At 46.9% G+C, this 71,432-nt stretch overlaps 1 protein-coding gene across 3 annotated transcripts; it reads left to right on the plus strand.

Moving 5' to 3' along the window:
- Nucleotides 1-23,760: 23,760 nt before the first annotated feature.
- TMEM229B (transmembrane protein 229B) lies at nucleotides 23,761-51,467 on the plus strand. Of its 3 annotated transcripts, XM_077767132.1 has the most exons (3): nucleotides 23,761-23,797; nucleotides 33,017-33,198; nucleotides 45,497-51,467. In XM_077767132.1, exons 2-3 carry the CDS (start codon nucleotides 33,072-33,074, stop codon nucleotides 46,012-46,014), a joined length of 645 nt encoding a protein of 214 aa, XP_077623258.1. In that variant the 5' UTR covers nucleotides 23,761-23,797; nucleotides 33,017-33,071; the 3' UTR covers nucleotides 46,015-51,467. The 3 variants fall into 3 exon arrangements, with proteins under 3 accessions (XP_077623258.1, XP_077623256.1, XP_077623257.1); XM_077767130.1 differs by lacking the exon at nucleotides 23,761-23,797 and having other exon boundaries at nucleotides 33,129-33,198; nucleotides 45,493-51,467; XM_077767131.1 differs by lacking the exons at nucleotides 23,761-23,797; nucleotides 33,017-33,198 and adding an exon at nucleotides 39,067-39,185 and having other exon boundaries at nucleotides 45,493-51,467.
- Nucleotides 51,468-71,432: the final 19,965 nt, after the last annotated feature.

Consider the following 71,432-nt stretch of genomic DNA (forward strand, 5'->3'; position numbering starts at 1 on the left):
CGGTGGTTAAAGGGGCTTTAACTACTCTTTTAAAAAATGTTTTTATTTATTTCTGAGAGAGCGCAGCAGGGTTGAGGCAGAGAGAGAGATAGGGACAAGGGATCTGAAGCAAGCTCTGCACCAACAGCAGCAAACCAGTCATGGGGCTTGAACTCACCAAACATGAGATCATGGCCTAAGTCGAACACTCAACTCAGGTGCCCCATAATGGGGATACTTTAAACCTTAAACTCTGCATACTTTGTTCCTGTTCAATTTTGCATAGTTTCAGGGAAGGGGATTAGAAAACAGTGGTACCAAAAGATGAAGATAAAGGAGAGAAAGATGAAAAAAACATTGTCCCCTTCCCAGCTCTGAACACTTGGCTTCAGTAATGCATAGACCATCAGCTTGGCACTCGTTCAGGTATCTCTCACCTAACCATGTCACAAGAGCAGGGAACAAGCGCAGGAAGAGTCTCTTCTGCAAAGGTCCAAGCTGCAGGTCAAGGATCATCTTTGCTCCACCACAGATGAAGTGATAAGACATGGAGCTGCAACCAGACTGCTCAACTCAGAGTACCAAGGGAATGCACATACCGGGAGATTTGCTCATGGAAAAGTGAGTTTTGGAGACTCCATAGAAGTGGCAGGACAGTGCCCCTTTCCAAAAAAGCAGTTCCCACATTTCCAGATTCTGAATTTCCTGGCTCAGGTCTAGAAAAGGGAATGTTGGTCCTTTCCCTATTACACTGTGGGACCCACCCAAAGGAATTATGTAGAGCTGACAGGTCTCAGACAAAAGAAGGGAGGTTAGTGATGGAGCAGAACATAACAGATTCCTAGGATCAGAAGCAACAGGCATTGCTCTAGGGGTAACACATGACTGTCGCTCCTTCCAAATACTACATGTTGCTCCATTGGCCATTGGGGAAACTCTCAGATGGCTTTGGAATGGTCTGATCCTGACAGCAGGAATTTCCCTACAGGGCATAGGGGATTGTTCTTATGTGGACTCAGGATCTCTTGGGGGTAGGGGAGTGGGGTGGCAAATACTCTTGGGAATAGCATGGTTCTTTGGGAAGCAAAGTTTTAGTGTTGAAATAAATCCATTGGAATATTCAGAATAAGAAATTTTCCTAAATATCCTTCTCATTCAAGCCAGTGGAAGTTAATATACATATATAGTAATGTACATAAGATTAGAAGCTATTTATAGCGGTAAGGATCACTAAAATGTTTCTAGAACTGTTTCCTCAACTCCAAATCTCTGCTTTCCCTGACGTAGTTTTATGATTCTTGTGTCCTTTTGAGCTACACCACTCAAAATTTCTCACAATTTGTGTTAGAAGGATGCTTAGAAGGGCTGTATTGTTCCTTATATTTATAGCAACAATAATAACAGAATAAAAAAAAGATACAACCTAAATATCTACCAATTCTGACCTACTAAATTATTATTATGATTTATCTATAAAATCAAATATTATGCAGCCATTAAAGTTTGTTGGAGGATTATGTTTCCTGACATAGAAAGATATTCATTTTTTAATGTCAAGAGAAATAATTTCTAGAAAAGTGAATATAATATAAATGATTTTATGTAAAACTGTATGCATACATAACTACATATATATCTATGCATATAAACATAACTACATATATATCTATGCATATAAACGTGAGTGGAAGATTTTTTTCCCCAAACATTAACAGTGATTTTCTTTGAGGCATAGAAATTTGGTGTCATGGTTTTAGATTCTGCTTTGTTCTTTTCCATATTATGTGAATGTTTTACAAGGAGTATGAATCATTTTTCTAACAAAGCTTTTAAAATGTTTTTTAAAGTATTGATCTCGTCAGTAATGTAGAAAGCTGAGATTCAGGGAAGTTGACAACTAACTCAATAAAGCCACAGTCTGCCAGTCAAAGAGCCAGAATGTGTCCTCATAACTTCCCATCCCTCGGGTTTAATGCCAACCCCTTTGAGTCGCTGCCTTAAACTGGTGAAGGTCCTGGGTGGGTATATAGCAAGTGGACACGTGGAGAGTTGGGGATCAATGTTCAGATCAGAGGGGACTCACATGCGTTTGATGTTGCCTGGATCCCTGTTACCTCTTCAGAGCAATTACACTATGACCACAATAGCATTACTGGATTCCTAGTATACACTATGTTCTTGTGGTCTGGCAGTCATCCAGGTCTTCAAGGAGCAGACACAAGTCTGGGGACAGAGTTAACTTGGGCCTAGTTCTAATCCAAGCCCATTTACATCCTGCAAGGGAAATGATATATTTCAGCCATGTTCTCCACTTTAGGAAAGAAGGGACATGTGGCTAGTTGGAAGTCATCCAGAGGACTGACTTCATGAGGTTCTGAGCGGGAGCAACATGGTGAATGATTTCAAGGAGAAAGCTCCCCTTCCTTCTCTCCACCACTTCTTACTCTTCCACACTCACCCATGTTCATGTCCACACTCCTTAACTGCAGTACCAAAAACCCTCAGACCCTTCCTCTGACATTCTTTGATTTCTGGGACATCATCCAACTCCATTCAGCTTGGTGGTCAAGTAGCAGTTAGGCCAGGGAGTGGGACCCACTGGGCACAGTGTCTTCCTAGAACAAGAATTTGTATTCAAATAGTAAAATCTCAGAGATAGGCTACAGTATTAATTTCCCATTACACAAGCACCCATAAAGGCATGTACTGGGTTAAGCTGAGGCCCCTGAGCAACTAGTCCCCTTCTCAGCCTAGGCGTTCTGAACACGGACATTCAGTTCCAGACAAAGCACTCAGGAGTTCCATATTCTTCCTTTGTTTCATTGGAAACCCCACTCTTCTTCCCTCCCTGTCCCCAGACCCTACTATTGTATTCCCTGGGGGCAGGTCACAGCCCTGTTATACCTGACATAACTACCCACAGATATGGAAAAAAAAATCTACCAAAGATGGCATTGCTTCCTTCCCAAATATGTATTTTGCTGAAGGCCATAAAAGCAAGCAAACCTTGACCTAAGCTGTGGGCAAGAAAGAGGGGCCAAGAGTCTTTTGAAAGAAAGAAGTGTGTAAATTTGCAAATTCCAGGCAATTTTGAGCCAAAGTCTGAGAGTTTTCTTTACAGAGGGTGGTGGAGATAAAGGCAGGTCATGGAAACAGCTCCATCATAGAACACAAATATGCACAGAGCCTTCACAGCACCCGAGGTACAGAATTTACAGCTAGGAACATGGGATAATGCTGTGTTATAGACCATTGTATATTGTTCTCATACCCATATGCATAGGTATCAGTCTTTTTAGCTGTATGACCTGAATCCTTAGCACAGTGCATGGTACATTAATGGTTGTTGATTGAATAACAGGTTCCTTGAAGGCAGGTTCAGTCCTCACAACAGCACAGTGCTTGGGAAGAGAAAACACTAAATACATACTTATTAATTAATTAGCATCTGAGACGAACAGGATGCCTAATTGAACTAATTCCCCAGACAACTTCGAGTCCCTGGGATCATCAGCCTCTCAGACTCATTCAGCCTTTCCTGAGGATGGCAGAATTCTCCTAGAAGGACCGACACAAGGAGGGTAAAAAGAATTGAAACAGATTTTATCCTACCCCGTGCAGTCTGCACACCCCACCCCCACCTTCACCCCACCTCCAAGCTGGGCTGCCTCATAGCCAGCTCCGAAGGTAGAACCTTTTGCCTCAGACCTACAAAAGGAAAATCTCCCCCACTCTAACCCATCCCAGGACCTGGTGGGGCCCAGAATTGGGACTTGGATGACATGTTGTGATAGAAATTCTTAGCCTGTTAGTGTTGCCAAGTCCCAAGATATCCTTCTGCAACCACTGTGTCTGGCTGAAGTTTCTCTTTGAACTGATACGGTGATGTCGGGACAGGCACACAGTGTCCCCCCAGGCAGAATGGCTTAGATAGCAGCATAAAAGCTTTTAGTTGCAAAGCCTTCTCATAAGCAGGCTCCCCTTAACAATATCCCTTTGTCCCTCCTCAGACGACTAAGCTCCTTGTATCCTGGCAAAGGGAGGCACGAGGGGAGGTGACCAGCTTGGCGTTTGGTTTCTAATCTCCAGGCAGAAATTCTTTCCAATTTGCCCAGCACCTGGGCTGACTGCTGAGTCGGAAATGAGAGCAGCTGGGGAGTGGGGGTGGCTCTCTCCATGATTCCAAAGTTTCATAATGAACTCTATCTCATCTCTCCCCCCGCCGCCCCACTGCCCCCACCACAAAATTCACAACCTTCACAGTTAAACTCACCACTTAGAAGTATGAAGTAGTATAGTTTCAATGTACGTTCATATTTTCACTTTGATTTCTTTTAGCATTGGCCTTTCCCCCCTTAATTTACTGCTGATCCCATGAAACTGTACTAATTTTCAGAGCTGTCTTAGTGCACACACATTAATGTCTTAATCCTTTATGGATGAATTCACATTATCATAGAATGGTGAGTTCTTCATTTTCAGGCTCAAGGTGTTCATGAATACTGCATAGTCCTTATCTATTGCGTTTTCCTTTTGATAAGTAAAAAAAGAGAGAGGACACGACTTTTAAATATCCTCAAAGTAGGAATATGGCCACTATTTTGAGAGCTCTGTGAAAGTTCATACCCCTTTCCCACATAGACATATGGATAGCAAAACTTCTGATAAGCCTGCAGTCAATTTGACCATTTCCCTGGGGTTTAATGTCTCTTCCTCCTCTACTGGTTCCCCTTTCCACCCTTCAAAGGCATTTTGCAAACATTCAAGGGCACCCATAACAACCTTTTGCACTTGCTTCCCTTATCACAGAGCTCAGAGTTGGGAAAATCCATAAAACACCTGTCTGTTTCCAGCTCTGTACCAACCCCAGGCAAATTGGAAAGAATTTCTGCCTGGAGATTAGAAACCAACAGGCACTGATTTTATTCGGCAACCTATGCGTTCCTGTCCTGATACTTTTCAGAGCTTCCTCCTACTTTCTTGAGACTGATGTGTTTCTCCCTTCACCTTCTTTCACAGCCAAGGAGCTTACAGGGGCACTGAGTCAGGTGTAAATTCCCTGGGCTGCCTGCTTCCCCCATGGTATAGACATTTACTGTATGGGGCAGCATAGCAGCCTTTCTCCTCCTTTGGGGAACAGAACTGTGATTTCTCTCTCACTGATTACCTCTCAACCATGATGTGGGGTACTGGTAGAGCAATGTCAGAGTATCCTGCTGACCCACCCCTGGCCAAGAGGCGGATGCATGACTCAACTTAAGTAAATGTGACTCTAACACTTGAGCAGAAGTGAGAAAAAAGAGTGAAGTCCAGTGTTTGGCAGCAGAGCCCTGAGAAGACTCTCAATTACTTTCTATTACGTGGGCTCCCAAAGCCATTATGATTCGAGCCTTTTTTGAGTCTCTTTTGCCAGCATTCCCTTCAGATCTGTGAATCACCTGATCATATCCTTCCAAGAAATTCCTTTTAGTCTTAAGGTAGCTAAAGTCGATTTCTGTTGCTTGCAGCCAAAGAATCCTAAATGATGCAGGTTCACTCTCTTTAGTCTCTTTATGACTCTGCCCTTCCTATTTCTAGAAGGGACTGTTACAAAGAGACTCCCCCATTTACAATGCCCAGATGATTGTCTTGATCTCCTCTCTTACTGCCAAGACCATGCCCATATTCTCTGAGACAAGAACTTTTCTGCCCTTCTGCTAAGCAAATCATCCATAAAGGAAGGGGTCATTCTTGTCCACCACAAGCAATTTTCTTGGTGACTTTCAAGAAAAACCGAAAGACTTCTGTATTCCTGTTAGAGAGGATTGGCCTCAGCTTCCTCCAATTGCCTCTCACTCAGCTTGTTTTCCTGTAAAGTTGGTCCAAATAATTCCAAACTTGAGATTGCCTTTGACTTCAATACTTCCTCTGCTCCTACTTCACTTATCTTTTTCTTATCCCAGCTTCTGGCATGGACTATACAAATAAGTGTACTACACAAGAGACAGTTCTCTCTTGGCTTCCAATTTCTACACTCACGCTCCCTCCCAGGTCCTTCCTGTTCTGGCTGTGGGCCCAGTGCCCCCACTGAAATCACCCTTCTTGAGCCATATCTCTCCTGTCTTGTGGTCAGAGGGCAACCCCCAGGGAACCAAGTCTCTCTAACAAGTATGCAGAAGTCTTTCTGGTTCCCCTTGAAAGTCATCAAGAAAATTACTTATAGTGGACAAGAGCAACCCCTTTATGGATGGTTTGCTTAGTAGAAGGACAGAGCAGTTCTTGTCTTTCAGAAAATATGGCTGAGAACCTAACATTACCAAGGCACTTTAGAGACTACAAAGACACTTGAAAGACTCTCTTTTTCCCTACCTGATGGTAGGAGAGAGATGTGGAGAGAATTAGCATTAACTGCTTACTGTGTCAGAGACTTTTAACTATGTACATGTGCCTGTCAATATGCTAAATACCTAAATTATCTTGCTTATGCTTACGTTGCTTGCATTGCTTAATGGCAATGGGTATTATTGCCATTTCTATTTTGTAAATGAGGATATGTACCTGTATGTACCTAATTTTATTTGACATTTTCTAGGTGCAGACATACAGAACCTTGGAAGGAGTGTCAGAACACCGGAGTTTGACCTGCATTCTGCCTTTACACACAATATAGCCTTGACCAAACCATACAGTCTCTTTGAGCTTTGGTTTCCTTATTTGTAAAATGGGGGTTAGAATAGCCGCTTAACCCAAAGAAAAAGATATGTTAATTGTAAGGTATTATATGAATTTTTGTTAGGAAGCAATGCTTCCTAATTTAGGAATGAGGAAATCTCAGACCACTCAGTTAAATCCTTGTGAGAGCTGGATAGAGACTGGCTAATGCCAAGGTCTTCTGCCTTAGTTCCTTTTCTTTCTTTCTTTTTGCTTCTGTAACTGACACTTTGGCTTCTGTATACTATGGCTTCCACTCTAAGGATGAAAATATTGATATTATATATGAAAGCATTTTCTTTGATCTCAAAGTTTATTTTTTGTCTCTGATTTTAAAAGAAATTTAAACATTTTTGTGAGCCCTAAGATATTATGAGCACAAGGCACTGCACATATTGTGCTAAATGGGTAAGTCACCCGGAATTCAGATCTGCCTTAACAACCCATCATGCTTTCTTCTGTGCAATGCTGCCTCCCAGAGCCAGGGAGGGAGCCAAGTCAGCTACCAGCCACAGACTGAGAAGTAGAGCAGAACTGGGCTTGGGACACAAGAAGGCACAGGGGAGGTCCCTCTTCAGTAGGTGGGCTTTGCTGCCAGACTAACTGAAGCCACTTCTTGCCAAGGTGTTCCTGAGAGGGGGCTGTCTCTTGCCTCTCTGATAGTGTTCCAGGGACAACCTACATGCCTTGCTGATCCCTTCTCCCCACTCCCTGCCTTACCCCCAGCAGAAAACACTTTCTTGTTATCAAAGGTCCACTGCATACTGAGGACAGTACATGCACTATGTCATTGGGTCATCACAACATACTTATTAAGGAGGAAACTAACTCAGGGAAGCCAAAAGTTCTTGCTACTGGCAACACATGGCTGCGTACATCCTACACTGGCTTGAGAAGTCCAATATAACTCTTTCTACCCTCATCGGACCCCAGTGCTTTCCTTCTGCAAAGAATGACTCAACCAGCCCAAGAACTAGGTGTGTATGGGATGGCCTTAGAATTCCTTGTCTACATTGCCCATCCCTAGTTGGATGCACCTTTGTTGATCTTTGAATATCCTGGCCAGAGGCAGGAGATTGATGGAACAATGGCCTCACTAAGCAATTAGGAGGTATAAGATCAGATTAGGTTCAGGTAGTAGGAAAGCAGCAAAACTTCTCACCCAGGATGGGCCAAGCCCAGCTGGATGAATCTCAGTTGCCTTTTTTTTTTGAAGACTCACTGCTGCCCTGGGCCTGTGAGAACTCTTAGTCACGGTGGCAGGTGGGAAAAACAGGCTTAGAGGGCTAGTAGAGATCAGGCCTAGGCACACCTAAGGTCTGTGTGAGTATGAGAAAAGGACTTTGGCCCCCTTAGGATGGACTGTAGCTCCAGGAGGCATTACCTATAAATTTTTTAAAAACGTCCTATCCTCTTGGCTGTCAGAACTGAGGCTTGGAGTGGGGATAGGGGTTCAATTACATTCCCACTCCTGCTCAGTCTTTCTGCAGGACCTAGGACCTGTCTGAAGGGTCTGAGGGCCCATCTCACATCAGGGTCCTCTCACCTACTTCCCAAGATCCATATTCCAGAATCTCCAGGCTTTCCAGATGACACCCATTATTTTCCACTGTCCAAGAGAAGAATCTAGATGGACCTCAGAAATAACATCCTGTGTTCAATCTTTTCAGGACAGACCAAATTGTGGGTCTTGGAGCTTCAGGTCCTGCCTTAGGCAAATTCCTTAATTTCCACAGGCCTCAGTTTCTTCATCTTGAAAATGGGGCTGATAAAAATGACCTTGCAGGACTGATTCAATGAACGGATAGAGCGGAGCACAATGCCGACACAGAGTGGGTCTGCAGTACCACGTGGTCCGTGGCGCTCCGGTGGTGAAGACCTGCAGGATCGCCACAGGGGATGTCGCAAGCGCTGTCCCCACAACTCCTACAGGCTGGGAAGTGAGGGGCCCTGGTTAGTCCTCTCCGCCGGGCTCCAGTGGACACCTCGGAGCCATGCGGGGTGGCAGGGGCCGGGAGGGCCGAGCAGCTGTGCACTGCAGCCACCTGCGCCACTGCCTCGGCCGAGGGCTTGCCTCGAGGCGCCCGGGGTGCCGCCGACTCCCGGCTGCCGGAGGCGGCGGGGTCGGCGGGGTCGGCGGGGCAGGGGCCGCNGCTGGAGGAGGAGCGAGAGCGAGCCGGGGAGACGGCGCTCCTGGCCGCACCTGCACCCGGCGGGCGGCCGGCCCTGCCCTGCCCTTGCCCGCAGATTCGGCCCCGCACCGGTAGGTGCCCCGGAAGCCCGCAGAGAGGCCTTTCTGCCGCCGGTAGAGGTAGCCGCGCGGGGTCTCCAGCGACGAGTGCGGGGGGCCCAGGGATGATGCGGTGACTGGAAGACCGGGCGACCGGGCAACCGGGCTGAGGGTGCTGCCGGATCCTGCTTCCTCTTTGCTTTCGGTTTCGAAGCGGCTGCCCCGGCTCGAGAGCGAGCCGCCGATCGGAAGGTGCTCCCAGGCTTGGATTCCCTGCGGGGGATGGGCGCACAAGGGGGCGTGTTGGGGAAGGGGTGCACGTTGGCAACTTTCCCCGCCTGAGACAAAGGGGTACCGCGGAGGTGCGAGGAGAAGGGGCCAGCCCGGGATGTCCGGCCCCGGAAGGTTGACATCCCCCTTCCTCTGGGTGGAGAGCACCTCCGAGGCCGCCTCGGGAGTGCGGAGGGGGGCGCCTGTTTGAGTGGAAGCTAGGGAGCCAGGGCATGGGAGTGGGAAACACCGACCGTCCTGAATTTGAGGGCTGAGGACTTTGCTGAAAGGGATGGAACCGTGCCTAGATGACCCTGCCGCCTTCTCCCGAGGGTGCATGGAAAAACTGGGTGATGGTGGACTGCACACCTAGGTGTCTGTCCTCCCTTCTCCGAGTCAGTGCCCTGGGGTCCCCAGCCCAGCCTCCTGGCCCCCAGCTCTCTGTTTGCCCTCTCCGATTTCCGGTCCTTGGTGGGAAATGCAGGATTGAGATGGGGACCATTACATGCCTGCTCATGGCAAGGGCAGGGAGACATTGGCCTCTTTCCCAGGTGTCTTCTTTTCCCTCTTTCTGTGCCCAGTCAGAAGCTGACCCCCTTTCCTTCCTTCCTGGGACTTTCTCTGAGGTTTCCTCTGGGATATGGTTGGTTGCTCAAGTACAGAGTTTAGGGCGGCAGGTTGTTCTGATAAGGCTTCAAACCCCCTGGAGAAAGAGAGCAGGGTACCAGGGAGCCGTGCCAGTGTAACCTTGGGGGCTCTGCTCGCCAATTCAAAAGTGTTTTCAGCACCTACTAACACATGAGCTGTTACCATGGTCTTCAGACTTTGGTCATCAGGAGGCCTGGGTTTCCCTTTTTTGCTATAATCAGGAAGAATGGTGGAGGTGAGGGCTGAATGGCTTCCCCTGGGTTTCCCTTTTTTGCTATAATCAGGAAGAAGGGTGGAGGTGAGGGCTGAATGGCTTCCCCTGAGGGTCGTATACCGTGTTTCTCTCTCTAGAACAAATGGACCAGGATCAAGATCCCTGGTCCCCGACCTTGTGTCTCAAGGAATGAGGTGTCTCCAGCCGCATGCAGGCTTGCATGTGACCGCTGGCTTCCGTTCGGTGACAGGTCTGCCCCTCGCCTTTCTTCCTCTCAGAAAGGACAGACCTTTGAGAGTTGAGTTTCCCCCCTGGTTGCAAGGCAGAACTACATCTGCTTGCCTGTGGAGACAGAAAGCACTGGGGTTGGGGGTGGGGGGTTGGACTGTTGGGTGACTCTTGCTTGCTCCTGTGACTGGGCTAATGATACAAGTGGTTGGGTCAGGGGCGGGCCATGTTATTCTAGAGACATTGGAGGGGTGGGCTGGGATGAAGTTTGGTCTTTCACCCCAAGGCTTGGTATTTGGGGAGAGAGACGGATAACTGGGAGGCAACAGGTCCTTGGAGGCCAGATGACAAGCTGATTTAGTGTTGACTTTGACCCCTCAAAGGCACTGGAGTAAGGGAGGTTCCAGCACCAATAAGGGGTAGCGGGAGAAAATGAAGTCCCCTGAGCCATAGATCTGTGGCCCTAGAAGTTGTGGCTGAAGTCAGATACAGGTGCTAGACCACAGAGCACCACCAGCCCACTTGTAGGGACCTTTGTCCTCTAAATGGGCAGGGTTGATTATTGCTTAGCACCCCGTTGGGTTTATCCCAAGCTACTTATTCAAAGCTGATAGTAATATGGAGGCCTGACCTCCCCAACCCCAATGGTGAAAGAAGGGCTTTTCCATGGACTGTTCCTCAGATGTACTGACAGTAAGATGGGAAAATGATACTCCCTGACTCTTTCTCTTAAGGTGATGAGGCATGAAGTTTTACAATTTGTAAAGTGATTTAAGAGCCTTGGGTCCTTGAAGACGTTAAATGACTTAGGGAAACGTATACTGGGTTTATTTCATTTGTATCAGATTTATATATTGTTTCTAAAGGGAAAGGTGTCATGTTGCAGGAAAGGGCTAAATTACAGCTTTTGTAATAGAGAAAACTCAGTGTTGGCTTAAAAGCGTAGTTTTTAATCAGAAGCACACAGGGCGCAAGTGTTTTTCTGTCTGTCTCTGCTCTCCAGGTATCTTTGAGTTCCTTCCTAGTAGGAATTTTCCTGGCTAGACGGTGTCCAGCCTGGACATCAGTGAAAGTCCCCTTCCAAGCTCTGAGAAGGGTCTCCAATGATGTTGGGGACTCTGTTGTTAAAAGTTGAGACCTGGGTACGGGAGGTAAAGTGAAGCCGTTTGGTCTTATCAGAGACCGTATCAGATCTGGCTGTCCTTGAGGGAAGGGAAATCTAACACTTGCACAGCCTGGCAGTTTTCAAATTTATATCCCTTTACTTTCCTCCTAGCTCCTCCCCTCAGTCCCAATTTCTAGACAAGGGGGGTTTGGGTTTTCTTTTTCTTTTTCTTTCCTTTTTCCCCTTTTATTGCAGGCACATTCCTTTTAAGGTGTGGTAATTTCTGACTTGGCAAACTCTCAGCTCCCTTTGTGGTAACACCTGGCTAAGGAGGGAATATCAGAAGGGATTCTGATGTTCCAAACAGGAAGAAATATAGCCTTTCTGGCCAGGTCTTCTGCTTTCTCCACCACCACCTCTCAGAAATCAGAGGCATTGTATTTGAAAGTAAAATGTGAGCGGATTTCTGGGAAAGAGCTAAGAGGCAATACTTTTGGTTATGGTTTCCCTTGAGAAAAACGGAGTCACACAGAGTTTGCACAGTGGCTGTGATGTGTGTGAATGTCTGTGTTGGGCAAGTTTTCCTTTCCTGGGATCTAGTGGTGTTTTAGGCTCAAGTACTAGAGGAGACCCTAATAAGTTTACATGTTTTCATTATAAGATGAAGATGCACTGATGAAGTTCAGGTACCCATGTGTTTGGTTTCCAGTGTACATGTGGCTCACTCAGACTTTGCACTGTGGGATGTTCCATGCTGCTGTGATTTAAGGAAAAGGAAGTGGCTTTTATCCCTGCAACTCACATCCATAGATAGAGCCGAAGCTGAATAAGTAGTGTCTCATTCCCAGATAAACGGAAGGCCTGCTCCCTTCCCTGTGCTCACACCCATCCTGCAGCTGTGGGCTCCCACTCTCTTCCACCCTAAGGCTGTCCTCAATGTTCATTTTAACATCAATCCTCCTATTTATAAATTTCGTGGAGGTTGAGGTCACAGAGTGGTATTGGTCCCCTGCTCCTTCAAAAGATGGCTCTGAAAGGTAACTTTCTAACCTCCTCTGATGTTGGTGCTTCTATCTTTGGGGTTGATCACAGTCCTGTCTGGAGATTTGAGGAGGAACCAAAGTTATTGCCAATTTCTGAACATCCAGCTCCCCATTATCCTTTACCCTGCTGGCTCCCCAAGAGAGGGTTTGATATCCTTTCAGGGCTCTTGGCTCCAGTGTGACTCATATTGTAGAAGGGACAGCATCCTTGAAATTAGGGCCAACAGTCTACATGGGCAAGACTTGGGTCTCAGAGTGCTCCTTCCTGCTGCTCCATCCCCTAGAAGCACAACAGTTTAAAAAAAAAATAAGACTTGCATTGTCAAATCCCAGCCTAATGTAGGGAGATCTAATAGATCAGGAGGCATAATCTGAGAGCACTTGCTGCCATTCCTTACTTTGGAAGCCCCACATTCGGAACACAGTGGATTAGCCATTCCTGACTGCTTCCACCGTTGGACTTGAATGACGAATGCTTTCTAGCTGGTTTGTTCATTCATTGTTTCTTTTCAGTTTTTAAGAGGCAACCCGTCACGTGAGTTTCTGGAATAGTCTGTTTCCATCAGAAAGGTCACTCACCCTGATTTCATAAGGCCTTGACACCAGCCCTGAGCATCTAGGGATGCCAGCCAAGAAGGAGATTGAAGAGCCACAAAGAGAGGATTCTTTTCTGGACTTCTGAAGGGTGATTCATGCTTCGAGATAAAATGTGCTTCCCAGGCTCCACGGTTTCAGTGCTTGCACGGTCACTGGAGGGACAGGTCCTGGTTCAGAAAGAAGCCCACCTTAGAGACAATAATTGCTGCTCTTTGGAACAATGGCAGGGACCTATTTTTAGCCTACTGCCAACCCCTATCTTCTTTCTTATATCTAGCCTTGGCCAGACCCCATTCTAGACTGTAGGTTCCCCCTCCCTCTCATTCCCAATCAAGGAGGCCTTTCCAAAGCCAGAGATAAGGCAGCCGGGGCACTGGTCTTACTTTCAACTACCCTCTTAAACATGGATGAGAAAAATTGTCAGCACTGGATAACACAAGGAGCAGCTGCAGGTTTTTGTTTTGTAATTGCATTTTTACCTGTTAAACAAAGAGATGACTTTCCTACACTGATCTATAGATGCCTTAAGGCTTTCATAGAGCCTGCACCGTTTTCTAGCACATGGTGAGTGCTTGTTAAATCATCAGCCGTGGTACTTGGATGTGATCAGATACTCAGATTTCTAGGTCATTGGACAATGATGTCGTTTGTGCAGGAGTCAATGATTGGCAAAGGCTTCCAGAATCAGGAAGCTTTGGATCCCTCCCTGACCTTGGACAGTGGATTACAGCCCCCTGAGCCTTAATTCCACAAATGGAGCTTCAGCTGTCTTCAGTGATCACAACAATGATAACAGTGTCAGCCACCATGTATCAGAGACTTACTGTATACCAGGCATTGGGCTAAGCACTTGACATATGTTCTCTTTTTCTCACAACATTGAGATAGCTACTATTAATTACCCCATTTTACAGCTGGAAAAACTGAGGCTCTGAAAGATAAAGTGGTTGCACATGTCACACAGCTAGCAAGTGTCCAAGCTGGGATTTGAATTGAGATCAGTCTGATCCTATTGCATTCTATAACCTTGGATCAAAGGATGGAACAAACGTTGAGGAGAAGGTAAATGTGGAGATAGTGTTGGCAAGATATAGGGAGAGCTGATGTGGAGTAAACACAGCTAGTTAAAAGGAGATGGAAGTACAGATTCTTATTTGAAAAACAACATCCCAATGAACGTTCAGGAAGGAGAGAGATGTTGGTACCCTGCACTGAGGAAGTAGACCAGATGGCCTGGGAGTTACTATAAGGGGAACAGACTTTCTAGTTGGCATAAGAATATATCTCATAAACCCCATTTGGTTTCGATGCCAAAATTGTTCTCTCTCTTAACAGACTCTCTGGTGGGCAGCATTTTCTGTCACCCCAGTGCCACTCGTCATAATAGCTTATCTTTGCAGATGCTCGACTCCAGACCATACCCTCCAACCTAGTTTCTGGACCTTCCCCTGCTCATCATTATAGTCCAGACCTGATTATGACTCTGGGGTCCCAGGTATACTTTGCAAAGTGTACCAAGCATTGGACTGTCCTGTTCTTCTGAGAAAGTGTTTGTGGCCACAGATTATTCCCTTCAAAGTGACCAGGTTCTCGTCACTTTCATCCTTGTTTGTTCTAGGCAAGTTAATTTTTTTAAGTTTATTTATTTTTGAGAAAGAGAGAGAGAGAGTTGGGGAGGGTGGAGAGAGAGAGGGAAAGAGAATTCCAAACATGCTCTGCACTGTCAGCATGGAGCCCAATGCGGGGCTTGATATCTCACAAACCATGAGATCATGACCTGAGCCAAAATCAAGAGTGGAACGCTTAACTGATTGAGCCACCTGGGTGCTCCCCATGCAAATTAATTTGAACGCTTCTACCATTTTGAGGTGTTTGTGGAAGATGAATGAAGGTTGAGGTGATGGCCTGTGGAGGTAAGCTTACCCCTCTTTGAGAGTTAGCATGATGGCATATAATGGATCATGCTATGGGTCCGGGCATTTGGGTTCTCTCAGCTCAGTGACTCTGGGCACATGGCATGAGTGCTTTGGCCTCCAGTTTCCTTATACATAAAATGAGAATGTTGGAAGAGAGATTCTGTAATATATCCTCCAGCAATAATGCTGGCTGATCCAGTAGAGTCTGGAGAATTTGGCCCTTTCTCAGGAAATAACTCAGCTGGTCTGGAATTGTAGGAAGTCAGAGCTGGGAGAACGTGGGGTTGAAGGAGAAAGAAGCCAAATTGGAAATGAAGGGACAAAGTCAGAGCTGGAGCAAGTCCCTTCTTGTGAAAGGGGACTGGGTCAGGTCATTCCTCCTTTGACTGTTTAAGTCGGGCAGCTGAGAGGTGGCATCGCTTTACCCTGTATGCACCATCCCCTAAGCTGAGGAGAGCATCCCTTGTATTTGGTCTTAAACTTCACATTCCTCTCATCCTCCAGTTTTCCCCAAGTGAAGGCAGCAGGGAAGTTGTGTACTGGTGTATGTTTCCCATCCTGCACTTGGATTTGGCAGACTCCAGGGCCTGGTTCAGCCCAGGATTCCCCCTTGAGGCTCCAGGACCTGCGGACTTTGGCTGATGCTTTCCAGGTGACTCCGTGTTAGTGAGAACATGCCTCCTCTCGCTGCCCTCACTCTGCCTGGAAGCCCAGCATAGGAACTCGGGGAGTCACAGCTTCTCTCTTCATGGAATTGAGCCATCTCGATTTCCCATTGAACAAAGCCATTTGTCCGAGGACCCTTGGATTCTGCTATCCATTGGTACATCATCTATTTTTATTTAATCATATTCAAGGTTGAGGAGCAAATGAGTTCCCAAACCAGTGAACCCACCAAACCAATCTTTTCTTTCCCTGCCTGCCTTGCTTTCCCCCCTTAACTCCTTACTGCCCTTATACCAGTTATTTCCAGTGGTCACTGGGAATGTGAGAGATGATTTTAGTTGGTACAGGGACAAAACATTTCATTTTAATAGCTATGTTTCTAATGCGTGTAAAGAAACAAGACTTATCGAGGGTGTACTTACAGAGTGACTTTATTTTGTCCTCCACTGTCCTTTTATGCTTATTCAGGGGGATTCATTCTTTCCCAGCCCTGGGATGAAAACTCAGTCAGACCCCATAACTTTTTGGTGTCATTCTTGGGCAGTAGAAGGTCCTATGCTCACTTTAAGTCACAAAACATAGTCTCAAATCAGTACTTAATATGTTCAGTCCTTTGCCACTGGTCTGGGAGGGACAGGAAAGGGTTCACTTGGCCAGGACTGCTGTCTGCTGGCTTCCAGCTTCCTGAGCAGAGCAGGTATTTACCGCTGATTCTCTATTATGGCCATGTTCATGGGTTTCTCAGAGACTCCTCCCACACCAATTGCTAGGATCAGTCACTGCCAGTTGTCTTGAAAAGAGTGCTTTATCCTCTCTATTCTAGATCATTGTTCCTTCCTTAGCTCCAAAAACCTGGTAATTTACCTCTAGCCTCATCCAGCTAAGGTCCTGCAGTCTGTCCAACTGGCCCTCTTGGACAAGACTTGCTCTGGTCTCATACCAGCCTCCTCTTGCATGCGGCCCCATTAGGCAGAAGACACAATCGAGCGTCCTTTGGTGCAGTGAAGCCGGGAATGCAGGCTGAACCCCCAGCTCAGCCGTCTGCCTTGGCTCTTCTGATAGCAAATGGCCAGCCTATGTCTTGGGTGCCTCAGGTGGTGATCAGATGCTGGTCCTGTGCCGGGCAGATACCCTCCCAGTTTCGGGGTCAGACATCAAGCTTCCTGAGCCATCATGTTGAAGCCCCTCTCACGGGCTTGGAAGTGTCAGACCTGTTATCCTCAGTGCTTTAGTTAGGACTTTAGATTCAACCTCCTGATAGATGTGTATCGTCCAAACCATAACTGTCACAAGAAGCCCGTGACTTCATGGATAGTATTGTTTAAGGTAAGGCTGCAGTGCATATTAAACAAAAATTTTATATGAATAAAAATGGCTAACAACAGCTAACACTTACTGACTACTCCTAACACAGGGTACTGTTTTCGGTACCGTAAACATGCTCTTTCACTTAACCCTCATGGGAGAGACACTTATATTATTTCTATCCTACAAATGAGTAAACTGAACAAAAGAGAGGTCAAGCATCTTGACCAAGGTCACACACTTGGCATCAGAGCCCGGATTCAGATGGAAAGTATCTGAGCCTAGAGCATGCTCTTTTAAACCACTCCACTCTGACTGCCCACAAGAGCAGTGGGCAGTCATGGCAAGTCATGAGGTGGAAAGCAAATGGTTGGCAAATGCTGCCTTAGGGACCTAAGTGTAAGTTCTTCATTCTGGCATTCAAGGTCTCCATGCATTGCCTTTCCCTTTCCCAATAGCTCCTTCTATGCCCTTTACAGGAGGTTCATACCCTTGCATGGCTACCCTGCCCATATATTGTTTCCCTGCCCAGAGGGCCCTTTGCTTTTCTGCCTCCCCAAATCAAAGCCCTTTTTCAAAGTCAGACCTCATCTTTGCTGCAAAGGTATATTTGACCCAAACCACTTCAGCTGGGATCTTTTACTTCTCTTGGAATTTCATCACTAAATTGGCAGTTTATTATGTGCCTTTGTGCAAAGACCAGTGGAGGGAAGTTAGCAAACCCAGATCCTGATCTGTGCTGTTAAATGCCTGTTGCTAACTTTGCTAACTTATGCAAGACCTGAGACCTCTCTGAACTTTGGTTTCAACATTTTTTTCCTCCAAATTTTAATTTAAATTCCACTTAGTTAACATATTGTGCAATATTGGTTTTAGGTGTAGAATTTAGTGACTCACCACTTAATACAACACCCAGTGCTCATCACAACAAGTGCTCTCCTTAATACTCATCACCCACTTAACCCATCCCCCTTCCCACCCACTAATGGTTTCGACATTTTTAAAACTGTGGGTGTGGATTAGCTCCCTTCAGTTTTCGATATACCATAATTTATGTTTGCCTTCTTGTCCCCACCAACCTTGCAAGCTTTTGAGGGCTGGACCTGTGTCTTGCATGTCTGTTTACCTCCTAGGACCTTGCCCAGGTTATTACACACAGAATGGACTTACTATTAGTTGGTTGACTGATGGGAAATGCTGCTGTAAGTCTGTTCTGTGAGCTTGACTGACTTTTAGAAATCACCTTCTTCTGGGTGATCACCAGAGAGGACTTTGCAGTGTTCTATGCTGTAAAAGTTTTAACAAAAGCCTGGGTCCAATCTGCTGCATTTTATCTTTGAGAGACGTAATGTAATGCCATTCAGGCCCCCACTCCTTTATCTGCACTTTGAAAATCAGAAGCATTTTAAAACCGAAAACTTTAACTCCTGTAATGGCGAAACTTGGTCTGACTTATCTGCTGTTCAGAGTGTGACTATGACTATTCATAGATCTGGCCACAAAAATGTTAATGTGTTTACTTGAGGGTGCTGCCCCAGACCCTGCTGTGGGGATTACATAATGCATGTTGTGTTCTACGCTACTTCTTAGAAAATCTAAAAGATTCTGAACTCTGAATTTGGAAAATGGTTTGTGGTGTTGTTTGGTGTTTGTCCATAGAGGTGCTCTTGGCATTCTGGGTGGGACTGGCCTTTGTTATGCAAGACTCAGTCTAATATCAGAGAACTTCATATTGCCTTTGCCTCTGGCCTGGCCCTAATCCTAACCCTGATTCCAACATGACAGCCCATACTTTTCAACAATTTGACCTTTTAAAAATATTGCAGTACAAGATCATTGCATCTTGATTTGTGAGTGTTTTGGGCACCACCTTGAAGTTTGTGTCTGAGGCAAGGGCCTTTCTTGCCTCACTTGCCTCGCTTAGACCCCCTGCATAACTCCTGAACCAAGAATGCTTTCCTCTTCCCACTTCCCTGTCTCTGGCATGAACTGGTGTGTCCTCAAAATGGGAGCTACCTATGGGGTGTTGCAGCTCTTTTCAACATCTGAGGCTCTGTTGGCTGAATCAGCTGTGTGGAGAACCCTTGTAAACTGGTTCCTGGATGCGCTTACTACATCTGGATGTTTCTTTGGAGTCCAGTTGAGCCCCTACTTCCTTCTAGGAAGTGATACAGCTTCTCATGTGTGACTCAATCTGCTTGTTAATCTCTACATCTGCTTTGACTTGACATGAAAAAAAATATATATGCAAACATTCCTGGAAAAGCATTAAAACAATAGAAAGATGTACAATGATGGACTCTAAAGTGTTCCATTGTGTGTGTGTTTTTTAAAGTAATCTCTGTCCCAACATGGGACTCGAACTCAGGACCCCAGTATCAACAGTCACATGCTCTACTGATTGAGCCAGCCAGGTGCCACTCCATTGTGTTTTATTTATTTATGTATTTATTTATTTATTTGCTTGCTTGCTTTTAAGGAGGAAGCTGAGAAGTGATGGAGTTGTGAGTGTTTGTAGAAGAACCAAGCTCAGAAAGCCTTGTTTCTGGACCTTCCATTGGCACTTCGAGCGGGCAGCCCTCTCTCCCTTCCTTTCTCCCCAGGCCTAGGTGTCCTCAGATTGGGGAGGACTCATGAATCAGTTAGCTATCCCCTCTTGATTGAAAGACATCTTTTATTTTTAAGCCCTTTGTCCCTATTTGGCATGCTTATGGGAATTTAGGCCACATCCTCTCCCCCATTAAATAACCATCCCTCTCAGAATCTGAGCCCTAAGTATTTCTGGTCTGCCTTTTAACCTATTGGAGGTCCTCTGAGATCATTTCTCTATCCCTATTCCTGTCCATGATTCCTCACCATATAGCATTCCATAAATATCCTTAAGCATCCTCTTACATACTGTTTACCCATCTTCTCATCCATTAAGAAGATATTCCCCAGACCAAGCCTGGCACCTATTTCTTTGACTTCTTCTAAATACACCTTTGCCTCCAGACATTGAACCATTTGTCATTTCCCTGGCCCCTATGGATGACTTGTGGTCTTTTTCCTATTGTCACTATGCTGGAAAATGCTAAAATATAGTATAATTTAAATTAATTATGGAGATGAAATTTCCCAAAGGTGCCCAGTTGAATACTTTTCTTCTTGTGCCCCATCAGTTGACCACATTTTCTATATACACATCATTCAGGATCCTCATATCAATATCTATAACAGACCATTGAGTTTCTTCAGTGGGATTTATCTTTTGAAGCCACCCTAATTCTGTTTGCCCCTTGCTTCCCCTTGGCCCTGCAGTTTCTCTTGCTTCTAGGGGCACATGATCTGGAATGGTGCCCCCTTTTTATCTAGCAAATATTTATAATGCCTTCTGATTACCCTGAATAAAATTCCTAAATAATATAACCCACATATACACCTGTTTTTAAAAAAATCAATATAATGCCCTAACTGTAATATGACAGAGAAATAAAGGAAAAGTTAGTTATTATGCAATGTCACGTATTCAAGTACATAATTGCTTGGGCACGACTGAGTGAAAAACAGAAGGAAGAAGTCAGATGCTTGAACCTGTACATAGAATCACTCAGAATATAAGAGCCACAAATACCCACAGGATCCAGGTGTGTTGTGTGGGTGACTCAGATACCAGGAGAGGTGCTGCTGAGGTGGACGTGATTTTCCCAGATGGTCAGCCACTCTTGGTAATGTTCCAAAGAATACAAAGTATAGTATCCCCTCTAACTGCACTGTGATGTCATTCCCAGACAATTCAGTGTATGTGAAAACCACGCAGAAAAGTCACCTGTCAGTCCTGCTTTCTTAATAGCTCTTGAGTCTTAACTAACTTGAGTTGGCTGCTTAAACCTTGTTGGCTGCAACCTCTATTTACTATTTGGACTGGAAGAAGATCTTTAGAGGCCCTTAGCACTCATAGGCATGTGGTCCTACAAATAATTACACATAAATCAACATAATTTTATGTCATCATATAGAGTCATGTTTTTAGAAACAGCAAAATTTATTGGTGCACTGAAGCCATAATAACTTCTTTTTGATTGTCTCTTGTTTTCTCTCCTTTCAAATAATTTTCTTCACTGCCCCATCATGGCTGGCACTCTAAGCACGTGTGTACAGGCCAGTTGGGCGATTCAGGGCCACATGGAGTGACAGCTTCCTGTGGCCCAGATTAGACCTTTGCCTCTGTGGCCTTTGCATGCCCCTGCTGGCACAATGCAGATCCTCAGTGATTGTTTAATGAATGTGTGAATGAATGCATGAATAATGAGATGAACTTGAAAGGGCTTATTTAAGTAAAAAGCACTGTAAGAGTGTAAGTTACTATTGTTACTAGTTTTCTGGATGCTTGATGTTAGTAGAATTTCCAAGATTTTATATTTCCAACGTTTTAAAAACAACTGGCCCTACCCTGGTGCTTCAGTTTTCATACTCCAGCCTACTTAGCATTGAGGAGTCTGTCTGTAAAGGATGCCTATCAGGATTTTTGAATTAATAAATGAATTTGTACAATGTAATGGTTTGCTTGCTTTTAGCCTGAAGTCAGGTTGCTTAAAGAGACTGGGTCAGCTGTCTGGCTGTGTGTTAAAGGTGACCACACCCAGCTTTGACAGGGACCCTGGGGAGGGAGGCTGTGCCTGTGTGTGCCTGTGTGCCTGTGTGTGTGTGTGCGTGCGTGTGTGTGTGTGTGTGTGTGTGTGTGTGTGAGAGAGAGACAGAGAGAGAGAGTATGTGTTAATGGTGAGAAGGAGGTCTACTCTGGAGTCAGGTGGTGGTGATGGTGGTGGGGTATGGGAAATGGAGCGTGCACCCTAGAAAGCCTACATGAGATCTTCAAAGGAAGGAACATAGCCTAAAGGCTTAAAGTCAGGCAGTCTGAACAGGACCACCACAAAATTTGGTGGTAGTGGGGCGGGAGGAATGAAATATGTAACACCTAGAAGGCTGTGGTTTAACAAATACAGACTCATTATGGTGGGCTTGTGGACAGAAGTGATGTCAAAACATCTCCAGAAAATATTAACCACATATAATAAAAATAGATCCAAAAGGTTATCAGTCCTGTCTTCTGAGATTAATCTGGAAGCTTTCTGGAAAATTGCTGATCTTGGGAAGAGGAAGGAGAAAATCAATGGAGAAGTAAGAAAAGGGGAGGTTGAAACTGGGAGAAGAAATGTGTCCATGAATGACATTTTGGCAGAGCATTTTTTTCCCCAAATGTCCATTTATTTATCCTAGAGAGGGGGGAGGGGCAGAAAGAGAGAGAGAGAGAGAGAGAGAGAGAGAGTGAGAATCCCAAGCTCTGCACTGGCAGCCCAGAGCCTGATGTGAGGCTCTATCCCAGGAACTGCGAGATCATGATCTGAGCCAAAACCAAGAGTCAGACGCTTAGCCTACTGAGCCACCCAGGTGCCCCAGAGCTGGAATATTTGTGCCCAGTGCAGATATGTGATGATTAGTGTTCTCCCTGGATTTACCCTCCATGTCTGCTCCACTCCTGCCCCACACCCTGTCTAGTGGAAGGGGCTCTTTTGTTGTCTTTTTCTCCAAACCTTTTATTTGAAAGTAATTTTAAACTCACAGAAAAGTTGCCCGAATAGTACAAAACACTCATATACTCTACCCAGATTCACTCTTTTTTTAACATTTTACCTAATTTTCTTTATCATTTATGTTCCTTCTCTGTCTAATTTTTTTTCTGGAATTTAAGATTAAGTTGCCTACATGATGGCTCTTTATTTGTAAATGTTTCCGTGTGGATTTTCTAAGACTAAGGATATTGTTTTATATAATCTTCAGCAAATTGAATGCTGATACAATACGTTAGCTAATCTGCTGGTAGTATTCCAGTTTTGTCAACTGACCCAACAATGTCCTTTATAGCATTTTCCCCTCTCCAGTACAGGGTCTACTCTGGAATCTCATACTGCATTCGTCCCCTTGCCTCTAAAACAGTTCCTTAGTCTTTCTTTGCCTTTCATGACATTGACGTTTAAAAAAATTTTTTTTTTAAGTTTATTTATTTTTGAGAGAGAGGAAGAGAGAATCCCAAGCAGGCTCCATGATGTCAGTGCAGAGCCCAATGCAGGGCTCAAACTCACATACTCTGAGATCATAATATGACCCAAAAGCAAGAGTTGGATGCTTAACCAACTGAGCCACCCAGGGGCCCCCATGACATTGACATTTTTGAAGAATATAGCTTCCCTCTCCCCCTTTAAAAAAATAGAATGTTTTTCCCTTTGGATTTTGTCTGATGTTGCATCATGTTTAGACTCTGGGTTATACACTCCTGACTGGGATTTACGTGAGTGATGTTGTCTCCTTTTCAGTATCTTACATCTGGAGGCATTGGCTGGCCATCTGCCCTTTATGGTGTGATGTTAAGTTAGAGCTCTTGGTTAAGGTGTTGCTCATTTCTTCACTGTGCACTTACTAATGTTGCCTCACTACTAATAAGCAATCTTTGGGGAGATTTATATGGTCTTAAGACCATATAAATATCTTGCTCATTAACATGTTGCCCTTAGACTTACCAGTCATACCCTCTGGGTTTACAGGTATTTCTGGATCCTAGGCAAGGGGTAGGAGTTCAAAGCTGTCTGGGACCAAACCAGGTGGCTCATTTTTGGTGCCCCACCAACGTGCCATGCTGGGCCCCACCCTATTGAGTAACTACATCTCCACAATAGATTGCCTCTTCTACTGACCCACCAGGAAGGGCAATTCATTCGTCATTCACTCAACTGACATGGAAGCATGTTCTTGCGAAAGCTTCTCAGCTTTTCTTGGACACAGGGGGTATAAAAAGAAGGCTCGTTCCCTCTCAGTGTCTTTCAGGAGCCTACAACAGAGTTGGGAGAACAGACTTGGACTTGCTGAAAGGTAAAGGGCAGATAAGTTGTCAGCACTATGACCCCATAGGACAGTTCACCCAGACCTGTCCCATTACCCTGGAGAATTAGATGCCCTTAGGACTTTGAGTTAAGGGGGATGCAGGGAACTTTTGTTAATGCAGGTAATCTTAATAGGCAAATGTGGGCAAACAGGGAGGAGAGATAAAGGCACTCTGGGAGGGGAACTATGTGTAAGAGACTGGGAGTTAAGGATGTGAATGGTGTGACTGGGGAGCAGTGAATCATGGGTAGGCCTGGATAGGGCCAAGGGTTGGCATGGGGGGACAGGATCTACTTCGCAACCAAATCTTACTGAGTGCTTACCTCACACCAGACATTTTTTTTTTAATATTTTTATTTATTTCTAGGAGAGAGAGACAGCGTGAGCAGGGGAGGGTCAGAGAGAGAGGGAGATACAGACTCTGAAATAGGCTCCAGGCTCTGAGCTGGCAGCCAGCACAGAGCCCGACGCGGGGCTCGAACCCACGAACCGCGAGATCATGACCTAAGCGAAAGTCGGACGCTTAACCGACTAAGCCACCCAGGCGCCCCAACACCAGACATTTTAAAAAGTAACTTTTCTCGTTCTCAAAGGGATATATATTCAGTATAGGAAGTATAAAAAATAGAAATATATAAAGAAAAATTTTAATGAGGTTACTCTATGCTTTCATCCCCAGATAACTGGTTAACCATGGTGTATTCCCTTCACTTGTAAGGTCTTTATCGTTCTTCTGGTATCAGTCTTGTTTTGGTTCATGGAATCAGTAGCCCTTCCTATCCCTCAGAGGATATTCATTGTGCTTTTAAAAATGTTTCATTCTATCGACTTTATTTTGCCTTCTTTATAACTTCTGTCCTCAAATTTGGTGCTTACCTAGCAGTTTTGGTTTTTGTCAAATGTTTGGTAAATCTTGGTTATGTGTTCCTCTGTTTGTATTATGAGACTTTTCAGTCACCACTCTGTGAACCCCAATTCCATGCCAATCTATAGTTGTGGACAGGAGGGTGGGATGTGTCTTCTAGGGACTGGTATCTAGGTGTCCCCTTGCCTCCCTGCCCCAAGGTCCAGGGCACAAACATGGGTGGAGAGGTGGGATAGGGGCCCAGCTGCTCCAAATCCAATCCCCAACCACTCAGGGCTTCTCATGAGCCCCCAGTGTGCTGGCTCCAAACTTGGAGCCCCCAGAGCCGCTCCTCTGACTGAGCACAGAACCCTTTGCCTCACCTGCTTTGGTTTAGATCCTAACCCACCACTTATCAGTACTATGACTCTGGAAAAGCTATGTAACTCTGGGTCTTATTTATAAAGTAAGAATGATAATAGTTTGTGTCTCAAAGGATTTTTGTGAAGATTAAATGAGGTAATACATGAAAAGTTCTAAGAATACTGTCTGTCATATTTATGTGCTGTATGAGTGTCAGTTACCATTTTTATTGTTATTTTTTTCATGGTTTTATTTTGGGGGTTGTGGTTTCTCCATCAGTGTATTCCCATTTGCCCTCCATATTCAGGGACCCCATATCACTCCTTCTTGTTTTCTGATGCTGTAATGGATTTACTCTTCCTAGAAAATGTCTCTTCTGTCATTTTCTGGGGACTTGGGGCAGGCAGGCATATGCCCCTGGCCCTGCCATCGTGATACAGTCATGAGTTTCCTTCAAGTTCCTTTTCTCTGAGTACGTGTGAGTGTGTTACTTTTTATCTGTAATACATACGTTGGGGCTCCCTGGCCCCAGGCAGAACTTGTCACCAGGTCTGTGTTACCTGATGCTGACTCTGTCCTTTGCAGAGCTAGGAGGTGATGAGTTCTCAGCCTTCCTCAGGCTAGTTTGAGGTTGTCCTAATGAATGCAATGGGCCCTCTGTTTCCTTTGTCAAAAGGAATGTTAATTATTTTCAGCAGTCTAATTACGTGGCTAATGAGAGACTGACTGTGATAACATCCCTTTAATTACTCTTGCCTAAGTGCTGTTTGGAGCCACATTTTGAACATGCTGCAAGACTCAGTGCTTTCACAGTAGATGGAGCTGTCCAGCGAAAGGCTGAGTGAAGGGTCAGGGCTGCCAGGCTTAAGCTCATGGTCGAAGTGTCTGGCTACAGTCAGGGCCCAGCCAGGTGTATGCTGGCCTTTCTTCTGGGCCATTACTTAGATGAAGGGGACATTCAGATTGGGTCACACATAGAGCAAACAGCAACTGTCACAGCTCCTTCAGTGTAGCTCATTTCTGTCTTCCCCAACGTGTCTGATGTTCAGTCTCGTCTTGGCCCGGCCTCCTCACTCATGGAGTACCTGCGCCTTGCCTTTTTCCTCATTCAGCACTTGGATGTTGAGTGCCTAATATATGCTCAGTTTTATCCAGGACATGAGGATGCAAAGATAAGGAACTATGGTTCATATAGCTTTTTATAACAAAATTTTCTCGTGCCTCTCCCTTCTTTGCCCAAGAGAAATGCCACATGTCTGTGTTCTGACCCCTATCACCTGCTCAGGTTTGTCTTCTATATTGTGGCCTTCCTGTGGTTTTGGTGTGGTATCTTTTATGGGGAGACCCTTCAAGGCAGCTCTCCCAAGGCCCTCGTGGACTTGAATATGCTGGGAGGGGCAGCTCACATGAGACTGTCCACCATGAGAACCCACTATCAACTGTAGGTGGCCCATTGTTGTGGGTAAACGAAGTCCCCTATTCCCTGTCCACACATCCATGTCTCTCTTGAGTGGTGCAAGAAAAAAAGTGCTGGCAAAAATTTGGCCCTCCCATTTTCTAGCTGTCATTTAACTTATTTGAGTTTCCCTTGCCTCCTGAGTAAATCTGAGTTAATGTCTCCATCCCAGACTTGTAAGGGATTCTGTGTGAAAGCTGCCTTTCACACAGGAGGTGCCCAATAAATGGTGTGGAGTTTTTAAACACTCCAGGCAGCACCCCTAGACTGAGTTATAGCCAGAGACCCAGGGGCTGAACCCATTCACCAAGAGACCTCTCCTGGTTCTTGGATATAAGTTGCAGTGGACAGAGGCTTTCAAAGAACGATGGTTCACCATCCCCTCACCCTCCATCCTACAATGGTTAACGAAGCCTGAGCCTGAGGAAGAGAGGACAGGCAGGGTGTCCATTCAGAAGAAAAGGTTTCCCAAGAGCAAGAAAAGGTAGCTGAGTTTTAGGTCTGTGTGTTTGGTGGCCTTCTGGTCACCCTGGATAACTCCAGGGCAGTGCACCTCAACCCAACTTTGTGTGATGATGGAAGTGCTCTGTATCTGCACCGTCCAGTATGGTAGACATGAACCACATTTAGCTGTTGAATACTGAAAATGTGGCTCGTACAATGGAGGGATGGAACTTTTTATTTTATTCATTTCTACTAAATTAAAATTTTAAAATAGCCACATGGAACTATCAAATTGGACAGTGATGTTCTAGAGCTTATAGAAAAACAAGCTGGTTGTGCACTACTTGTTTTTGGCAGGGACCTCACCTTCAGGCTATTAGTTTTCCCATGTCCAGTTTGTAGAAGAGAGTCAAGGTGTGCCAGGTTGCTGGCAAGAGTCATGTGAGGTGAAAGGGGAAATGACAAAGTGTGGGCAGTGCCCAGAAGGGAAGTTTGGAGCCCCCAAAGCTGTAGACGTCCTGCTGAGACAGACTAGGCATCTGACCTATCTGATTCTCAGTTCTGCTCCTAACTGTGTGCAAGGGCAGAGCCACAGATCTACACAGCAGCTGTAGGTGGACAGGTGCTGCTCAGATATGTGATTCTCATGCCAAAAAGGTATGTTCCAGGTGGAAGGAAATCACCTGTGTTAAGATTTTCTTGATTTCAAATGACAGAAAACTTAACAAACCAGCTGGAATTAAAAGGAACATTTACTTTCTTGTTAAAGTGAAATACTCAGGTTAGAGAAAGCCTAGTAAAGTTACCTAAATTCTTTGGATGAGAAGCAGGTGGAAATTCTAGGCCATCAGTCAAGAAAGATTTCACTTTGCCTTTATTTGTTAATAACTATATTGCCAAACAGCTGGCTGGGACCTGCAGCTTCTAGCCCCTGCCCACAGGGCAGTTGTGCTGGGCATGTCCCCTTGGCAATTGGGGCTTTGCCATGGCCCAGCTGGCACTGCAGGGACCACCAGATAACTTTTGCAATGAGGGGCAGAGAATGTTTGACCCCCTAATCACACTAACTTTAGCTGCTCTGGCCTTGCTATTCCTCAGACTTGTTTTTTAGCTTGTTCCTCCATCAGGGTCTTTTTACTTACTGTTCCCTCTGCCTGGAATGCTTTTCCCAAAGCTCTCTGAAAGGCTTCTTTGCAGAGCGCCTGGGTAGCTTAGTCGGTTGGGTGTCTGATTCTTGATTTCGGCTCAAGTCATGATCTCATGGTCATGAGGTCGAGCTCCATGTTGGGCTTTGCGCTGAGTGTGGAACCTGCATGGAATTCTCTCTCTCTCTCTCTCTCTCTCTCTCTCTCTCTCTCTCTCTCTCTCTCTCTCCCTCTCTCCCTCTCTCCCTCTCTCCTGCTTCCCCACGCACTCTCTCTCAAAATAAATAACCATTAAAACACACAGACAAATCACTTAAAAAAAAAAAAAGGCCTCTTTGCATCTTTCTGATCTATGCCCAAATGCTACATCCTTAGAGAAGTTTAAGACGTGCCCTCCACATCCAGTTTCTCTGCCCTCACCAGGCATCTCCCCTTCTTTGTGTCATACTATCAGACATTCCAGCATGTCAGCTAGTTTAATTATTGTCTGTCTCCCCACAGAGATGTGGGCTCCAAGGGGGCAGGAACATTGTCTTGTTCACACTCAGTTCAGTGCCTGGCCTTCAGCAGGTGCTCAGTAAATATTTGTTGACCACTGGAATACAACACCTTGAATAAGCATGTTAGCCTCCATGGGACTTCGTGGACTGGGTGTCTGGTTGTTTAGAAATCTCTGGAGGTGGCTTGGCTTTGGAAAGCTGTGGAAAGCAGGGCACTGGGTGTCATGCTGTTCCGAGGGCTCAGGTTTATACTCCAAAAGGCTTACTGGGCTTCTTTCCGCCTCTACTCATGAGGCAACAAAGGGGAAGCTCTCATTGCTCCAAGGGTGTGGGGATGGTGGGGTAACCTATGGGACACCCTAAGGACATGGGCAGTAATAAGGGGAACCCTGATAAATAAATTCCTGGTCACTTAGTCAATGAGGCTGTGAGGCCGCTGGCTGTCCTTTTCCAGCTGACAGGAGAAGCCTTGCTGGCCTCACGTGACCAGGATTCCAGGGCCCCTCAGCTGCTGCCTGATGGGATCTGCATAGGGGATTATTGATGAAGGGGAGGTGAGGCAGCTCTTTACTGTAACACATGCCTTGCTCTGGGACAGCAGCCAGGCAGCTAATTAGAGAGCCCAGCAGCTGTCCAGCCTTTCAGGCAGCAAGCAGCAGCTACCCAGTGCCAGGGGGTGGGGTGGAAGGCAAAGGGGAGGGGCACGGGGCCAGAGACCACTTTCCAAGGTGTAGGGGATGAGCGGTCAGGGATTGTTTAGAAGGGGACATGGAGAAAGGCACGCAAGGCAGGAGGGCCTGGTTGGGGAGAAGGAAGGAAGGAGAGGAGGGTAAGGAGACAGAGTAGCCTGCAAGTGAGGAAGAAGACAGAGTGGTAAGATGTCTGGCAGACTGAGAAACCCAGATTCTAAGCCCAAAATGAGGGAGCATGGAGTGGAAGGACAGGGTCAAATGGAGTATGTGGGTGGCTTGTCTCCCATTTCCACCAACCTCTTCTATGCCAGTCAGGCCTAAGGGCCTGGGTTTTCGCCTGGGGGAGCTGAGCAGACCCAGGTGCATTTGCACCTTTGCACAATCTTTCATTGACTCCAGAAGTTGCCAAATCCACTTGTGTTCAGAGCTGGTCTTCCTACAGGGCGAGTAAAAGCAGTTCTGCATCCCATGGGAAGAACCAGGGCACTTTGAGTAATCAGAGGGCTCCCCCAGTGGGGCTTCGGGGGCATTTTTTTCTTTACTTTGTAGGTACCTAGTGTGGGGGGAGATGTGGGGATGAGGAGGGTGAGAGGGACAAAGGGATGTGTTTGCCTGCTGCTTCCTGGATCTGGTCTTAGGTTCTGGACCACGGACACGGGGCGGAGAGTGGGGGATAGGTTTGATTTTTAGGTTCCGGTCAGAGAAGTAGAGCTTCAATCCTGCAAGCCCAGCTTACCCTAAATAGTTATAGGGGAGGAGAGAGTGATGCAGAGGGACTTTCCTGCCAGCAGCTGCTGGTTAAACCTCTTTGGGAAATGAATGCTATGTGCATGAAAATGGATGTGCCTTTTGAGAGTGCCAGCACATTGTAGAAATAACAGAATAGGCATTGTTATTCTCTGACCTGAGCCTGAGCTTGGCCCCTTGCCCACGTAGGAGCCTGCAGTTTCTCCTGGGATGCCTGGGACGTTTTGTTCCTGCCCCAGCCTTCCTCATGTGATATGTTATCTCTGTTGTCCCTACACAAGGCATCCACTTGTCTGTCCTCACCCCTCTGTCCAGGTGACGGCTCTTCGAGGTAGGAGAAGAAGAGTGAACATCATCCTTTCTTCCCTCATTTGCAAAGATAGCCCTGGCCACTGTAAACCCATATTTATGGCGCTTTGTGGGAGAGAGCCCTTCCATGATGAGTTGGCCTAAAAATTAAGGAAGAATGCTAGGCATCACTGTTTGCTTGATAACACTGGATGGTGTCGTCACCCAAGCGTTTAGCTGTACCCTTCTCAACCTTGCTTGTCTGTCCATCCAGAAGAAATTCCATGGCCTCAAGGAATTTATCACGTGGAGGGAGAAACAGACGATAATAACTTTAAGATGGGACGTTATGTTTCAGTGGAAAGATGTTCAAAGGCTTGTGGGAACATCAGTGATGCAAAAGCTGGTGGCTTAGGAGGATGGCATCACAAAGGAATGAGGAGGGAGCTGGGTCTCGGAGGAACACCGGGGCATGTTGATGAAACTAGACGGACCGACTTGGGCTGTATGTTTACAAATAAGCGGCTTACAGAACAGACTAAGTAGATTATAGTGAATGAGGGACAGGTGCATGCAGACGCATGGGAAGCAGCTTGAAGGCATGATGTATGGGGAGAGGGGTGACTTTGGAGCCCAAATACTAGGGTTTGAATAAAATGTGTAGATTTGGCCTAATCTCTTAATGTCTTGAAATTCAGTGTTTTCATCTCTAAAATGGGGGGTGGAGTGGGGGTGGGGTGGGTGGTGATCATTCCTGCCCTCCCTGCAGGAGTCTTGGGAGACTCATCAGAGATGATATACTTGAAAAAGTATAAGTTCTGCCCATGTTAGTTGCTATAAGGGCTCGTCATACATTCATATGCTCCAAAAACTTCTAGTTCAGGAAGTGTCAGTGGGGCGGGGGACAACATGTGCACTTAGAGGCAGGGGTGGGATCCCTGCTAGACTATTGCCTCCTTGTCCAGCCCCCAGCAGCTTCCTGGAGGAAGAGCCTGCAGACTAGGAAGCAGGAGGTGTCCGGTGCCAGGCTGGCCTCTGCAAGGGGCCTATTCTGACTGCAGCAGCTTCATCTGCCAGGGCGGTACCTCGGCCAGCGGCGGCGGGCTCCCAGGGCTGACTGCAGCGACCGACAGCCTGTGCTGCCAGGATGTGGGCTTTGGTTTCTGTTTCTATTTTGTCTCGTGCTTGGTGATGTGGCCTGCTTAGTTCCCCGTGGAAGGGGAAGTGCCAGTGGGTGGGATTGAACTCCCTGGGTGTGGGTCATGGTAGTATTGGGGGTAGAAGGGGTTGCGGACATGCTCCATTAAAGCCCTTTCCTCGAGGTAATGGGTATGTGCCAGCTGTCTGGGAGACAGGGGGAGGATGGACAGGTGGGGCAGGTTGAAGCTCCTGTATGTAGAGCAGCCGGGGAGGAGCCAGGGAGTACAGCAGCCCACTACACTTTGCTCTCCGTCCTTTACTTGTCTCGGTTCCGGGGGGCGGGCAGAGGGGGTTGCTGGGGACCCAGGGGTGCACACCTTCCTGGGCCACAAGCACATGTGCATATAGTGAATTCTGCCCTTTTACTTCTCCTCGGCTCCCCTGCTGCCCTGCAAGTTGTCAGCTCAGGGAGCTCAGAGAGCCTGGGAGGTATGGGCAGGGAGGAAGCTGGCTGTGGGCACCAGCTCGGGTGGCGCCTCTATGGAAGACCCTGCTTGGCCCTCCGTGGGGAGGAATGGTCTCGGCTTCCACCCCTGTCCTGATATAGGGCCACCTTGCACCTGACCTCTGTTCTCTGGTTTGTGCAGATGATGCTGCACTCAAGGGGTTTTCAGAGAAGCTTCAAGGCATTCATATTAAAGCCAAAATCTCTATCAAATGGTCAAATCTTAGGACTATATTAAAAATATGTATGTGGCCAGGGGCATTATAAAGTCAGATTTGTATCAGCTTGTAGTCCCTTTTTTTTTTTAATTAAAAAAAATTTTTATTTGTTTTTGAGAGACAGAGAGAGTGCTAGCTGGGGAGGGGCAGAGAGAGAGAGGGAGACACAGGATATGAAGCAGGCTCCAGGCTCTGAACTGTCAGCACACAGCCAGATGTGGGGCTTGAACCCACTAACTGTGAGATCATGACCTGAGCTGAAGTCAGATGCTTAACCGACTGAGCCACCCAGGTGCCTCTATGTTATTGATGTTAATAGGAAGGGCCTCAACAATAATAGTGATAAAATAGAATGAAATAAATATTAGGGTGGTGGGATTATTGCGGGGAGAGGGTCTAGCACACATCTTGTTGGTGTGCTTGTTTTTCTGTGTGTAGTGTGCTTGATTCCCCAAATGCTACAACAAATACCCTACGTGTCTGGGGTTCTTGACCGCCCTTGAGAACAGATGTAGCCACTGCAGGGTGAAGGTGAGAGTGTAATTTGAAGCTAAATGAGAAAGGGACTGGATTCTAAAATTATACCCCCTCTCAGATTTACAAATGTGCACACATTTACTCATGGTGCAAGAAGCCCTAAGTCCTAGCCCTGCGTGTGAATTGCTGGATTAACCAGGACCTGAGCAAGCAGGACAGTAATAGGTTCCAGGAGAGGGGCCCAGTGGCCTGGGTGAGCTGACTGCCTGGTGCTAAGCCCGGAGCCCAGGCAATTGTAGTGTTTGCCTTGAGGCTGCCCCTCTGACTAGCCTGGTGGGTTGGAGCTGGGGCAGTAGAAGCTAATGAACGCCTCTTCTTTTATTCCCAGGGACACATGGAAGCCGCCCACCCACAAGCCGAGGATCAGCTGAGCCCTGGGGCTGATGCTTGCCCACACTGCTGAGAATGGCACCGAGGCCCAGACAGGCAGCGGGAGAAAGGTTAACTGGGGACACTCCTGGACAGTGATCCTGATGTCTGTTCTGAGTCGTGCACTCAAGGGTGTGATAAGTGAGTATGTTTCAGGCTTCCCGGGGATCACCAGCCTGCCTTGGCCTCGGCAGCACGGACACAGGTCCGGAGGTTCTAGTTCTGAGCCTGTGTTCTGTCCAAGGGCCCGTCACAGGGCTATAGTTGTAGAATAGGAGGGGAGTGTCAGGACTGTCATCAGTTACAGGCCATTTCACATGCTGGAGTCATCTTTTAGCCACATGGCCTCTAAAAACTGTGCCAGACCCAGACTGGCTGACACGAGTGATGTCAGACACCCAGCACATAGGAGATGACATCTTCCCAAATCCTCTTTCTTATCTGCAGGCTCCTGGATGCTTTGGGTCCCAGGCTTTACCTCTGTGCAATGAGAACTGTACCTCATCTGGGACTCCAGACTCTGCTCAGATAATATGAGCAGCTCACGAGGACTTGGGTAGAGCACCCAAGCCACTGGGAGGTGAGGGATTGGTGGTGCCTTAGCTGCCATAAAAGTGGCCACCAAGGGGTCAAGAGGAGCAAGGCCTCTGCTGCTTTTGGCCTGTTAGGAGGAGGTTCTCCCTCCCAAGTCTAAACAAACTGCATGGAGAGCAAGGGACCCCCAACTGTGGAGTTGCACCTATCCTCATAGGGGCTTTCTTTCCAGCCTTGACCTCTGGCTTTTCCTTGATGGTGCTCTAAAAAATGACGATTGGTTGGGGTGCCTGGGTGGCTAGTTGGTTGGGTGTCCGACCTTGACTCACGTCATGATCTCACAGTTTGTGGGTTCGAGCCCCGTGTCGAGCTCTGTACTGACAGCTTCGAGCCTGGAGCCTGCTTCTCGGATTCTGGGTCTCCCTCTGTCTCTGGTCCTCCCCCCGCTCATGCTCTGTCTCTTTCTCTCTCAAAAATAAATAAACTTAACAAAAAACGACCATTGGCTGCTTTCCCAAGCCCTGGAGGCCTGTCCAGCCTAAAGGCTGTTGTCTGCCTAGGGCAGACAGTCCCGCCGAGGGATCAGGGACCAGCAGGCAGGGAACTCCCCTGGAAGACAGGCCAGGGAAAGCCAGTGCTTTCGCACTCCTGACTGGACAGGCTGTGGAGAGCTGCTGGGCCGGCAAATGGGAGCCTGGAGCCCCAGATGCCACGCAGGAGCTTGCAGGGAGGGAAAGGGGTAACTGGGTATTTCTCAGCTGTAGGCAGATGTGGATTCTGGTGCCAGTAAGAGTTTAAAACTCAGGGCTGGCATTTATTTTTCACTCCACCTGGGCTTGCAAAATCAGTTTGTGGTTGGAGGGTCTTTCAGGAAGTTGATTGTAGCCAGGGTAGTGTGAGCCTGAACTGTAGGAGTGGGGTGGGGGTGCAGAGATGGCCACAGAGGCCACTGTGGGAACACGGTGGCTCAGACCAGAAACCTAGTCCCCCACATAACACAGAATTCCCCAGGGCAATCTACAGCATCACCCCTAAGACTGTTGAACCCTTCAGTACAGTAATCCCATTTCTGGAATTATTCATTAAGAAATCTTTCTTTAGGGGCGCCTGGGTGGCTTAGTCGGTTAAGCGTCCGACTTTCGCTTAGGTCATGATCTCGCGGTTCGTGGGTTCGAGCCCCGCGTCGGGCTCTGTGCTGACTGCCAGCTCGGAGCCTGGAGCCTGTTTCAGTCTGTGACTCCCTCTCTCTCTGACCCTCCCCTGCTCACTCTGTCTCTCTCTCTCTCCTAGAAATAAATAAAACATTAAAAAAAAAAAAGAAATCTTTCTTTAAGGGGCACCTGGGTGGCTCAGTAGTTAACCTCCAACTCTTGATCTTAGCTCAGGTCTTTATTATTTTTTTTAATTAATTATTCATCTTTTTTTCCTTCCAAGATTTTCTTTAAAAATTTTTTTTAAATGTTTATTTATTTTTGAGAGAGACAGAGTGTCAACAGGGGAGAGGCAGAGAGAGAGAGAATCCGAAGCAGGCTCCAGGCTCTGAGCTAGCTGTCAGCACAGAGCCCAATGCGGGGCTTGACCTCACAAACTGTGAGGTCATGACCTGAGCTGAAGTCAGACCATTAACCAACTGAGCCACCCAGGTGCTCCCAAGATTTTATTTAAATTCAAGTTAGTTAATGTATAGTTTAGTATTGGTTTCAGGAGTAGAATTTAGTGATTCATCAGTTACATTTAACACCCAGTGCTCATCACAAGTGCCCACCTTAATACCCATCTCCCATCTAGCCCATCCCCCACCTGCCTACTTCCACCAACCCTCAGTTTGTTCTTGATAGTTAAAAGTCTCTTATGATTTGCCTCCCTCTCTGTTTTTATCTTATTTTTCCTCCCCTTCATCTGTTCATCTGTGTTGTTTCTTAAATTCCACATGAGTGAAATCATATGACATTTGTCTCTCTCTGACTTATTTTGCTTAGCATAATACACTCCAGTTCAATCCACATCACTGCAGATGGCAAGAGTTTATTCTTTTTGATGGCTAAGTAATATTCCATTGTATATTTATACCACATTTTCTTTATCCATTCATCGTTGTTAGACATTTGGTCAGCTCACATCTTGATCTCAGAGTTGTGAGGTCAAGCTCCACATTAGGCTCTATGCCTAGCATGGAGCCTACTTTAAAAAAAAGAAAGAAAGAAATCTTTCCTTAGGATGCAGTCCTAGAGAAGAAAAAGGCTGAATTCTTTTGTTACAGGCATAGAAAAGATGTTTCTTGTGGTGTCACTGTAATAGTGGAAATGGGAAACAATTTCTCTCTCTTTTTTGAGCATCTAAGTTAAGTTAGTTATAGTGTCCCACCTGGTGGAATATCAGACAGCCATTATAATAATGGGAACATAACCAATATAACAATTGAGGAAAATGATTATGATATAAGAAGTGAGAATGTCAGGTTACAGAATAAGTGCATTGAAGCAACTTGTAAAATAAACACATGAGAAAAAATTGCAAGGGAGAAGTGATAATGGCTGCTAGTTTGGTGGAATTATGAATTCCTTTTCTTTCTATGATGCATGGATTTGCTTGATTTAAAGCTAAATGTAATCCGGATGAATACACAACACACCATTAACAGTGACTTTCTCTAAGATGTGGGGTGATGGAAGACTTTTACTTTCCAGGCCAGTCCTTTCTGTAATGTTTAAATTTCAGGTGTGAGCACATGTTCCTTTTTAATCAGGAAAAATGACAAAGATCTTTTAAAATGTTAGTATTGACAATTTAAAAAGGCTGTATCTTCCAAGAAAGGAGAGAAGTGAAGGCTGAGCCAGCTAGCTGCTTATACCTGCTCTTATCAGTGTTTAAGAACCTGCGCCTGTGTGGGCCCATTCATTCATTCATGCCACCAGTATTAATGGGTCTTATCACTAGGTGCTGTTGTAGGCACTGGGAACCCAGCAGTGGACAAGACAGGGCCCCTGCCCTCAGGGAGGGAGCATTCCTTCTGGTTGGAGGAGATAGACAACAAACAGATAGCAAATAGCAGAAAGCAAAAGTGTTGGAGGAAGAAAACAGGATGATGTCAGTGATGGGAAGGCTATTTTGAAGTGGAGACCAGAGAAGGTCTCAGGGGTGATGCTTGAGCTGAGATTCGAATAACAATAGAGAAGCAGCCAAGCGAGGTCTGGAGCCTTGAGGCAACACTCAGGAAGCCCAGCCTCAGAGCCCCCTCTGCCGAGTGTCCTTTACTGCGTGAGCCCTGGGAAACCTCTGTACCAGGCTGACTGTGTTCCCCAGGCCCAATTGCCCCCATGCTCCTGCCAGCTGGGATTTGCTTAGCATCCGAGGCCTTGTAAAATCCCCTCTGCTCTGCTGCTCTGAGTGGAATGGCTGGTCCTGACACTCTCCCTGGTGCTGCTTCAGGCACCAGGCTTCTCTGGGCAGTGTGATGCTGGTTGCTGCTCTTGGCTGAACGTCCATGGCAGGGCTGGGCCATCTGAGATTCCCAGCCACATTAGGGTGGGCTGGCAGTCAGGATGGCCTGACCAGGACCAATGTATGTCCTGGTGAAAGGCCTTTGAATGGCACATGCCTTGAGGCCCTCAGAGGTGGCTGCTACCATGGTCCTGAGAGGGTCAGCTATGACCCTGGAGGATCCTTGTGTGGATCTTGCCAGAACTTGGCCTTAGAATAGAACTTGGCCTCTCAGAATAGGCTGAGAGCCTGCAATAGCTCTGACACCTGTTCTGGGCTTCACTGATGCTCTATCTAGAGGCTTACATCCCTCTTGCTTCCTGTTGTTGCTCCATATACCATCCTAGCCTTCCAGAAGCAGAAACTCAGAAAATGATGGTGCCTATAGAGGAGCCTGTAGTCAGCTTCAAGGGCAGTGCAAGTGCTGAATGGGAATGAAGGCTCTGGAGCCAGACTTGTCGGGTTTGAATCCTAGCTCTGCCTTTTATAGCTGTAATTATCAATAACTCTTCCTCAATTGCCCCATCTATAAAATAGGCTTGAATATTATCTGAGTTAATACATGGTAAGCGCAGAGAAGAGTGCCTGATTATTACCGGGACTTGGGAGGTAGAGGGAGGAGCATCCCAGAGAGCTTTCCTGGGGAGATGACCTTAGCAAGAAAGGGTAAAACTCTATGGCATCTGAGCTAGCAAGCTCTGCTTGCTTCCTTTCTGGCCCTGAAGCAAGCCATGTGTTCCTCCCAACCTCACCCCTCCCAACTTGATGACCACAGCAGAAAGCTCAGGATGGTTTCAGACCTTGCATCTTTCACCCAGATGTTAGGACACCTGCCCACCCCTCACTGATTCCACTCACCTCCAGCACAGGGCCTACCAGGGGGCTGGACTCAGAGTCCCCCCGACCTCCTTGCTCTCAGGGACCCCCTATAACGGCTGTGCCTCTCCCCAGCACATGGAACTGTAGCGATTTTGGTGCCTGGGAATGGGAAAGTAAATGAGGTGAAAGAGGCCTTGTAATGAGGTGAAGGCCTGCCCAGCCTGGTAACACGGAAGGGGAATCCCAATTTTCTATCAAGATGCTCTTCCCGACAGAAATTCCCAGAGTCAACATGTTGTGGCACCTTAGCTTCCTGGAACAAGATGAGAGTTTTGAGTAAAACCAAAGGCAGTTGCTTATCTGGTTTTGCCTCCAGCCTGTCTTAAACTCTTGTGGCGTTCTCTTTGCCCCTCTCAACTTGCTGTGCTCTCTGCCTAGGGAACAGCTCAGCAGATTCTGGAAGCTGGTGAGATACTCCTGGGGAGCAAGACTTTGAACCCCTCCCCACAAAATCTATCACCTGTCCACTTGGCGGGGCGGGGGGGTGGGCCCTGTTCTGACAAGTCATCTTGAGTTCTGGCCCTTTGCTGGAACTCTGTATTCCCAGGCACTTTTATCAACAAGTATGAAGGCTCTTATAGGTGAGTGTTGTTCCTCATATCCTGTTTGTGAAACCGTCCACAGCTCTTCAAATCCTTTTCTCCTGTTTTCGTCCTTGCCCACGCTCTCCACTTCACCTTGAGTTTTCTTTCCTGGGCTGTCCTGTGTTTGTGTAATGGTCCTCAGATGGCTGTGTTTGTCACCAGGAGACAACGTCCAGTGAGCTGCTGGTTCTTCCTGACGCAGGCCTTCCCAGGGCTTTGATTCCAGTGCCGAGTAAGGAGGTATTGGAAGAGTATGGGGAGAGGGCTCGGGTTGGGGGAGGCCTGGGCAGGGGTAGGGGTTTGTGGGCCTAGCAGAGGGTCGGGGAGCCTGTTCCAGCTCAGAGTTTAAGCACAGCTCCTGTGAGTATTAGCAGTGGGTTTGGGGAGTGGAGCTTTGCAAATCCACCCAAGCCAATGCCGCCTCTAATGTTAGTGTTGGTGCCACCGTGGGTATGAGCTGTCATCCCAGCTGATAATGCTGTCTCACATCCCCTTTCTCCGTCTTCACCCCCATCTCCTGGCCCCAGCCAGGATTTCCAGTTTTCCCCATTTGTCTCACGTGGACTAGGCGTGTTCTTCTGGCAAAACCCCGCAGACGCAGACTGACCTGGCCTAGGTACGCCTCTCCTCTGCCTACCCGTGTTCTTCCAGGTATGGAAGATTCCAGAAATGGAATCCAGGCCTTGGGCTCACTCTGTTCTTTCTTCCCCATCCTCTCTTCTTTTCAACATCTTGCCCTCCTTCCACCATTTAACAGCTACTCCTTCGTTCTTGCTTGCTTCTGCTCTAAGGTTTGGAGGTCTAGCTCTTTAAAGTCACCTGTTTCAGAGGGGGTGTGACTGGACCCTCTGAGTTGTAATTGACTGGGAAACCATCCTTGGCCATCTCTAAAGATGAGCTCACAGGGCGAGGAGAGCAGGGTTTTAAAGTCAGCACTGGGTAGGGGCTGACCCAACAGGACCCCACTAGCTGTGTCAGGGAACAGGATCCTGTGGGCCAGAGGGGCCAGAGGTGCAAGTACAAGTCAGGTGGATAGATCTAAGTTCAGGGAGGCCTGAGCTGCTTGGGAGAAAGAGTGCTTTCCAGGCCACCACAGCCCTGCCTGCCTCAGCTCATGGGCCCCTCCTCATTCTCAGTGAGTTTCCCTAGAGCTTGAATGTATTCTCTCCCACTCTGGGGGTCCAACAGCCTATTAGGGGTTCAGTATGAAATGAAGGTGTGAGAAGCTTGCCAGGAATGCTGGCTCTTTCAGTCCACCCTTCTTTTCCAGCCTGGACCTCAAAGGGCTAGTTCTGAGGCCCCTCCCCTTTGGTTAAACCTCCCCAGGCACACAGAGGCTGGAAGCTCACCTGACCCCTCCTCAGCTCAGCCTTTGTACCCCCTATGGGCTGTGTGTGGTTATTGGTTTCACAGGGTTGCTTGGCTGCTGGGTTGTTCTCTGGGTGGAGGTGAAGACCTGACCTGCTTAGCAAGGAAGGTAGCCCAACTGCTAGTGAGGACAGGGGCAGAGTGACCTGCCTCGGGTACGAGGTGGCATGCAAAGCAGGAGAAGCTGACCGGGAAGCCTGGCTCTGTGCCAGAAGTGACAGCCACACTTTCTTGAGCATTTGCTATAATTTCAGTAGTGTCTGTTAGTTCCCATCCTTACAGTCATCCTCGGAAGCAGTTACTCTTATTATGCTCCCTTTATCTATAAGGAGACAGCAGCACAGAAAGGTCTGGTAACATGCCCATAGGTGCAGGGTACTACTAACCAGTTTGAAAACCCAAAAGTTAGAGTCTATAGCCCCTGGGCTTAAACCACTTCATGCTGTTCAAAACTGTGAGTCATGGCTTGTTGTTGGTGATGGCTCAGGAGAGAACAGCATGCGTTACCTATTCAGAACTTCAGGCCTCCTTAGATTCCTTTGTCTGGCAAGTTTGTTGAGCAATCTTCTCTGTACAAGCACAAAGGTGATTAATACATATTCATACAACAAACAGTTTTAAGATAAAATTTTATTTTCGTAAAAGTTTACACATACTTGGTATAAAAAAATTTTAGACTATACAGAGAAGTTTAAATAAGGAAATAAAAATCACTTGTGACATCACCCTCCAGAGATGATTATGGCTGATTTTGTGTATGTTTACAGGTCTATAGGCTCTTGCAAAATCAAAATCATATTAATTATTTAGTTTTGAATCCTGCTTTGTTTTTTCCTCTTCACATTATATTAAACGTTCATCGAGGGGCCATTGGTGCATGGCAAAGCACACTGCTAACTCTTGTCACAGAAGTGAACTGGGTGCAAAGGTGGACAGACAGGGCAGCAGATAGCTCTGGAATTGGTGACATTTAGGAAAATCTTCACAGAGGAGGAGCTGGACCTTGAAGGAAGATTATGGACTCACAGGCCATGGGTTGGGGGTGATGGTGGCAGTAGCAGTTGGGAAAGGCACCCCAGGTAGCAAAACCAGTAATGAGAAGATCCAGAGGACAAGGTCTGAGGCAGAGGTGGCTCATAAAGGGCTTTGCCAGCCATCCCTAGAGGTTCGAGCCTTACTGCGTGGATAGTAAAGATCCACTAATAGGCCTTACGTGGGGAGAAACATTGAATTTGCACTTAAGAAAGATTATGGTTTCTATACTTTTTAAAAAAATGTTTATTTGAGAGATAGAAACAGAGCACCAGTGGGGGAAGGACAGAGAGAGAGGGGAGACACAGAATCTGAAGCAGGTGCCAGGCTCTGAGCTGTCAGCATAGAGCCCAGCATGGGGCTCAAACCCAAGAACTGTGAGATCATGAATGACCTGAGCCAAAGTTGGATGCTTAACTGACTGAGCCACCCAGGCGCCCCTACATGCTCTTTTTTAGTGTGATGAGTGGATTGGAAAGGAATAGGCAAGGGAAGAAACCAGCTTGGAGACTCTGGGTGAGAGATGGTGACAGCTTGAAGCAGAGCAGCAGCAATGAGAAAGAGGAGTGAAGAGGAAGAGATGATTTCAAAGATATTTAAGTGGTGGAAAGGACAGGAGGTAATGGCTGACTTGGTGGCTTTATCATGTGACTTGCTTTGATCAAGAAGATGTTAGTGGGCATGACTTAACCAGAGTCTTGAAAAGCTATGGTGGGGCGCCTGGGTGGCTTTGTCAGTTAAGTGTTCGACTTTGGCTCAGGTCATGATTTCAAGGTTCATGGTTTCGAGCCCCACATCGGGCTCTGTGCTGACAGCTAGCTCAGAGCCTGGAGCCTGCTTTGGATTCTGTATCTCCCTCTCTCTCTAACCCTCCCTGGCTCACACTGCCTCTCTCTCTCTCTCAGAAACAAATAAAACATTTTTTAAAAATTGAAAAAAAAAAAAAGCTCTGGTGCAGTAGGCTTGCTCGTTCATGTACCTCTGCCCTTGCCATGAGAAAGTATGCCTGGGATGAGAGACAAGTAGATCAGAGCCACCCTAGCCAAGGATAGGACAGAACCACCATATAACCAGCAGTCTCATGATTGAGGCCAGCCAAGACCCACCCCCCCCTCCCCCCAACCCACAGACACACAAGCTATCGTAATAAATGAGAGTTGACTGAAGCCACTGAGTTTTGGAATGACTTCTGTAGCAATTACAAACTATTAAGAAATGTCTTTTTCTTTTAATTGAATGCTGTGTGCAAGACACTATTCTAGGTGCTGGGGATGCAGTACTGAACTGGAGGGACAAAGTCCTTATTCTCAGGGGAGCTTATGTTTGAGTGGGGAAGCGGCAGAGGAAGTTAGCATGACACTAGAGCTGGCTGCTAACTGAATGCTTGGTGGTTCCTTTAATCAGGGTGAGGTCACAGGAGGAAGACAAGTTTTGGGGAAAGATAACGAGTCTGATTTAGGAAAGGAGTTTGAGGTATCTATAGGACATTTTAGGGGGAGGTGTTCAGGAAGGTGTGGAATACAGAGGTGTAGAACACAGGAAAGATGTCTGGATGGGGACTGAACGTTATCAACATAATGAAACAGGAAATCATCTGGTCCAAGGAGAGAGAGAGAGAGTGCTATGGCAATTCAGTGGGGGAAGGGAGGACTGTGGAGGGGAGGATGAAAAAGATTTTGTTCTGAAGGTAACCTGGAAGCTGAGTTTGTACTTGTGGAGGTGAGAGGAGAAGGCACCGGAAATACACGGATAGAATCTGCAAGGAGGGGAGGGAAGACTGAGAGAGCTGGCTTGTGAGAATAAGGCTGAAAAAGTAGGCTGGCATGAGATCCTGGTGAGTCTTGAATGCCAGGCCAAGGATGCTGTGACATTTCATTAGGAAATGGGGGGCCACTGAATGTTTTTGAGGAGGGGAGTGCCATGTCTAGGAGATGGGCAGTAGTGTGCAGAGGGATGGTGCTGAAGCAAAAACCAGGAGATGTGCATACTAGTCTTAGCGGTTCCATCTACTGGCCCTGGAATATGGGGCAAATGACCTCTCTTGGGTCACGAATTCATTCACACGAATCTTAATTTTGTAAGAACCAATGACAAAATGTGAATGGAAGTGCTTGGAAGACCACAAAGGGATCCACAAGGGAGGCTACACTGGGATGGGTATTAATTGTGACTGGGTCTGTGTTAGCTGAAAGATGAGGCTGGGATTCCCAGACAAGCAGGCAGATTGCAGATGCATCTTGTTAACCTCTGTCCTCTCTCCCACCTTGACAGACGTGTCAAGCCTAATGTTCACTGGCAGCTGGCAGAGCTGGGATGCATGTTTTCGTGTTCTGCCTTCGCATTCCTGATGCAGCCCTGAACTGTACCCCTGCCACACACCCAAACATGCATCGTTTAGACAGTACCTGCTCCAGGAAGGCCTGTTCCAAGGCTGCAGAACAGAGGACTGTAAAATAGTCCCTGCCCTCAAGGAGTACTCAGGCTAACTGGCTGTGTACCAGCTAGCTGGATCAGAGGGCATATGCCTAATAGCAGCAAACATGGGGTGGCATTGGAGAAAGGGCCAATTGAGTCATCTAGACAGTCCTGATGGAGGGCAAGGAGAAAGCAGAGAGGTCTGGGGATTAGGCCAGCCTTTAGGAAAGCAGGATGGGGCCTTAAAGACTGCTGGGGTTGAGAAGAGAGGAGAGGAAGAGAATAAGAAGTAGAGAGGACTATCAGCCCACTGGTTTCCTTTCAACATTGAAACTAACACCAAAACCCACTTAATGGAGCAGTTAAGACCAATGTGACCACAACAAGCTGCCACTTTAAACCCATTAGGATGGCTATCATCAAAAAAACCAGAAAATATAAAGTACTGGCAAGGATGTGGAGAAATTGTAATCCTTGAGTATGTGGGGAATATAAAATGGTACAGCTGCATGGAAAACAGCATGGCCATTCCTCAGAAAATAAACATAGCGGGGTGCTTGGGTGGCTCAATTGGTTAAGCGTCCAACTTCAGCTCAGGTTATGATCTCACAGTTTGTGGGTTCAAGCCCCACTTAGGGCTCTGTGCTGACAGCTAGCTCAGAGCCTGGAGCCTGATTTAGATTCTGTGGTTCCCTCTCTCTCTGTCCATCTCTTGCTCATGCTGTCTCTCTCTCTCTCTCTCAAAAGTAAATAAAACATAAAAAATTAAGAAATAAAATAAAAATAGAATCACCATACAATCCAACAATTCTACTCCTGGGTATAAATCCAAAAGAATTGAAAGCAGAGACTAGAACAGATATCTGTATACCCATGTTCATAGCAGTAGCGTTGACAATAGCCAAAAGGTGGAGGCAAGCCATTCGTGGACAAATGGATAAATAAAATGGGAAAAAGGGGGCACCTGGGTGGCTCAGTGGATTAAGCATCCAACCTTGGCTCAGGTCATGATCTCATGTCTAGTGAGTTCAAGCCTTGAGTCAAGCCTCCCTCCCGTGTCAAGCCCCCCTCCCCCGTCAAGCCCCGTGTCAGGTTCTGTGCTGACAGCTTGGAGCCTGGAGCCTGCAGCCTGCTTCAGATTCTGTGTCTCCCTCTCTCTCTCTCTGCCCGTCCCCTGTTCACACTCTGTCTCTTTCTCAAAAATAAATAAACATTAAAAAATGTTTTTAAATGTGATATATCTAAATAGCTAGCTAGATCACAATGGAATGAATATTATTCAGCCTTACAAAGTGAAGGACATTCTGACACACGCTTACAATATGGATGAACCTTGCGGGCACGATGCTCAGTGAAATAAACCAGTCATAAAAGGACAAATGCCATATGATACCACTTAAAAGAGGTAACTAGAGTAGTCAAATTCATAGAGACAGAAAGTAGAATGGTGGTTACCAGGTGTGGGGGAGGGGGTGGGGAGTTAGTGTTTAATGGGTTTGGAATTTCAGTTTGGGATAACGAAAAGGTTTCGGAGATGGATGGTGGTGACAGTTGCACAACGGTATGAATGTACTTAATGCCACTGAACCATACACCTAAAAATGGCTAACATGGCACATGTTATGTATATGTTAACTAACAGACACACGAGATAAATGTGATAGGTTGCTTGGAAAGATCTCAGAAAAATCGGTGATGTGGAGTTGTTTGAGAAGAAGTGGAGGAAGAGATGGTGACCCTGGTGGACGAGCCTGATGAGAAATCAGCTAGTAGCCTAGAAAAGGGGGTGACTGGCAGGCCAGGACAGCCAGTTCTTCTGTTGACCACAGATACCAAACAAAGTTTAGGGAGTGTAGGAGATACCTCCTTCCAATAGTATTTGAGTAGGTCTGGACAGAGGAAGCCAGTGGAGCTTTTAATTTTCTTCCTTTAATTTCTCATGCCCACCTGGCTAAGGTGAGGAATAGGGAATAAAGGAATGAACACGAAATAGGGTCAAGAATATGACTGGTAACCAAAGAGAAAGGTAGAGTCAGGTTTGGAATCCCCTCCAGCCTGGTCATAGCAGAGACCTGCGCTGGGCATGGGAAGGCAGGAGAAGGGCTCCCTCCCTCCCTCACCTGTCTCCCCTGTGTCCCAGCAGACAGCCCCACTCGGCACCATGGCATCTGCCGAGCCCCTGACGGCGCTGTCCCGCTGGTACCTGTATGCCATCCACGGCTACTTCTGCGAGGTGATGTTCACGGCGGCCTGGGAGTTCGTGGTGAACTTTAACTGGAAGTTCCCTGGGGTCACGAGTGTGTGGGCGCTCTTCATCTACGGCACCTCCATCCTCATCGTGGAGCGCATGTACCTGCGCCTGCGCGGCCGCTGCCCACTGCTGGTGCGCTGCCTCATCTACACTCTCTGGACCTACCTGTGGGAGTTCACCACCGGCTTCATCCTGCGCCAGTTCAACGCCTGTCCCTGGGACTATTCCCAGTTCGACTTTGACTTCATGGGCCTCATCACCCTGGAGTACGCCGTGCCCTGGTTCTGCGGGTCTCTCATCATGGAGCAGTTCATCATCCGCAACACCCTCCGCCTCCGCTTTGACAAGGATGCCGAGCCCGGGGAGCCCAGTGGTCCCCTGGCGATGGCCAACGGCCACATCAAGACAGACTGAATGGGGCTTGTGGGTGGGGTCCAGGGCTCTCTCATGGACCTGGTGGGCAGAGGTACCAAGCTGGTGGGGTTATGTCTTCTGAACAGCACAAACCCTGGCCCGGGTCTGGCCTCAGTCCCCTAGGGTCCCCTAGGGCACCCTGCACCCCCTCGCGCTCCACTGTGGGCAGGACCGGGGGCAGGGCCAGATGTGGGGGGCGGTTGTCGAGGTAGCCCGGGGACTCTTGGAAGGGTCTGTGGACCTCTGCCCAGCTCATAGGCTGGTGGCCAGAGGCCTGTGGCTAAGCAGCAACGGGACCACCTGGGTGACTTTGGAAGCAGCAGGCCCTGTCCTGGCTAAGGGACTGAGAGTGGGGCAGAATATGGGAAGCAAGAGCTGAGGAGGCTTTGGGCTGTTGCATGGCCTCCTCTCTCCTCTCACGTGGTTTAAGTTGGGCTTTGGTTGGTTCCATTAGGCAATATTCAGGTGCTTGCTTGCAACCAATACCTCCCCAGGGGCCTGCTGAGCTGCAGCCTAAGGACAGACTGGGCAGCCAGGAGGCTGCTTGGCAGTAGCGCTGGTCTGCCAGGGCTGGAGGCCTTCCCTTGGCTCCTCTCCCCTCCCCCAGGGCTCTAATGCTCCCTTGGCCTTCTGGGGGCCCCCCCTGGTGCTGGATTCCCACCAACCTTGGGCTTTTGGAGGTTTCAATCCCTGTGTGTTCGGTGGTGTTTCCCCCCTTTTCTCTTATTTTCAAGGCTTTTACCATTAGCAGCCCCTTTATCCATGTCAGTCATCCCCACCCTCCACCCCCCAAATCCTTGGCCAACACAGCAGTTGCCAGAGATAGAACCCTGAGACAGACCCCGCCTACCCTCTTGCAGCCTTCCTTCCACTATTTCGCTGGCCTGATGACTGGGAAGTTCCCCTTTTATACCTCTCCACCTGTCTGGTGGGCTGTGGTAGTGCCCCGGTGCTCTTCTCTGTGCCCCCTCCCCTCAGTGGCCCAGTTAAAATTGAATGATACCCTCCCCCAACACACAGGCTAAGATGGGCCTGCCCCAGATCCACAATGGGGACCTAGAGACAAATCAGTTTAGGGGAGGGGGGTTGTGATAAAGGCATCTGGTTTCTTTTCAAGCCAGTCAGGGGCAATCAAGCTTTCTAGGGGATGGAGGACCAGGAATCCCGTGTTGGGAGACCCATAGAGAATAAGTGAGGGAGAAAAAGAAGACAGCCTTTCAGCTTTGAGAGGGTCTTTGAAGCGTACTTAGTGGGAAGGGGTCAACTGGTTCTGCCCCAGCCCAGCCCTGCAGCAAAACCTCCTCAGGGCTACCCCCTTCCCACCCCTCCCAGCAAGGCTGACACTTTGAGCTTACTCCTTAAACAGTATTAACCCTGCCATGCTCATGGGCTTTGTCATCTTGGTTGCCCCCCCCCCCCTTCCTCTGTGACAGGTCCATTGCTGGCAGTGGACAGGTGAAATCCTCACTCCAGCCCACTTCTGGTTCCACCCTCACTCCCTGAGGGGAGAGGTTCATCAGAATGCAGCCAATGCCATGGTACGTGGTCTCTTCTTGACCACACTAGGAGTCTTAGAAACTAGCCTTTCCCTTTTTTGGATCATTAAAAAGTGATAATACCACCTATGGAGAGAAGCTGCTCTTCCTTGCTGTGCTGCTCCACCTAGACTGCAGACAGCACCAGCCAGGGTGTGAGCCAGGGCTGGTGGGCTGGGGATGGGCAGGAGTGGTGTCCTGGATTGAGGGAAAGCCTGAGAGACTCTGCCTTTGGCAGAGCTGTTTTCTGCAGTTAACCCTGTCCAGGACAGGATGAAGGGCATTTTCCAGCCTCTGTGTCCTGGCCAGGCGCCTCAAATCCAGGCATGAACTACATTCTGCTGGGGCCAGACCTTTGATTTTGCTGTGGCCCCAATTCCGGGGCTTTGGGGCATCCAGAGATTCAGGTTTCCATCTACAGGTGGAAGGGATTCCAGAGGGAAAATATCTGGTTTCCCTGTTCCCCCTGGGAGAGTATTTCCTTGGCCTTCTCCCTTAACTCTGTGATATCCCAGTTTTCTGGACCCAATACCCTTCCAGGCTCCCCATGTGGGCCCTTAGACCACACCACCCACCTTTCTCCCCTGCCATGCCCAAATCTGTGGTCAGCTTGTTGACGTCTGCCAGCATGGGGCCTCCATGATTCTCAGTCAGAGCAAGCCCTTGGATGGCCCATCAGGTCTGGCCACTCCAGATGTTGACTCATGGGCATTCCCTGGCACCATCTTTTCTCTGGGCTCTACAAACTCTCAAGTCCAGGAGGTCTCACAATAAACCTGCCTGCCTGACATGTACAGAGAGCTGTTTTTCCACTTCATCCAGGTCCCTGTGGCTCTTGTCCTTCGTGGGACACAGAGTCCCCAGCAAAGGGAGGCAACGATCTCAGGGTCAGAAGGCTCAGAATTCACCAGGAGTAGCCCTGACTTCAACTCTTGTTTTTTTTTTTTGTTTTGTTTTTTGGGTTTTTTTTGGTATCTCAGGACCCTAACCCCTTAGTACCCAGGCACCCCAGCTCTGTCAGTGGGGGTGCTGGCAGGAAGAGTCTGCTTGCTGTTTGTGAACCTCTGGTGTCCTGGGTCTCTCTCCACTGGACATGGCAGCATTTCTGAGTTACAGACCGCCATGTGCTGCCCTGCATGGTTAAACCGCTTCTGATGTCTGCTAGGCATCCTGTCCCTTGTGCCCTGTCCCTTCTGATGCTAGTGAGTCACAATGGCCTATGCTTATTTACAGCAATAATACATAGGGGGTGCCCATGAAATCCTCTTGTTCTAGTCCCCCACTCTCTGCATGGGTCTCCTTAGGGAGGTAGCACTGAATGGGTCAGTTCCTGAGAACCGGTATTTATGAAGCTCTGGGTTGTGCAGACATCATCACAGGGAATTCAGAAAGGAGAGAGGTCCAGCCCTTGAGCTGTAGTGAGGCAGGGAGAGTACCTTCCACCCTGAAGCCACCCCAGACATGGAGGAGCTGCAGGTCCCGGCTCTCCCACCTTCACAGTGGGTGGGACTGTCTCCCAACTGTTGCAGCTCTTCAGAAGGACACATGATGGGTTTGTGCGCCCATTGCCTGCTCTGTCTCCATTGGTCTCTTTGTCTCTTCTTTTTCATATTTGTGCACATCAAATATACTGGTGTTTGTGTTCCAGGACTGGCTCTGATACATCTCTGTTTCTTCTATTTTGGAGCCCCTTTCCTAGAGGCTGCTGGAGGCCAAGCCCCTCCTACACCATGTCGTGATGCTGTCTTAAACCAAGAGGGCTGCTGGGTGGGGCCACTGTGTGGGGAGGGCAGTTGGCCCTCCCTGGCACTCCTTTTCACTATCTCTGCTCTGACCGCCCTGGTAACTTGAATTCTCTGCCCACCCCTCCACCCCTCACCAGGAGCATGATATGGTCCATAACCTGGCCATTCTTTGGTCCTAGGTTGCAAAGCAGACAGGGTGGCCTGGGCAGTATCCAGGTTGGCTACAGGTTGGCTGCATCTGCTCAGGAGATGAACTCCTCTTGAAACACACCAGCCATGACCTGGAGTGTCATGAGCCAGGAGGGGCCAAGAAAGGAGGCTGAGGGGACTCCAAAGGGCTGAGCCACCAGAGCTCCTTATTTTGCACTACACCAAAAGTCACGCTTTGAAGAAACAGAGCTCTGCACTCCTCCCTGGCAACTCCTCATTCCCTGAGAGGTGCATTTGGAGGGGATAACCTCTCCCTACTTTGTGGACTTCTGCTCTGTCTTGTGTCCCTCATCCTCCTCTCTCCCTACCATGCTTCTGCCCACTTTCCTACTCCCAGGAAGAGAATGGAGCATTCAGAAATTATTCAGTCAGTTCAACTAAACCCAGATGGCTTGGTCCCCCCTGCCACAGCCACTGTTTTTCTGGATGAAGTAGGCAGTGTGTTTTCCGAGTCATTGGGAAGGCCCCTGTCTCCCCAGCTCACTTCAATGTATTCATTTCTTTGACTGAAAGCTTTTCCCCTTATAGAAACGAGGAAACATAAAGCCCCACAGCCATTCACATGTTTGTATAAACAAATATATAAGGCTCTTCCCTTAGAGCAGGTTTTTATAGAAAGAGGCCAGCATAACAGGGTCTACCTTATGGAGCTTCAGAGAAAACGCAAGAGACAGAGCTCAGAACAAGAAGTCTGAGGGGACCCAATACCCTTCTTAACTAGTCAGCTCCTTCTGTGCTCTACTCAATGGATGCCTTCCTTTCTTGATACTTTCCTTCTTCACCTCCTCTGCCGCACCCTCATCCAATCCAAAGGGACCTTCTGTTGATGTTGCATTGAGACAAGGAGAGCTAATGCCAAGGACCTTGACTACATCTTCTGACATCTGCCCAGCCTTCATAGGAGTCTAATATTCAGTTAGCAATGATGAATGAATGACCATAATCTTGCCTTTCCTTCTGGGGTGCCCATCTGAGAAAAGTGCTTTGTCCATACTAACCCCTGGTACAACCAAGGATGGCTGGACTGCCTGTGTTTGGTGGGCAGGGAAACAGATACAGGAAAAGGGAGCAACTAACTGATCCTTCCACAAGTTACAGAAATTGGTCTCAATAATCTTACAGTAGCTGCAGTTCTTACCACTGTTAGCACGCAGACTTCTAGTATTGGGACTGCAACTTGGGCACAGACGGCACTGAATGTTAATGCACAATCTCAAACTTTCTCCCATTTGAGGTGGGTACTGTCACGTCCCCTTTTTATGCAGAAAATCTGGTGGCAACCAGTCTGCAACCACCGATTTACCATATTCCTCTGCCAATCACTTTTTTGTTTCAGTGTAAGCAGAAGACCCTTTGGAGAGGATTTGTGATGAGTCAGGCGCCCTTTTCTATTTTGATGAGGTTCTGGATATCATTAGAGTCCAGCCCATCCATATGCTATTCACAAAGAGAAATTAATCTTTAGGAGGAGGAGACCTCTGTGGGGGAAACAGAATTAGGTTATGGGGAAGGAGCTATAGGATGCCATCTTAGCTAAGACCTAAAAAAAAAAAAATGGGCACAAGGATGCCTCTTGTGGATGGAGGATTGTAAAATTTGGCCTCTGGCAGCCACAGATTTAGGATTGGCATCTTCTTCCCCTCCCACACACAGCTTTATTTTTGCTGTTGGCCTTTTACCTTTGATTCTACTTATTTCTTTTAAAATTAATGCCCTGTTGGCATTCTCAGAAGGTTTTAAACTACCAGGTGAAAGGGCACCTGGGTGGCTCAGTTGGTTGAGCATGTGACTTCGGCTCAGGTCATGATCTCACAGTTCATGGGTTTAAGCCCCGTGTAGGGCTCTGTGCTGACCACTCAGAGCCTGGACTGTGCTTCGGATTCTGTGTCTCCCTCTCTCTCTGCCCCTCCCCAACTCACACTCTGTTTCTCTTGGTCTCAAAAATAAACAAACATAAAAAACATTTTTTTAAACTGCCAGGTGAAATCTTTCTCCTTCTGAAAACTCAGATGCACCCGAGAATTCACCTCTTTCATGTAACTTATATGGGACACCTGCAGTGCGCCGGGGTAGTCACAGGGGAGCTGTAAGCTAACTGTAAGTTAGCTGGTGAGAAAGATACTGATTGGACACTCAAACAGATAGTTAAGTCATTGCAATGTTGATTAGCCCTGCAAAAGAAAACCTCTAACAGAAGAACCTGACTCATCTACAGGGATATGAAAGGACTCCCCAGGACAAACACACACACACACACACACACACACACACACACACACACAGTGTAGACCTTCAGACCTTCAGGTTGAATACTGGTGCTTTTCAGAGGTGGACTGGCTGCTGGCCGTGCAGAAATGCAGATGTTGACTATGCCTTGGGACATGCCTCGATGGATACAGTGCAGAAAAAAACCAGCACACAGCGAGTACTTCAAGGAATGCTCAATGAGTGAAATCTTACAGTGTATTGGTCCCAGTAAGCTCACCCTGAATGTTCCCGAGCACCACAGACCCCTTTGGGGACCTGAAGCTACAAATCCTATTTGAACAATGACCATTCCTGCCATATTTGTGCCCACCACCATCGAGCAACTCACTGTCCTACTGCTTTTTCCAAGCCATTTGTCTCCACAGAGCCCTGCCAGCTTCACTCTCAGAGACTTTGGAGTTTGGCTCAAGACCCAGCTCCATTGATTTGTCCATTGCTTCATTCTGGTGATACATTTCTTGGTGTGGACAAAGGTGTCCTTTCAGTGCCAGGCACTACAGAGAAGGGTCCACTGACAGTCTGGTCTGGCTCCGTGTTTCTATCACAAGCCTCCCTTCCAAACAGAAAGGAAGCTTTCTGATTTATAAGGGTCCACCGAAGGTGGAGGGCCCTGAGGCTGAATCTTAGTTTGAGTGTGGAGCTGTTAGTTTCCTGGGGTTGCTGTAACAAATTACACAAACTGGGTGGTAATTTATTCTCTCACAGTTCAGGAGTCAGAAATCTAAAATTAAGGTGTCAACAGGGCTTTCCCTCTGGAGACCAGCAGAGAATCTTTCGATGTCCTTTCCAACTTCTGGTGGCTGTTGGCACGTTTTGGCTTCATAGGCTTGTGGCCGCTCCATTCCAGCTTCTGGTCACATGGCCTCCTCCTCTTCTGTCTGGGTCTTCTCCTTTTCTGCTTCTTCTAAGGACACTTATCATTGGATTTAGGGCCCATCTGGATAATCCAGGATGATCTCATCTCAAGATCCTTAATTATTTTTCCAAATAAGGTCACATTCACCAGGTTCCAGGGTTTAAATGTGGCTAAATATTTGGGGAGGGGAAAACACCACTCAACCCGCTACAGGGGTTAAGGAGGGAGGTTTCTACTGAAGCCCTTGCATTTTGTGCTGATTACGAGTGAGAGCTAGAAGTTAGTGTGAGGTGACATGAGAGAGAACTCAAGGATTTAGGTTGAGGATGAAGCTCCCCAACCCAAAACACAGCTGGTTGCTGTGGTTTTTCCGTGTAGATGCAGATCTGACCATTTCACTCCCTATTCCAGACTCGTTTAATGATCTCCCATTATCTTTAGTATCAAGCTCTCTGCCTCCTCCAGGTTTATACAGTCCTCTGTGGTTTGGCCCCATTCCTCACCTCCCCCTCAGTCCTGTGCAATCTGGAGAGAACAGCATGTAACTTCCCACAGCCCCTGCTCCCTGCCCCTGTGCGCCTCTCACTGGAACACTCTTACTCCTTGCCTTTTGCCGGCGGGCGGCAGCACCGGCAGCACCGTCTCCATCTACCTGCAGCCCTCAGGTTAGTTCGGGCACTCTCAGGGCGGGAGCTATCTCCCTGGAAACTCTCAGTGTGACAGCCTGCCAGCCGCAATGGCTGAGTCCATCCGGTGCTGTCAGTGCGGCAGATTTCTTCTGTCCATCCGCCCTACTGTGCACCAGGTCTTGCGCTAGGCCCACAGCACAACGGCGAACAGGGCAGACTCACCTCTGCCCTCCCCATGTGATGCCTTCACCTGAATCACGGGGCACGGAGAACCCTGACAGGCTGATGTAGGGGAGAAGTAACTTACTACATTTAGGGGTCGGGATATATTTCCGTCTAACATAACCTGGAGAGGGGGTGCAGTGGGAGGTGGGGCGAAGAACAGCCTCCAGGGAGAAAGGACCCTGCGTGCAGAGGCAAGGAACCCAGAGCAGGGTCTCTGTGGGTCTGCATGAGATCCCAGGGGTGAACACTGGAGCTCACAGAGGGCCCATCCTAGAGCATGAAATGTCTTGTAAACCAAGGCAGGGAGAGACAGATGATAAGAAAATAACAGGTTGTAATACACTAAAACAAACAGGTATGCAAATGAACAGTGAGCTCCTCCAGATTAGGTGACCCTGAATGGTCTTTGGGAAGAGAGGATATTTGGCTTGAAATCTGGATAATGAGGAGGGTCAGCCTGTGAAGATGGGATGATGTCATGCAGAGGAAACTGCTAGTAGAAAGCCCCAGAAGCGGGAATGAGTGCAGATATTTTGAGGAACAGCTCAAAGGCCACTGTGGCTGGCAGGGGGTAAGGAGAAATACAGGATGGAGTCAGGGGTCAGGGGTCAGAGTGTGGAGGTTGCTGGAGTCCTTGTCGGGGGAGGGGATAGGGAAGAGAGATGGAGAGAGTTCTCAAGGATGGAGAACTGTGGGGGGCGCCTGGGTAGTTCAGTCGGTTAAGTGTCCGACTTTGGCTCAGGTCATGATCTCACGGTTCGTGGATTCGAGCCCCACGTCGGGCTCTGTGCTGACAGCTAGCTCAGAGCCTGGAGTCTGCTTCATATTCTGTATCTCCCTCTCTCTCTGACCCTCCCCTGCTCACGCTGTCTCTCTCTCTCAGAAAGAAATAAAACAGTTAAAAATTTTTTAAAAAGAAAGAAATAAAACATTTAAAATTAAAAAAAAAAAAAAGGATAGAGAACTGTGGGGCCCCTCCTGAAGGACAGGACCAGGCAGGCAAGGACTGCAGGAAGAGCCTGGGGTCCCTGGTGCCCTTAGCATGTGTCCTCTCCTCCTAGAGGCGGGGTCATGGATGGGATTAGCATAACTGAAGGGTGGGTCTGTTTGGTTTCTGCAAACCCTTCTTTCTACATAAGCATTCCTGCCCTGGAGAAGATTGCACCATGCTAGGTCCTGCAGGACTCTACAAATGAGACTTCTCTCTCTCTCCCTCTCTCTCGCGTGCGTACACACACACACACACACCCCTCACCTCATACGCTCTAACCTTTGTGAGATGGGCCTGCAGAGGCCCTCCTGAAGCGACCGGGAAGCTCAGCCCCCATCCCACCCACACACCTTGGAGTCTCCAGGGACTGGCAGTGTCTGGACACACCCCAGATGAGGGCAATGGTGGGGGAACAGCACAGGCATTGAATCACACTTAAGTCTAACCTTGGCTCTACCACTTGCTATCTGTATAACTTTTTCTTTATGCTTATTTTTACTTATTTTGAGAGAGAGAGAACATGCACAAGCGAGGGGGGGAGCAGAGAGAGAGGGACAGACAGAATCCCTGCACTGTCAGCACAGAGCCCAATGCGGGGCTCAAACTCACAAACCGTGAGATCATGACCTGAGCCAAAATCAAGCTGGATATCTACTGAGCCACCCAGGCACCCCAACTATCTACATGACTCTTGATGAGACGCTGAGCCCCTCTGAGATCTAGCTTAGTGGATGCGGTTCAAACTTAATCAGCTTAGTTTAATTCACTGGGAGCACATAAGACTGAATGTATAAGTAACTGCATTGAAGGCTTGGAGCAACAAGAGGGGGCATTAGATTCCGGGTCAGTGCAACAAACATTTTTAAACGGAATAGTAGACGTTTCTGTTACTATAAGTTTTGTGAACATTGCCCATGGGGAATTTTCAGTGGTCAGCTCTGGCCCACCACCCTGCTGGTTGTAGGATGACTGGTCTGCCCGGGACCTTAAAGGGCTTTCTTAGGATGTGGGGCTTTCTGTGCCAAAGCTGGGAAAGTCTCGGGCAAACCAGGGCACACTGGTGAGAGTTTAAAACATCTGACTTCTTCTAAACATCTGACTGTTCACTGTGACCGGATCTTCAGCCCTCACACTATCCTTTCCTAACCTTCATGAGATGCTTCTCAGGCCTTGAACTAATACCTCCCGTCTATTTCCCACTCCACCCCCAGGAGACCTTGCCTGTTATCACTTGACACCCTTGCACCTGTTTTTGAGTCTTAAGTTGGCTGCTGAAAGCTAGAGGAAGCTCTGACATGGGAGCACCCTGACCTAAGCCCTTCCTTCATAAACTGTAAAGCACCCGGAAGTACAGATCATGACCTTTCAAATTTTGTATATATCCCAGGATTCAGCTCTAATCCAATTGGGATTAATCTGATTTAGGAGCTGTCCTTTTCTGTAGTAGGGTCCCCAGGAGTTCTTTAATGGCAGGCAGCCTGCCAACCACCTCTGGGTGGACAGTCAAGGACATCTAGTGACCACTGCCTCCCTGGTTTGCCCACGGGAGATGGTCCCTCCTGCTGAACCAAAGCCACAGATCAAGGCAGGGGATGGAACTTTGTCTAGACCTCTTTGATACCAAAACCCAAGTCTCTTCCTTGGATAACTTTAGAAATGAAAACGAAATGATATTAGGTGTTATTTTGCTGACTTTCACTCAATCTGTTACCCCAAGGTCTTAGGCCTGCTGACCAGCAGGACCAGATGGCCTTTTACAGGAAGATCTCATCATTTCTGCCGTTGAGTAGGCCCTGAACATCCTAAGAAACAACATGTTTTCTCCTTCTGATTGAACATATCTGTGCACCAGATATATTTTTCATATATTTTTCCTATGACTCTGCTGAAAGCACCTGGCATCCAATCCTAGCTTACATTTCATGTCCTTGAGATGAGAGCCAGCCTTGTTGCATAGGAGGAGGAGGGGAAGGGGAAGGGAGGGGAAAGGAAAGAGAAGGACCAGAAAAGGGAAGGAGCCAGATGGCTCCACATTCATGACTCTATTTTGCAACCAGCCCCTTTCTCGGTCTCTGGAATGTGGTCATCTACACTCCACGCTGCCCTGAGAACTTCCTGGCTGCCTTATGAAAGATACAACATCTCTGGCTTTCAAGTCTTTAGACCTGAGTTTGAATCCCTGGTCCCTGGCTTACTTGGGCATGTTAGATAACCCATCTAAGCTTCCGTTTTGGCTAATACTAGGCCAAACCTCCCAGAGCTGTGGGGATTAGATGAGACAACACTCGACGAGTGGTTGGCAGGCACTCAGTGTCAGATATCATAAATATTCTCCCTCACTAGTCTCATAAGTCAAATGGAAGCAGACGTCACTCCACCAAGCATTTTTGGATTTCTGTTGACGTGCTCATTGTGGCCAAAATAATGAATGCTTCTGATCTGAAATGGCCCACTTATTATTAATTGGGAGGCAAATTAATCTCTATACACTCAAGCTTTCTCATCTATAAAATGGGAATGATAAAACCTACTCTGTAGGATTCTTGTGAAGGTTAAGTTAAATAAAATGATGTGTCTCACATGCTTAGTATGGGTCCATGATTCCTTACTCAAAACCCATGGGGTTTTGCAAAGCTTTTTGGATTTCAGGAAGACAATAACATTTATTTGCTGTGTATTTTGTAGCTTCTGGACCAGGTGTGAGTAGTACCTCATAGTCAAACACATTATTACTTCTACATGGAAATCTATAAATATCATATTAAGTGGAGGAGTAAATAAAAACTCTAAATGGCCTTATATCCTTACCTTGTGAGACAGGGAAAGCATAAAATTCCCACTTGACAGACACCAAACTAAAGATGAGGATAGTGGATGGTTCAAGATCACATAGTCCATAATTGACAACATGAGGGTCCTGGGCCATCTAAGTCCCAGGGACTCTCCCCCTCATACCACACCATGTGACAGACTTGACCTTACAACCATCCTCTTTGCTTACTGAACTTTTCCCCCTCCACACATACACAAAGGGCTTACTATACAGTCAAGTTTTCTTCTCATCGCTTAAGTGTTTATGTGTATACTTCTGTGTTCTTTGCAGACTCTGCTTTTTTCACCTTGGTACCTGGTATACATTTCTCTGTGTGGCATTTTTAGATCATTTTTGAAAACTATAGAGTCTTCCATAATCTTAATATAACCCAGATAGCTTCATTATTCCCCTATCACTGAGTATTTGCATGTTTCTAATTTTACACTGCTCTAAAATAATGCTCAGTCACTCACTTTAAACTTTGCCTTGGGGATGAACAAGCACATCAATAGGAAAACACCTGTCCCTTGAGCCCCTGGCTGGGTTGGAAGCCTTTGGGAGATTGTGTTTTCCTGGCACTTCAACCATATATTTGTTGTTCCCAATCACGTAATCAATTAGGGTTTATTGAGTACCTGCAGGGAGAACAGGGTGCTCTTTGGTGCTGAAGGAAGCACAGAAGCATGAGATTCTCTGAATCTTATGAAGAGTATGTGTAGCCACGCAGGCGTTTCAACTACAAACCAAGTTGGTTTGCATCCAGCCAGTGAGGTCGTCTAAGCAGAACTGGTCAAGATGGGCACCAAAGTGTGACATTAATGGTACATAGCAAGAACTTCAAATAGGTCTCTGATCTACCTTCTTGCCTGTCCAAGGGTGTTGGTTCTGTTCAGGAAGAAGGCACTAAAATGAAATAGTGAATAGGGAAAATAAGGCTAAGGGTTCTATGAAGCCTTCCCTAATTTGTCAAGTTTTACTTTCCAACTCTAATGGTAAGGGTGAAGCATAAAAAATCAATATATAGTAGTACCATTTTCCTGACTCCTCTTGGTGGGGGCTCAGCAAAAGGATAAACAAGACCTGGTTGCTGGTTTTATCTTGCTTCCCCTTAAGCAAATTACTTAACCTCTCTCTGCCTTTTTCGCCCATCCATCAAATGGTAAAGACAGTAATGCTCGCATGGGACTCATGGGATTGTATCAGGATTGCTGGAGATCCTGACAAGTGCTTTAGAGAAAGAACAAAATGTTGCCCAAATGATCTGAGGGAGGTCAAGGACCACATATCATTCATGGCCCCATCCCAAGCATCCAGCACAGTGTGGGTCTAGCACAAAGTAGGAGCTCAATAAACATGTGTTGAGTGAATGAGGGAATTGGCAGGTGTTATCATGAACCCATAAAGGGCAGAGAATTGCACATCATTCCATCAACTCTGATCCTGAGGAAGAGGCTCCCTCTACTCCAGCTGTGCCCCCATATCCATTCTCTCTAGATCAGTCTCCACACTGACTCTGTCACCCCTGTATGTACTATAAAGAGTCCCATGTTCAGGGCAGTAAAGATTCGAAGCCTAACATTTACCCTCAGTGGGGGAGCATCAGCAAGCACTGACTTCAAGCCATCTCCTCAGGTTTCAAGGTCTGTAGGACTCACCGTCACAAGGGACCGGCCAGCTCAGCCCTCATTTCCCGCTCCTGGTTGCTGAGGCAGGGGAATGTCAGGCCATTGTGTCAGCAGCAAAAAGTAGTCTTCTGGCCAGCGGAGGACACCTGGAAACCTACAACAGCTGTGCCTTATCCACCTCCAAATGTGGCCTCAGGTGTCCCATCACTTCCTAGCTCAGCCAGCCTGCTGCTCCTGGGCATTTGGTCCCAATAGCAGAGACCCCACCCACCCTGTGCAAGCCTGCTCTAGGGAAGCCAGTTCCAAGTGGCTCAAGTCTGGCCCACTGGCTCGACTTTTCCAAGGCTCTTTCCTGGATTTCCCGAGTCAATGTCATGCTTCTCTGTGCAATACCCTCGAGAACAGGATGAGCTGTGAAGGTCTGCAGCTGTGGGGCTGCAACAACTGGTCACTTTCCAAAGCCTGATTTCTTTCCTCATGCCTTTGTCACTTTGTGCCCTTGTCCCTTTGTTTTATCTTTTCCACCCAGACACAAGGTCCAGAGAGCAGGGCACATGGCTAACTCACTGCTTTCTCATCCCAGTGCTGAGAACTGTGCCCGTCCCAAAGAGGTGCTTCATTAATACTTTTGAATGAGTGAATGAGTGAACAAATGAACTTTTTGCAATGCTTATTATATAGAATGATTATGATAAATACCTTTAAAAAGCAGAAATTTCCCTAGTCTTTCAGGATTAACATACACATTGTCCTGCCTTATTCATTGATTATGTATTCATTCAGTCATTCAGTTATTCATTTAACCTTGTGTTTGATCTCTAAGAGATGAGAATCAAACAGTCATGTAAAGCAGCCAGGGCTACAAAACAGGGGTGCAAAGTTTTAGGAGTGTGTCTGATGGAGAGATTTAACCTAGTCAAGGGAAGCTACCTGGAGGAAGTCCCATTTGAACCCAAATCTAAACAAAGAAAGTCATTAATTAGGAACTGAAGAATACTGCTGGGAGAGGGGATGTCATGTGAAAGTCCCAGGGGCAGAAGGGAATGTGCAAGGAGCAGAAACTGAGGGTCAGCTGGGGAGTAGGACTGAGTCAGCCACCTTGGAGAGGACAGAGCAGCAGATGGCTAGCAGCATCCAGATATGCTCAACAGGTGTCCTGGGCCAGGACATGGTGCCCTTTAGGAGACGTCACCTCCTCTGGGAGACTGTTTCCAACTCTCCCCGCCCCCCGCCTCGGTTAGGTCCCTCCTTTGTGTTCCCATGGGACTCAGAACTTCCTCTCATTGTTTAACTTATAAAAGTCTACTTTAATTATCTGTTTTTTTCACTTTTTGGCCTCCTCATCTCTTGACTTGTGAGCTCTGTAAGTGCAAAGACCTTGGCTATTCATCTTATGCCACCAGTGCTTAACACAGTGCCTAGGACATGATAGGTACCCCATTAGTGTTTGGCGAATGAATGAACAGACGGCGCTCCAATCATGGAGTGCACTGGACAGGTATTTGGATTTCTGCACACTGAGGAAACCCCCGCTGAGCCCTGTGCTGCAAACAGGAGAGAGCAGACAGCGATCTATGCTGACTTTTGGAGATGAAGAGAGCCAGAAGGCTGGGAGGGTGGGGTGGGGGAGTCAGGGGATGTTATGCAATTAGTGTCACACGAAGGAAAGGACTTACAGTGCAATCCTTAATAAGAAGGAGAGATGACGGTTTCAAAGAGGTTATGTTTACCAGATGCTGAAAAGAAATTTCAACAGGTAAAGTTGCACGAGTTTACATGTATGAAAAAGAACATCAGCTAGTATTTAAGATTCTAATGTATTCTGTGCCAAGCACTGTTCTAAGTATTTTTCAAGTATTAAACCACTTGAATTCTCATAACAATTGCATGAAGCAATTAACTTTGTCTATGTCTATTTTGTCGGTAAGGAAACTGAAGAGCAAAGTACTCCTCCCCAGCCCCTCATGGCACCTCCAGGTCCAAGCAGCCAGGAAGTGACAGAGCCAGGCTCTGAACTCAAGCACTTTGATCTGGAAGCCAGGCTCTTACCCCCACCCCCTGCTGCTCACAAGCTGGCCCTTGCTCTGCAGCTGGTATACCTGAGGATTTGGTATCTTTTTTTTAAATGTTTTTTTAAATTTATTTCTGAGAGAGAGACACATAGTATGAACAGGAGAGGGTCAGAGAGAGGAGACACAGAATCTGAAACAAGCTCCAGGCTCTGAGCTAGCTGTCAGCACAGAGCCCGATGTGGGGCTCGAACCCACAAACTGTGAGATCATGACCTGAGCTGAAGTTGGACGTTTAACCAACTGAGCCACCCAGGTGCCCTGGATTTGGTATCTTTTCAAAGATCCTCCTGAGAGGGAGGGAAAATGGAGATTCTTCCCCATTTTGCAGATAAGAAAACTGAGGCTCAAAGGCATTAGTTTGCCAAAGATCAGCCAGCTGGTCAGTGGCAGAGCCAGGGTCAAGGATGACAGCCATGCTTACTACCTTTCTTATTTTCTCCATGTTCTCAGCTGAGCTCTAAACCTGGGTCATCTGCTGTGCCACTCCCTTGGCAGCTTAGGAACTGCAGCCCCAGCCTGGCAGATGGCTGTACCCTGCACACATTTCTGACTCAACAGCCCCTTATCTACTCCCTGGCTTCCTATCCCAGCTCTGAGCCTCTAACCTGCATGACAGAGACAAGGGACATCACCCCAACCTGGCACAGGATTAGGAACAGCCAAATTCATCAGCAACTTTTGGGGGAAAAAATAGGTACAGTTGAAATCTATTTATACCGCCCTGATGGGCAGGAAGGCGACAGCCTGATCTAGGGAAGGTGGTTAGGATTCCGCAAGTCAGCATCCCAGGGACCTGTGAGGCCAATGTAAAGCATTCCGGGCAGGACTTGGAGCCTCCAGCAGACCTGCTGTCTCACCACTTGGGTGCCACGGTGCTTTTTCTAGTGCTGTCCTATCATTGCTCTCTTGCTCCATCTCTCAGGGGCTCCCTTGTTCAGTGGCTGCCAGGCTCATAGTGACTTGAAGTCAGGGCAAAGGGCAGTTGGACCCAATCTAGCCTCTTTGGCACCAAGTCCTAGGGCCAAGTTGATAGCTCAAGCCTGTTATTCTGTCTTGTGGTTACTTTTCACTTCAACAACCTGATTCAAAAGACATCTGATGCAGGTTTCACTACTCAGTTCCCCTTCCTGAAGGTGACATGTTGTTGTGATAGTCTGTGCCTCGGTTTCCCCAAGTGTGAGAACAAGAACTTCTCAAGCTTCTAGCACATACAAGTTTGACCAAGGGAGTCCTCCCTGAGATAATAACTGAAAAGACCTCCTTTCATGGGCTAAGAGAGGCAGCCTAGTGAGGGTAAGGGGCAGGAGACGTTTGGTTTTCAGGATCAGACAGATCTGTTTTCTAAACCTAGATTTGCCTCTTCCTGTCTATGTGATTTCTGAGCCTTGGGAATCACAACCAATCCAGTCCTCAAAACAGCCTCTGAGGTAGGGGCTATCTTATAATCGAGAAACTGGGGTACTGTAAGTTAGCTTGTCCACAGTCACGAAGCTGATAGGTAGTAGAATCAGGTGGCCTAGCTCTGGTTTGTGCTCCTAACCACCACCCTACACTGCCTTGCTTCCCATAAGACCTTGAAGAGGAGAATTCTGATCCTGGCCCTGCCAGTAGCTTAAGTCACATTATCACTTGGGCCTCATATATAAAATGAGGGAAGAAGACCCCTAATTCTACACAATGTGGCACTATCTTAGTCTTTAGGTTCTTACTGAGAGTGTGTTGTTTCTTCCCCTCAGACCACAAGGTGCTGCAACAGTTGTTGGAAGATCTCTTCTCCTTGACCCCCACTTCACCACGCCTTGGCTCCTAGCCTTGGCTTCAAGGATCAGCAACCAGAGCAGTGAAAGAGTGTATCCCCAGGGTCTCCTGGGCATCCACAGCAGCTCTCTTCCAGGGCTCCAGTGCACTGTGAGGAAGGAGGCTGTCTTCTGGACAGTATGGACCATGCTGTGCCAACAGCTTGCATCAAAGTTCGCCTGGCCTTTTGGTCACATCAAAGTTTGCTTGGCCTTTTGGTTGCCCTGGGTCACCAATTTAAAGTGATTCTGAGAATCTCAGTATTATAGGGGAATGGGCAGCCAGGACAGGAATGCAGGGGTGTCACCTTCAGCGGCTCTGACCCAGCTAGCTGGTGTAGCCTCATAACGCCAGCTCAGCCTACCCTAGGGCTCAAGCTAGGGCTAAGAGTCTGAGCCCCTCCTAGCTGGTCCAAACAGAAAGTTCTTCCTGAAGTTAGGCTGTGGTGTGACTTTTCTGTCATGTCCACCCTCTGGGGCTAGTGTGGCCCTTTAGAGAATTACAAGGTCTATCTCATGGGATGGTCCTTTATCAACTTGAAGAGAGTCCCGGTGTCCCTGCCAACTCTTCTATTTCCTTGATTAAACATTCTCATTTTCTTTAATTCTATATCTTAGGTCAATTAAAAATTCCCATTTCCTTTCATTCTACCTCTTGGGTCAGAGTTCTTTGAGGCTTATTCCTCACCACCCTACTCTCTCTTCTTTCCAATCTGTCCTAATGGATTTTCCAGGAATCCCAACTCAGGATCCCTTTAAAAATACTATTCTTGGAGGGGCACCTGAGTGATTCTGTTGGGTAAGCGTCCAACTCTTGATCTTAGCTCAAGTCTTGATCTCAGGGTCATGGGTTCGAGCCCTGTGTTGGGCTCTGTGCTGAGGATGGAGCCTACTTAAGAAGAAAAAAAAAAAAGACTATTCTCAGAACATAACATTCCAGCACTTGGTAGGCCAGGACTATTGTCTATTGTCTCTCTTTGCCATCTCTTCCCTCCACCCTCTCCAACTCTCCAGGCTTTCTTCTGGAAACTCCATCCACGTGGTCCTTATACGGACTGCTTTGCTCAGCTATGATTCTGTCCCCAAGGACAGTGGATTGGCCAAGAGGTTGGCACTCCAATCTGCTCCAATCAATTCATTTCTTGGGATTTGGGGACTTGAGTGCCTCTTTGGTGGCTAAAACTGTGAGATACAAAACTCAGCAGCTATTGGCAGCTATATTGATCAGAACAGAGTAGACTATGCTATAGAAATGAATCAATCCTGAGATGTTAGTGGCTTAATCCAATGAAAATATATTTCCTTCCCATGCAAAGTTTGATGGGGGTTGGGTACTTCTCCTCGGAAGCTCTTCTCCAAGTGGTGATTTAGGGAGCCAAGATCTTTCCACCCTGAGGTTCCATCCTGTTAAAAATCTTTCACTTCCAGGAGCACCTGGGTCAGTTGAGCATCTGACTTTGGCTCAGGTTTGTGAGTTTGAGCCCTGTATCAGGCTCACCGACATCAGCACAGAGCCTGTTCCAGATCCTCTGTCTCCCTCTCTCTCTGTCCCTCCCCTGCTACAATCTCTCTCTCTCTCTCTCAAAAATAAACAAACATTAAAAAAACAAAGTCTTTCACTTCCAGCTGTACAGATGGGGGTGAAGGGAAGGGAGGGGTGGGGGGAGAACATAGAGAAATCCTGTCTGCTTTGAACAGCTTCTGCCTGAAAGGATGCATATCTCCTCCACTCACAGTCCCCAGTCAGGCTGCAGTCTAAAGCCTCACTTAACTAACTGCAGAGTGGAGACTGGGGGAGATCATCCTTCTATGTGCTGAGGGAGAAGAGAAGAAAAAAAAGAGATCAGTGAAAACTATCAAACTGGGGATAGGAAGCTTGCTGTAGCCATGTTTCTTTGTCATGTACAGAAAGCTAATCTGTCTGAGAGAAGCAGGCATGGGCAGGAGAGGTGAGAGATGGGGAGAAAGTTCCTAACCAGATGGCTCCTGAAGTTCACTGTCTTTTCTAGGCTTGTTTTCTGTGAGCTACCACAGAGTACCTCTAGTACATTCCTCCTGTGCTAATTTTGTATTACTTTTGGTCACCTACAACTAAAAGAGACTTATTGAAACCATCCCTTGTCTTCATATTATAATGCTACTCATGCAGACAAAATGATTTTTTTTAATCTTTTCACTCAAGCTGTTATAAATTCAAATTTCCCCATCAGGACTTCCTTGTCTAATTCAGGTGACCTCTGCTACCAAATATTTTAGACATTGTAGACTATACTATCCCTGTACAACTACTCAACTCTGCTGCTATAGCGTGAGAGCAGCCACAGATAGTATATAAACAATTGAATGTGGCTATGTTCCAATAAAATCTAGTCTTACAAAAATGGCTACAGGCTCGATTTGGCACACAAGCCATGGTTTGCTAACTCCTGATCTAATTGGTCTTTTTAGATCTAAGCTTGAGATTCTCATATCTCCCTATTAAACATAATCTTGTTAGCTTCGACCCATCTTTCACGTCAGCAGACATATTTTTGGATCCTGACTCTACCGTTAATATATCAGACGACCAACCCCCCGCCCCCAACCACCCCTGCTCTGTGTCATGTTCATATCAAATGAGCTTTCGGTTTCTTAATGGTTTGTCTAGACTAGCAGGCCCTTGAAAATGTAATAGGTGGTGACCGTGCTGCCCCTCCTGAGAAAGGACACACTGGAAAGCCAGGGCCCAAAGGTAAGATGCATGACAGGACACCCTCCTACTCACTCCATGCCCGGCCTCTGCTGACCTGGGGCCAGCACCCTATCTATTGGTTTCTCTGATTTCATGGAGGGCATCTGGCTTGGGGAGGGGAATGGGGGGGCAGTAATTTGGGGCTGTTTGCTTCTCTGAAGAATTCCTTTACTCAACACTAATTGTGATTCAATGTGATAAACTCCATGGGGACTTATTCCTTAACTGTGTTCTCCAGCAATCCCTGCAGCATCCTCCATAGGTTAGAGGCATGGATGCCACTCTTAGGGCTGGATGGAATTTAGCAATCATCAAGTCTAGTACCCTTCATTATATAGATGAGAAAACATGAAGGCCGAGATGTGAACAACTTGCCCAAAGGCAAGGAGGGCATCTGTGGAAGAGGCAAGCTGGAACCCGGGGCCCTGCTTCCTCCTTCCACATCCTTCCAGAAGGAACTGCCTCCAGTGAGCTTCCAGGCCATGAAGCTCTAGGATCCCGGTGTACTCCAGTGCCTCTATCTGGGCTTTCCAGCTTGTCATCAAAATGAACAGAAGATCTAGTTTTTCTTGGGATGCCCTGTTTGTGGACTCTCATTGGCTTGGCTCTAAAGCCAAAAGGATTTTGCATTAGTCATAAGAAAACTGTGAAGTCCATGAGCTGCTTTGTAAATTGTCTTTCTTAAACCAAGATAATGATATTTCCTTATGAATTGTGATTTCTATGTGCGTGTTTTTCTTTCCTGATTCCATGTGTGTTTCTTTTCCAACACCAAATATGTATTGTTTTTCTCCATCAATTCTCCATCACCAAATAGGTGTCTAACAATTCAATTCAATTCAATTCAATCCTGACACTATCTACCTGGAGTTAGCATCAGATCCCCCAAGATTTAGGATTCAGTCCCATAGACTGTCCTCACTTTATTTATTTTTTAATTTTTTTAAATTACATTTATTTAGTTTTGAAAGACAGAGGGTGAGCAGGGGAGGGGCAGAGAGAGAAGGAGACACAGAATCTGAAGCAGGCTCCAGCCTCTGAGCAAGCATTCAGCACAGAACCTGACACGGGGCTTGAACCCACAAACTATGAGATCATGACCTGAGTGAGCCAAAGTTGGACACTTAACCAACTGAGCCACCCAGGGACCCCAACTGTCTCTACTTTAAATACCAGCTGCAAGTGGAGTCTTCAGATGAGACTCACTTCTACCTGACCAGTTCAGAGGTTTCCACAACAATCCCCAAACCAAGTTAGATAATTCACTAAAATGACTCACAGAACTAAAGAAAGTCCTCTACTTATGATTACCATTTTATTATAAAGGATACAACTCAGGAACAGCCAAATGGTAGAGAGACATAGAGCAAAGGAAGAGGCTAGAGGGGAGAGTGAAAGTTCCATTCCCTTTCAGGGCACATTGCTCACTGAATACTTTGATGTGCTCACCAACCTGAAAGTTCTCCAAATCTCATTGTTTCAGTTTATATAACTCAATCTCCAGCCCCCTCTCCCACCCTCAAGAGTTTGAGAGCTGGGGCTGAAAATTTCCACCCTCTAATTGTGTTTGGTCTTTCTGGTGATCAGCCCCCATCCTGCAGCTAGCTGGAGACTCTACCCTGAGTCACCTCATTAGCATAAACTCCATTGTGTTCAAAGGGACTCATTATGAATAGCAAAAGATATTCCTATCAGGGAATTCCAAGGGTTTTAGGAGGTTTTGTGCCAGGAACCCAGGATAAAGAACCAAAAAATACATACATTTGTGTTATACCATATTATACTATATATAGTTCCTAAATCAGCTAGGATATGTATAGCTGGATCCCTAAAAACAAACTCCGGACACAGTTTTCACACCTATTGCTAAGAGGCCACCCTCCTACCACAAAAGGCAAGAATACTCCTTGTCTTGCTTAGTACCTGTTTCCTCATTTGGAATAAGAGGCTTGACTGGGGCCACATCAGTGTTATACTCCCATTTCTGACTTGGCAGCACTACCCACCACTCCCAGAACCTGGCCTCCTCCCTTATGCCTGTGCCAAGCCATCTCCTTGGAATGCTCTTCTCTCCCTTCTTTTCCTGTCAGATTGCAGGTGAGTAAAAAGATCTCAGGACACAGAATAGTGTGTGATGGTGGTAGGTCTTCTATGACAGGATGCTTTGTATTTGCATTTGTTTCATTTTTTCCTTTAGCTAGAAGAAATCATTCTACACTGTCACAGAGTAAACAGTTGCACTTTTTTGGCTCACCACTTATAGAGCTCATTTAATGCAACTTCTGTTGGTTTTATCACATTTCTGACCATCACAAACAAACTCTTCCCTATGGGGGAATCCTCATAAAATCCTCTCTTTTCCCTGAGTCTACATTTGTGGTCAAAGTCATATTCATCCTTCCAAGCCCTGCTCAAGTGCTTCCTCCTCTGTGAAGCCTTCAGGATTCATCCAGGTAGAATTAAACTGGATCTTTGCATAGCACTTTGTACTCTGGGCTCTAACATCTTGTTTCTGAGGCTGTTTGCCTGCAAAGGCTGAAAGCATTTGTTGTGTATCTTTGCCCTGAGGAGTATCTGACACATAATGTGGGTTTACTAAATATTTAGTCCTGATCTATAGGAGAGAGAAGTCAACCTAATTAGAAAGAACCGGGACAGGACAACAGAGGAAAACTGGTGGTGGGGGTAGGGAAGGTGCTCCTTGATAGTCATCCTCTTTTCAGAGGAGAGGCTATTACTCTTCTATGCCTGGTTCTGGTTCACTCTGCTTTCTGCATGGCTGGACCCACCTCCCACTACACACATAGTTCTATTAATAGATATAAGTCAAAGACAACAGCTCCAAAAATAACCTCATCTTCAAGGTCAATGCAAGGCCACAGAAACACCATCCTGGTCAACCCACTGAAACAATGGGTGTACATCAGGCCCCAGGTTAAAAGACTCCCAAACCTCAAGGCTGGGGCAATGTGGAGTGTTAGCAGGGTCACATTATGACTTTCCAAGGGACTTGAGCACTTGCGCCTTTATGAGCTCATCCCTCCGTAAAAATATATGTAAGATTATATTTTATAACTACATTGGCATAAAGACAATATAATCCAGTCTTGACTCATTTTTATATGTCTATTATTATTACATTCATCTTTTTATTTTATTTTATTTATTTTTTAAAATTTATTTCTAGGAGAGAGAGAGAGAGACAGCGTGAGCAGGGGAGGGTCAGAGAGAGAGGGAGTCACAGACTGAAACAGGCTCCAGGCTCTGAGCTGGCAGTCAGCACAGAGCCCAACGTGGGGCTTGAACCCACGAACTGCAAGAAACCACGAACCCAAGCAAAAGTCGGACGCTTAACTGACTAAGCCACCCAGGTGCCCCATCATCTTTTTATTTTAAAAGAAAATAAAGTTAAAACATTTTCATGGGTCCCTAAAAGTATTGTGGACCTGTATTAGCCAGGGTTCTCCAGAGAAATAGAACCAAAAGGAGATACATAAATTATGTATATATTATAGATATGTATCATAAAGAATTGGCTCATGCAGCTATTGGAGGCTGAGAAGTCCCACAATCTGTAGTCAGCAAGCTATAGACCCAGGAAAGCCGATGGTGTAAGTTCCAGTCCAAGTCTGAGATCAAAGGCAAGAGAAAAATCAATGTCAAAGACATTGCCAGCTCAAAGACAATTAGGCAGAGAAAGGGAATTCTCCCTTACTCTGCCTCTTTTGTTCTATTCAGGCTTCCAACAGATTGGATGAGACCTACCCACATTGAGGAGGACAATCTGCTTTACTAAGATCCATGGATTCAAATGTTAATCTCATCCAGAAACACCCTCACAGGCATACCTAGATAATGCTTCACCAAACATCTGGGCACCCAGTAGCCCAGTCAAGCTGACCCATAAAATTAACCATCACAAGTCCACACTTCATCAACTTAACATCCATACATATCTTCTTAAACCATACTTATTCTCCAAATACAGACAATACAAAAGGTCATAAATCTACCTAACTTGACACAACAATCTTGCATACAACCGAAAATGTACTAACTCCTTCACCAGAAGAGGTAAGCTCCTTTAATGATGTTTACTCTTCTTCTTGATATCCTAGAACTTAAATACTATGATGTAAAATTAACAAATCTTTAAAACTATTACATAAAGACAATATATTTTATGTTACATGATAAGGGGGAATAGGGGAGGGAAGAAAAAAAGATATTTGCATCTAATATATTAATTAAAAAAATAAAAAGGAAACATTCATTACAATTAGAGTCCTCATTTCTGTAACTGGTCATATGGTCATAGCCTATATTTATTTATTTTTAATAATAATGTCATTTTTAAAAATTTAATTTTTTTGAGAGAGAGAGACAGAGCACATGAGCAAGTGAGAGGGGCAGAGGGAGGGAGAGAGAGAATCTCAGGCAGGCTCCACTCTCAGTGCAGAGCAAGACATGGGGCTCTATCCCGGGATCATAACCTGAGTTGAAACCAACAGTCAGATGCTCAACCAACTGAGCCACCCCATTTTCTTCCACTAGCCATTCTGTACTCCTTTTGCCTTCAGCAAGCACCTCAACTAGTCATGGTTCTTTACCTGGTGGGATGACCTAAACCTTCACTCCTCTAGGATCTGGGCCATTAGAAGTCCTGCCTGGATTGAGTTGTTGTAGTTTTTCACTGACCTTACTCATAGGGCATGGTAATACCAAGAGACATCATGAGAGAGCTCCTACATTCCAGACATACTCTCCTTTACCTCACTGTGCATTGATGGTCCAATTTCCCCTTGTTAGTGAAGACCAATCATCCCCATCAGTGCAGTAACTTGGTCTTCTTTGCCTGTTAATTCAGGGGCATGGGGAGTCCAAACTAGCTGGGCTGTAGTATTAACTTTCAGTTCAATAGAATCATTGTTGTGTCTCCTGGTGTAAACATTCCTCCCTTTGGAACTAAGGCCTCTAGGCCAGTAGAGCATAAGGTCATGGGAACAGGAAGCAAAACTGCTGCTAGTAAGTAGGGGTAATAGTGAGCAGTGCCACTCCCGTTTCTGTCTCCTGATTCCTGGATCTGTGAGTCCTGGCTATGGGAGAAACAGCACCATATGCTGACACTAATTCAGAGTTTATACAGCCTTCTGGAGAACTTTACCCCAGCCCTGCAAGGTATTGCCACCTAGCTGGTGCTATAACTGAGTCTTCAAAAGATCATTCCACCCTTCTATCAAACCATATCAAACCAGAATGGTGGGGAACATGGTAAGACTAATGAATTCCATAAGCATGGACGTAGGGTTGCACTTCTTTTGCTGTGAAGTGAGTTCCCTGATCAGAAGCAATGTTGGGTGGAATACCATAATGGGTTATCAGGCATTCTGTAAGTCCCTGGATGGTAGTTTTAGCAGAAGCATTGCAGTATAGGGAAGGCAAATCTGTGTTCAGAGTATCTATTCTAGTAAGAATAAAATGCTGCCCCTTCCACAATAGAAGTGGTTCGATGTAATCAACCTATCCCAGGTAAGTGAACTGAGTACCCTGGGAAGTTGTGCCGTATCAGAGGCTCACTATTTATCTCTGCTACCAGTAGTTTAGGCACTCATCAGTGGCCATAGCTAGGCTGGCCTTGGCGAATAGAAGTCCACGTTGCTGAGCCCTATATAACAATCACCCCTGCCACCCCATGGCCACTTGCCTCATGAGCGTTTTGGGTGATGGTGGGGTAGGTAGGGAAAGAGGCTGACTCGTATCCACAGAACAGGTCATCTTATTTATTTGAATAATAAAATTCTCCTCTGCTGAGATCACCCTTTGGTGAGAATTCACATGGGACACAAATATCTTCACGTTTCCCCCTGCTCCACTCAGAGAGGTTTATCCACATAACTCATCCTCAAATTTCCTTATCACC

This window comes from Crocuta crocuta, unplaced genomic scaffold (assembly GCF_008692635.1).
Source record: "Crocuta crocuta isolate KB4526 unplaced genomic scaffold, BGI_CrCroc_1.0 scaffold55, whole genome shotgun sequence".
Lineage (NCBI taxonomy): Eukaryota > Metazoa > Chordata > Mammalia > Carnivora > Hyaenidae > Crocuta > Crocuta crocuta.

Bases quoted from the DNA above. Each gene is read 5' to 3' on its own strand.
- TMEM229B (XM_077767132.1), top strand. From the start codon at position 33,072: ATGCTTGCCCACACTGCTGAGAATGGCACCGAGGCCCAGACAGGCAGC. The intron at 33,199-45,496 runs GTGAGTATGTTT...CCCAGCAGACAG, and splicing joins TGCACTCAAGGGTGTGATAA to CCCCACTCGGCACCATGGCA.